Genomic DNA, 64,807 nt, shown 5'->3' on the forward strand with positions numbered 1-64,807 from the left:
TCTTTGTGGTAAAAGCTCGGTCCCCGTACAACATCATCTTGGGAAGAGACTGGCTCAACGCAGTTCGGGCCGTTTGCTCTACTTATCACCTCACCATCAAGATTCCCACTAAAGGTGGGATAGCGGTCATCCGAGGTGATCAAAAGAGAGCAAAAGAGTGTCTGCAGATTGCGCTTAAAAGTGCCGAGCATCAGATCGGCATCATCAAGCATAGCAATCACAGCAGCCGGAGTCAGAGGCAAGCGAAATGACCGAAGTCACACCAGAGTCGAACTCAATGACCGTTCAGTTATACGAAGATGATCCCTCCAGAACGGTCAAGATCGGTTTCGCGGGAACGCCTCTACTCCGAGAAAAGACCATCCAGCTCCTCAAGGAGTACAAAGATGTCTTTGCATGGTCTCCGTTGGACATGACCGGAGTGCCCCCTGAGGGTAATCACTCATCGGTTAAATATTGATCCTTCAGTCCGGCCTATAAAACAGAAGCAAAGACTCTTTGCGGCAGAAAGAATCAAGTCATCCATGACGAAGTCCGCCAATTATTGAAAGCGGATGTATTATTCGAGGTGAAATATCCTTCTTGGGTGGCCAATCCTGTGATGATCAAGAAAAAAGAAGGAGGATGGCGGATGTGCATAGATTTTACCGATCTAAACAAGCACTGTCCTAAAGATTGCTATCCCCTTCCGAACATAGATAAAAAGTAGAAGCTTTGATCGGCTTCGAAATTTCTGTTTTCTTAATTTATACAAGGCTACCACCAAGTTTTAATGGATGAGAATGATGCTTCAAAAACGGCTTTCATTACTGACTTCGGCATCTTTGCTTATAAAAAGATGCCATTCGGTTTAAAGAATGCCGGAGCCACATATCAAAGGATGGTAGATAAGCTTTTTCGGCATTTGATCGGAAAAGAGGTTGAAGTGTATGTTGACGACATAGTCGTCAAAAGCAGAAGCACTTCGGAGTACGAAGACAACCTCAAATCCACCCTCGACGTGCTCAAAAAAGCCAACCTCAAACTCAATCCCCAAAAATGTACCTTTTTGGTAGATTCGGGAAAGTTTCTGGGTTGTTGGGTTTCAAAGGACGGACTCAAGGCAAATCCCTCAAAAGTTCAAGTTGTTCAGAACATGGCGATGCCGAAGTCCATACATGATGTGCAAAGGCTAACTGGATGTCTAGCCGCACTGAATAGATTCCTTTCCCAAGCAGCCGAAAAGCAACTGCCGTTCTTCAAAGTGTTGAAAAAAGGCACCAAAGTTTGAGTGGGGAGCCGAGCAGAAAAAGGCTTTTGACGAGCTCAAAAGTTATTTAGCCAAGCTTCCAATTCTCTCTGCTCCAACAGATGCCGAAGTGATATTCTTATACTTAGCGGCATCAGATCAAACCATTAGCGCGGTGCTTGTACGAGAAGAAGGCCTAAAGCAGCTTCCCATCTACTTTACAAGCCGAGCATTAAGAGGTCCAGAAACAAGGTATCAACCTCTGGAAAAAATTGCTCTGGCGTTAGTAAATGCAGCAAGGAGACTGCGGCCATACTTCTATGCTCACAAGGTATGCGTCTTAACCGATCTGCCACTTCGGCAAGTTTTGACCAAGCCAGAAGCATCAGGCAGAATCGCCAAATGGGCCATAGAGTTGGGAGAACACTCAATCGAATACCTACCTCGGAAAGCCATCAAGGGACAAGCCTTGGCAGATTTTCTTACAGAGGCAAAGTTCGATCAAGTAATCCCTGTCATTGCCGAACAGAAAAATTCTGCCAATACCGAACTAGCACAGCCCCTGGAATCCGAAGTAGAGCCGCCGGATTGCTGGAGCGGATTCGTAGATGGAGCTTCGAATAAAACGGGAAGTGGAGCTGGTATTCTACTTATCGCTCCCGACGGACACGAGGTAACTTATTCACTTCGGTTCTTATTCCCAACTACTAATAACGAAGCCGAATACGAAGCCCTCCTTGCCGGACTTCACTTAGCGCAAAGTCTATTTGTCAAATCTCTCAAAATCCATTGTGATTCACAAGTCATAGTGAATCACATGCTGGGTACAAGTGAAGGCCCGAGATGAGAGGATGAAAAAATACTTGGACAAAGCGCAAAGCATTAGCCGAAGTTTCTCTTATTTTCGGATAATCCGCATTCCCAGAGCGGAAAAACAGCCGAGCAGATACTTTAAGTAAGTTGGCCTCATATCCGAGCTCAAAGGTGGAGGAATTACTACACCGACGCATTGATGAAGCTGAGGTACATTCAGTAACCAGCTCGCCGAACTGGATGACGCCGATCTTACAGTATCTAGATCAAGGACAACTGCCCGAAGATAACAGAGAAGCTCGGAAAATCACATGCCGAGCACTTCGGTATGAACTTCATGAAGGAGTCCTATACAGAAAGTCCTACCTTCAACCGTTATTGCGATGTGTAGGACCAGAAGAGACGGACTACATCCTTAGAGAAGTTCATGAAGGATCTTGTGGTAGCCACATCGGAGCTAGAGCTTTAGCTAAAAAAGTTCTGAGATGGGGATATTATTGGCCAACTTTGGTACAAGAAGCAGTGCAGCTCGTCAAGACATGTACGAAGTGCCAAATCCATGCAAATATCCCAAGGATGCCGCAGACCGATCTATGTGCTATGCAAAGCCCTTGGCCTTTTATGCAATGGGGCATAGACATAGTAGGACCACTACCACAAGCTCCTCGGCAAATGAAATTCCTTATCGTTGCCGTGGATTACTTCACGAAGTGGGTGGAGGCTGAACCATTAGCTACGATAACGAGCTCGAAGGCATTGGATTTCGTCTGGAAGAACATAGTGTGCCGATTTGGCATACCCCACATCCTCATTTCGGATAATGGGACTCAGTTCACCGACAAGACATTCAAGAATTGGTGCCAAGAGCTGAATATTCAACAGCGGTTCACTTCGGTCTCCCACCCACAAGCAAACGGACAAACGGAGGTAACAAACCGTATCTTAGTGAAAGGGATAAAAGCTCGGTTAGAACAAGCCAAAGGACAATGGGTAGAAAATCTCCCTCAAGTCCTATGGTCCTACCGAACTACACCCAAAACCTCCAACGGTGAAACTCCGTACAGTCTGGTGTACGGCACTGAAGCCGTGATTCCGGTTGAGATCGGCGTACCCAGTCCCCGAACTCTAAATTTCTCCTCAGAAATGAATGATGACGGACTGAGAGCCGAACTAGATCTGGCCGAAGAAAGAAGAGAATTGGCCTGCATAAAAGCAGCCAAGTACAAGGAGCAAGTAGCCCGGTATTATAACCAAAGGGTGAAAAAGCTGCAATTTCAAGTGGGAGATCTCGTCTTGAGAAACAACGAAGTAAGCCGAGCAGAAAAGCTGGGCAAACTCGAACCCACATGGGAAGGTCCATATCGGGTGTCAGAAGTCCTCGGCAAAGGGTCTTACAAATTGACTCACGTGTCAGGAGAACAAGTACCCCGAACATGGCACATTTCCAACCTCAAGAAGTTCCATTTGTAAGAGACAGTCCGGTCAGTCAGTCTTGTGTCTGGTTCGGTCCTAGGGGTATGTGCTTTCTTTGTTTTTTACTTGTTTTTCGTCTTTTTTTTTTGTCTATGTGCGTTTTGTCTGTCTATGTGCCTGTCGTCTCTTACAAATGTTACTGAGGTATCTTGTTCTTCGAAGGCTGATCCCCTTTTTAGAACATGTATAAGCCAACGATTGTGAGTCCAAGCTTCTAAGGAGGATACAAGACCACAATTCAGCTTAAGAAACAAGCAGTTCGTCTGAAACGAACTGCAACAAAGGGAAAGTCCGATCCACGCGATAAAACTCGCCGAATTAGGACAAGGGAAAGTCCGATCCACGCGATAAAACTCGCCGAATTAGGACAAGGGAAAGTCCGATCCCCAAATTAGGACAAGGGAAAGTCCGATCCGAGCGATAAAACTCGCCAAATTAGGACACAAGCTTAGTCCGGTCAAAGAAATTTACTTCATAAGACCAAAGACGAGTCCGGTCAAAGAAGTTTACTTCATAAGACCGAGGACGAGCACGATGAAATTTTTTCGCTGAGCTGTAAATACGCAGTGATAGAAGCGAAATGAAGATTTCATTTATTAAAACTTGTTCGGCATACAACTCCGCTGCCCTACGAGAAGGCGTTACGCTATTACAAAGGACTATTCTACTGTCCACGGTTGCTAAAGTTGAGCCACCTATTCAAAAAATCCTCGTGAAGCCGAGTTCGGGCGTTCCAGGCAGCTGAAGAATAAGCAGGTCGACGAGATGCTCTGATCGACCTACCGCCTCTTCCTTGAGTCCGGGAAGTTCTGGCACCTCGGCGGCGAAGAGTCTCTTCACGAAGCATTTGTTGATCTTGCTCACTCATAATCACAGCTCCTCTACGAACTTCAGTCCGTCCTTGTCTTGACGTTTCCGGTTGCTCCTGAGTCCGTTCTCGTCTTGACGTTTCCGGTTGCTCCTGAGTTCGTTGCTGATTTGGAGTAGGATTTTGAGCAAGTGGATCAGAGGTTTGAGCTGGAGTGTGAGCATCTGTTGGCGGGAAATGCCTAAGGAATCTCTCGATTGAAGGACGCCGGGAAAGAACGATGTCGTACCGAGAAGCCCAGCGCCGCAATGATTTCACAACTTGTTGGCAAGCCGAGCTCTCCAGCGCATTGTTCCTCCGGAGTACATGAAGCTCCTCCCACAGTTCATCAACTTGATTCTGAACTTCAGATATGCTCATTCCCCCGCGTCCGCAGATGAAATCTTCATACGCAGTCCTCTCAGCGACGGCAGTATTCAGCTCGGCCTCCAGATCTTTCTTTTCGGACTCTAAGTCCTTATTGTCGGCCTCCAGCTTCACTAAACAAGCCAAGAGTTCGTCATTCTTCATCTGGTCAGCTATGGCTTTTTTCTCAGCTTCGTCTAAAGCGGAAGAGTACAGCCGCTTCCAGTGAAGTACCTCCAGCTCCTTAAGAGTTAAGAATACAAAGCAGCTATGTCAGTTCGGCATTTCAGTTTACTGAGCAGGTAGTAAACCACAACAGGAGTAAAAGAGAGTACGAAAAGCTATACGAAGACACAAGTGTAGAAAGAAGAATTTTTTCATTCATAAGAAAAAAAATTTTTACACAAGGAGGGCTTCAAGGCCATTTTACAAGAAGGAAGAAACTAAACTAAGAGAAGGGAGACGAAATCATACTCCGCCAGCTTCGTCTCCGGCTCCTCGGTGAGGTTCAGCTTCCTTCTCCTTGTCTGCCTCAGCTTCAGCCTCGGCCTCCTTGCTCCCCCCAGCCTGCTCGGTGCCCCCATCACCGATCAGCAGCACCTCTTGCTCGGCCTGCCTGTCTCCGGTCTGCTGATCAAGCTGCTCGGTCTCACCCTCTCCGTGGAAAATTGGAGCGGGTGAAACTGGCCCTAAGGAGGTAAAGATAGCCTCCATATTCTCGTCCCTGTCAGCTCGGCAACTACGAACTCGGTCAGCAGAAAGCAGAACCGAGGACGAAGCAAGCTCCTCAAGGAGCGGCAGACTCTGGAGACGAGCTGCTATCTCTCGGCCGTACAGCGGCAGGACGACTTCGGGCCCCTGCTCGGCATTATCGGTCATCAGTTTCAGCAGATCACCGACAAAGGCCGAAAATTGATTGCTCAGAAAGAGTTTCTCCGCGAAAGCACGGAGAACCTCCCCTTGGGCAACCACGGCGGCAGCATCCCTCCGTTTCGTCTGCTCTCGCTGGATGACGAGCTTGTTCTTGGCAAACTGGGCTTCATCCTGGGCCGAGATCCTAGCAGCTCTGGCCTTCTCAAAGTCTGCCTTAGCCTGTTCGGCCTGGTGACGAGCAGCCGCCAACTTCCTCTGCATCTCAGCATAATCGTTGGACGCTTTGGAGAGTTCAACGGCGACGAGCTTGGAGAGCATATCGTTCCTCTGAAAATGGAAAAAGGAAAAAGTCAACCGAGGGGCCACAAAAATACGGGAAAAAAAGCAAGGCCAGAAAATCAAGAAGAGAATTCACCTCGGCGAAGTCCGTGGGCCATAAAAAGGGCTCACAGATATGTTCCGAAGGAGGCGCCAAGACCACGTCTTTCTCTGGCGCTCTTGGGGGTTTCTGAATCCTCCCCTTCCCCCTTGCCGAAGTCGACTCCGGCTTCTTTGGATCCGAAGAGGTCTTTTGCCTCTTCGGATTCTTCTCGGCATCAGACGCCGAGCTGGTGGTTTTCGGCCTCTCCGGTTCCTTAGATTCGGAGGATTTGCGACCGAGCTTGTTTAGCAAGTTCACTGCCAAAAAGCAAGAAAACAAGGTTAGTTTTCGTCGTCAAGGCAGTAATGCATAAAAAAGAAATCCTCACCCTCAGTCTCTTCGTCCGAAGACGAGGAGTCGAACACGAAGTCGCCCTTGACGAGCTCAGACTCCAGGTACTGCTTCCTAATCATAGGAATCTTATTGAGCTCGCCCTCGAGCTCGTCCAACGGTTCTAACCGAGGATGAGGAATCACAGACTTCGGCCCTCTCCAGGGAAAGCCCGGAGCCGCTGTCCTATTATAAAAAAAGAAACGATTTTGCCATTTCGGCCATTTGGTTTTACAAAAGGCTCTAAAGGGCTGTAAAGGGATCAGGTAAAACCAAGATCCCTTCCTCTTAAACTGGAAGAAATTAAGGATTGCCCTCAGAGACAGATCCTTATCTAGCCTACGCAGTTCGGCAGCAAAGGCCGATAAGTGCCTCCAAGAATTCGGAGTCACCTGACCTAAAGGGAGTTGGAAAAAATCAAGAAGCTCTACAAAAGGTGGGGGAAGAGGGAAACGAAGCCCGCATTCTAAGCAGGCTTCGTAAACGGTGGCGTAACCCTCCGGCGGCGAGTCAGCCCTATGAAGGTCGTCGGGAATCGCAACCTTCCCCCCAGGAAAAAAATATTTTTCGTGTAGGGATATCACAGTATCCTTACTCAAGATGCTGTGAAAATACTCTACGGTCTTCTCCCCGGATTCTTTCCGGATAGAAGACCCCTTATCCCCTTTCCTACCGCTACCTGACTCAGAAGAAGAAGAAGAAGACATAGTTCTTACTCTTTGAAAGTCTGAAGAAATTCTGAAGAAATTCTTGAAAGCGGAAGGAAATTTTTACGCAAAAGAAAGAGAATGCAGAAGAAGCAATAGCAAAAGTGTTCAAATGATGAAGAAAGGACGTATTTATCAGATTCGGAGAAGATTTCAAAATCATCGCACCGTTTCGAATCCCACCTTTTCAGGATTCAACGGCCGGATTTTACTGTCGCATTTAATGCAGTCACGCGCAAGGCACGTCCCCTAACGTCAGCCTCCCCCGTACCTTTATCCAGAATGCCGAAGTGACTCGCTTCGCCGAAGTGATTCACTTCGCTTTTCGGGGGGGGGTAGTGATGGGGTACGTACTAAACAAGCCCAATAGCAGTGACGGCCCATCAGCCCAAAGCCCAAGGAAGAGTATCAGTTCGGCATTACCAAAGAGTTCGGCCCCAGCCTACAGCTCGGTAAAAGCCGACCAATCAAGCTCTACTCTCAGATCGGCAAAAGCTGCTCGGCAATAGTTCAGCAGTTCGGTCTCAGTATTCGACCGAACTGGGAGATAGTGGACTCATGCAGAACCTCCACGACCTCCACTACACGATCTATTTAGTGGTGTCAACTCATGCAGGATCTCATGCAGGATAGCGGACCAAACAAAGAGATAGTGGACCCATGCAGGATCTCATGACCTCCACGACATCCACAACCTAGTTAGTGGTGATGTAAGCCACGACCTAGTTAGTGGTGATGCAAGCCACGATCTTAGTTCAATGTATAAATAGAACTTAGATCAGATAGACAAAAAAAGGGAAAAACTCTCTAGACGAAAAAGATCATATAGCAAGTCTGTATTTGTAAGCTGTAAACCAGATCAAGCAATACAATCTTGCCCTCCGTTCTTCCCGTGGACGTAGATTTACCTCAGTAAATCGAACCACGTAATTCCTTGTGTCGTGATCTATATTTTCTTTTACCCGCATTTGTTACCATCAAAAATTCGCCCAATCATCAGATCTCAACTTACAAACCGTTCCTGACTGGATCACGACGAGACCACTGTACAATGTTCACCTTGCAGGCTGCAAGATCAATGGAGCACTTCCAAATTTCACAAATCCAGAATTTTTAACCACATTAGAGTTATCAGACCTGGCTAAGCTGGAAAGCCTTGACATTTCAAGAAACCGAATATCAGGACGAATCCCGAGGAGCTTGGGGTTGCTGGAGAAGTTGAGGTGGCTGAACGTGTCGATGAACAAGGTCACGGGGAGAATCCCCGAGAGCTTGCTGGGGATGGAAGAGCTGAAGCATGGGAGCTTCAGGGTGAATAGGTTGTGTGGGGAGATACCACAAGGAAGGCCTTATAACATGTTCCCTGCAGCTGTATATGCTCACAATCTGTGCTTGTGTGCCAAACCACTGCCGCCTTGTAGCACCAAATACTACACACAGTTTCCTTACGTATTTCACATGTAGTGATATGGCATTATATATAGTGAATAGGATATCTTTGGGAACTGACATCTCCTAAGTCCTACATATTTAATGAACTCTTGTAAAGTTTCGTATCCAAATTTTGAGTGGATTGGAAGAGTAACTTGTTTCTTTCTCTTCAACATTACAACTGATCAAATAAGAAAATAGTGGATGAAGGATCTCCAAAATTACTCCTACATACTTATTTTAATGAAAAATTCTTAAATTCAAATTAAAAAGCACACAATTTTTTTTGGATTTTTTAAAATAACTAAGAAATTACATATCGTTGAACAAATCAGTATCTTCATTACTATGTTCTCATTATTGTTTTTCTTTCCTTAAAAGATGGCCAATAATTATTCTATAGGGATATAATCAAATGTAAACTCTAAATTATAACTTGGATCGTTAGAAAATATCAAAAGATGACAAAATAACATCAACAAAAAATGTCAACGGTTGATGTTGTGTTGACAATGTGTTAACATTTTTTGTTGTTGTTAATTTATTATCTGTTGACATTTTCAAACAGTCCAGATCATAGTTTGAAGTTTATACAATGCATAAAGTTTGCATTTTATCACTGTCCCTTATAATGATTATTAGAACCTACAATTTATTAGATGGAGAAAAAAATCTTATCTCAACTAAGTTGGGTTTCGTATTCGAGCATGTTAAAGGTATTGACAAAATTTTGTAAATGGAATATAACCAAATCTGTAATTCATATAAACTTACGTGTCATTTGTTACAAACGTTTATTTATAGGGACTGATTAGAAATTAACATAAGCTGATTTAAACAAAACTCCAGCAGCATAAATCTCCAAAATAAGCCCTTCCGATTTGAAATCAACTACGCCGGCCTTCCAAACTCCGATAAAGCAAAATCGAATGAAGAGACAGATAGACAGATAGTAGTGAGAGAAAATTTGAGGCTGAGGAAAGTCCAGTCCCATTTCAACTGAGGGCGGAGTTCACAAGAGCAGCTACAGCGCGCCGCCGCAAGCAGATTTCTCGTTCATAAGTGATGATTCCGCGAATTTTTGATGATGATAAATGCTCGTAAAAATAAATTACGACACAGAGAATTTTACGTGGTTCGATTTACTGAGGTAAATCTACGTCCACGGGGAGAAATGGGGGCAGGTTTGTATTGCTTGATCTGCGAATTACAGCTTACAACACAGACTTGCTATATGATTATTTCTCTAGAGAGATTCTAACCCTTTTCTATCAGATCTAAGTTCTATTTATACATTGAACTAAGATCGTGGCTTACATCATCACTCTAGGTCGTGGAGGTCGTGTAGGTCATGGCCTAAGATCGTGGCCTGAGTTGACGCCACGTGGTAGTGGGTGTGTTGGAAGTTGTGGAAATCCTGCATGGGTCCACTAACTCCTTGTTCGGTCGAATACTGAGACCGAACTGCTTTGGTTGCCGATCTGAGAGTAGAGCTTGATGCCGACCTGAGAGCAGAGCTTGATTGGTTGGCTTTTACCGAGCTGTAGGCTGAGGCCGAACTCTTTGGTAATGCCGAACTCCTCCGAACTCTTTGGTAATGCCGAACTCATACTCTTCCTTGGGCTTTGGGCTGATGGGCCGTCACTGCTGTTGGGCTTGTTTAGTTCGTACCCCATCACTACCCCCCCCGAAAGACGAAGTGAATCACTTCGGCGAAGCGAGTCACTTCGGCATTCTGGATAAAGGTACGGGGGAGGCTGACGTCAGGGGACGTGCCTTGCATGTGACTGCATTAAATGCGACAGTAAAATCCGGCCGTTGAATCCTGAAAAGGTGGGATTCGAAACGGTGCGACGATTTTGAAATCTTCGCCGAATCTGATAAATATGCTCTTTCTTCCTCATTTGAACACCTTTGCTGTTGCGTCTTCTATACTCTCTCTTTCTCGAGAAATTTTCTTCCGCTTTCAAGAGCTTCTTCAGACTTTCTTCACTTTCAAAAAGTAAGAAAAATGTCTTCTTCTTCTTCTTCGGTGTCGGGTAGCGGTAGGAAAGGGGATAAGGGGTCTTCTAGCCGGAAAGAATCCGGGGAGAAGACCGTAGAGTATTTTCACAGTATCTTGAGTAAGGATACTGTGATATCCCTTCACGAGAAATATTTTTTACCTGGGGGGAAGGCGGTGGTTCCCGACGATGATCATAGGGCTAACGACCCGCCGGAGGGTTATGCCACCGTTTACGAAGCCTGCTTAGAATGCGGGCTTCGTTTTCCTCTTCCCCCACCTTTTGTAGAGCTTCTTGATTTTTTTCAACTCCCTTTAGGTCAGGTGACTCCGAACTCTTGGAGGCACTTATCGGCTTTTGCTGCCGAACTGCGTAGGCTAGATAAGGATCTGTCTCTGAGGGCAATCCTTAATTTTTTCCAGTTTAAAAGGAAGGGATCTTGGTTCTACTTGATCCCCTTACAGCCTTTTAGGGCCTTCTGCCGAACCAAGTGGCCGAAATGGCAAAACCGTTTCTTTTTTTATAATAGGACTTCGGCTCCGGGCTTTCCTTGGAGAAGGCCGAAGTCCGTGATTCCCCATCCTCGGTTAGAACCGTTGGCCGAGCTCGAGGGCGAGCTCAATAAGATTCCTATGATTAGGAAACAGTATTCGGAAACTGAGCTCGTCAAGGGCGACCTCGTGTTCAATATCTCGTCTTCGGACGAAGAGGCCGAGGGTGAGGATTTCTCTTTATCTTTACGCTCTACTGCTTTAACGAAGAAAACTAACCTTGTTTTCTTGCTTTTTGGCAGTGTTCATGCTGAATAAGGCTATCCGAAAGTCCTCCGAGCTTGAGGAGCCGGAGAAAGAGAAGGCTACCAGCTCGGCGCCTGATGCCGAGAAGAATCCGAAGAGGCAAAAGACCTCTTCGGGTCCAAAGAAGCCGGAGTCGACTTCGGCAAGTAGGAAGGGGAAGACCCAGAAGCCCCCGAGAGCGCCAGAGAAAGACGTGGTCTTGGCGCCTCCTTCGGAGCATATCTGTGAGCCATTTTTATGGCCCACGGACTTCGCCGAGGTGAATTGTCTCCTTGATTCTTTGGCTTGGCTTCTGTCCTGTATTTTTGGTGCCCTCTGCTGACTTTTTTTCTTATCCATTTTCAGAGGAACGATATGCTCTCCAAGCTCGTCGCCGTCGAACTCTCCAAAGCGTCCAATGACTATGCTGAGATGCAGAGGAAATTGGCGGCTGCTTGTCACCGGGCCGAGCAGGCCGAGGCAAACTTTGAGAAAGCCAGAGCTGCTAGGATTTCGGCCCAGGATGAAGCTCAGTTTGCCAAAAACCAGCTCGTCATCCAGCGAGAGCAGGCGAAGCGGAGCGATGCTGCTGCCGTGGTTGCCCAAGGGGAGGCTCTCCGTGTTTACACGGAGAAACTCTTTTTGAGCAGCCAGTTCTCGGCCTTTGTCGGTAGCCTGGTAAGGCTAATTGCCGATAAGGGCGAGCAGGGGGCCGACGTCGTGCTGCCTCTGTACAGCCGAGAGATAGCAGCTCGGCTTCAGAATCTGCCGCTCCTTGAGGAGCTCGCTTCATCTTCGGTCCTGCTTTCTGCAGACAGAGTCCGGAGTTGTCGAGCTGATCGGGACGAGAACCTGGAGGCTATCTTTGCCTCCGTGGGACCCGTTTCACCCGCTTCGACTTACAACGGAGAGGGTGAGGCCGAGCCGCTGGAGCGGGAGGCCGAAGTCGAGCGAGCCGGGCATCCGGAGAAGGAAGCCGATCAGGAGACGCAGCAGATCGGCTACGGTGGCGCCGAGCAGGCTGGGGAGAGCAAGGAGGCAGAGGCTGAAGCTGAAGCAGAGAAGGAAGCTGAACCTCACCGAGAAGGAGGAGACGAAGCTAGCGAAGTATGATTTCGTCTCCCTTCTCTTAGTTTAGTTTCTTCCTTTATGTAAAATGGCCTTGAAGCCCTCCTTGTATAGAAAAATTTTTTTTTCTTATGAATGAAAAAATTCTTCTTTCTGCTCGTGTCTTCGTATAGCCTTTCGTACTCTCTTACTCCTGTTGTGGTTTACTACCTGCTCGGTAAGCTGAAATGCCGAACTGACGTAGCTGCTTTGTATTCTTAACTCTCAAGGAGCTGGAGGTACTTCACTGGAAGCGGCTGTACTCTTCGGCTTTAGACGAAGCTGAGAAAAGAGCTATAGCCGATCAGACGAAGAATGACGAGCTTCTGGCTCGTTTGGTGAAGCTGGATGCCGATAATAAGGACATAGAGTCCGATAAGAATGATCTGGAGGCCGAGCTGAATACGACCATTGCTGAGAGGACTGCGTACGAGGATTACATCCGTGTGCGCGGGGGAATGACCATATCAGATGTTCAGAGTCGAGTTGACGAACTGTGGGAGGAATATAATGTACTCCGGAGGAACAATGCGCTGGAGAGCTCGGCTTGCCAACAAGTCGTGACATCATTGCGGCGCTGGGCTTCTCGGTACAACATTGTTCTTTCTCGGCGCCCCTCCATAGAAAGATTCCTTCGGCATATCGTGCCAACAGATGCTCGCACTCCAGATCAAACCTTTGATTCACTTGCTCAAAACCGTACTCCAAGTCAGCAACGAACTCTGGAACAGCCGGAAACGTCAAGACGAGAACAGGCTGAAGTTCGTAGAGGAGCTGTGATTATGAGTGAGCAAGATCAACAAATGCTTCGTGAAGAGACTCTTCGCCGCCGAGGTGCTAGGGCTTCCCGGGCTCAGAGAAGAGGTGGCAGGTCGATTAGAGCATCTCGTCGACCTGCTTATTCTGCAGCTGCCTGGAACGCCCGAACTCAGCTTCACGAGGATTTTGTGAATAGATGGCTCAACTTTAGCAACCCTGGACAGTAGAATAGTCCTTTGTAATAGCGTAACGCCATCTTGTAGGGTAGCGGAGTTGTGTGCCGAACAAGATTTGAAAATGAAATTTTGTTTTTGTTTTCGCTTCTAACACTGTGTATTTACAGCTTAGCGAAAAAATTTCATCGTACTTGTCCTCGGTCTTATGAAGTAAACTTCTTTGACCGGACTTGTCTTTGGTCTGATGAAATAAACATCTTTGACCGGACTTGTCTTTGGTCTGATGAAATAAACATCTTTGACCGGACTCGTCTTTGGTCTGATGAAATAAACATCTTTGACCGGACTCGTCTTTGGTCTGATGAAATAAACATCTTTGACCGGACTTGTCTTTGTGTTCTAATTTGGCGATTTTCGTCGCCGGGATCGAACTTTCCCTTGTCCTAATTCGGCGAGTTTTATCGCGTGGATCGGACTTTCCCAGTTAACCGAAGTGGTCTTATGCAGTAAACCTCTTTGACTAGACATGGTCGTCCTCGGTCTTATGAGGTAAACTGCTTTGACCGAACTTGGTCGTCCTAATTCGGCGAGTTTTATCGCGTGGATCGGACTTTCCCAGTTAACCGAAGTGGTCTTATGCAGTAAACCTCTTTGACTAGACATGGTCGTCCTCGGTCTTATGAGGTAAACTGCTTTGACCGAACTTGGTCGTCCTAATTCGGCGAGTTTTATCGCGTGGATTGGACTTTCCCTTGTCCTAATTCAGGCAAGTTTTATCGCGAGAATCGGACTTTTGTTGCAGTTCGTTTCAGACGAAGTGCTTGATTCTTAAGCAGAATTGTGGTCTTGTATCCTCTTTAGAAGCTTTGACACACAATCGTGGGCTTGTTGCAGCTCGTTTCAGACGAACTGCTTGTTTAAGCTGAATTGTGGTCTTGTATCCTCTTTAGAAGCTTTGACACACAATCGTTGGCTTGTATGTTCTAAAAAGGGGATCAGCCTTTGAAGAACGAGATACCTCAGTTTTATTTGTAAGAGACGACACTCACATAGACACAACGCACGTAGAGACAAGAACAAGTAAAAAACAAAGAAAACACATAAGACTGACCGACCGGACTGTCTCTTACAAATGGAACTTTTTGAGGTTGGAAACGTACCATGTTCGGGGTACTTGTGCTCCCGACGCGTGAGTCAATTTGTAAGACCCTTTGCCGAGGACTTCTGACACCCGATATGGACCTTTCTATGTGGGTTCGAGTTCGCCCAGCTTTTCTGCTCGGCTTACTTCGTTGTTTCTCAAGACGAGATCTCCCACTTGAAATTGCAGCTTCTTCACCCTTTGGTTGTAATACCGGGCTACTTGCTCCTTGTACTTGGCTGCTTTTAGGCAGGCCAATTCTCTTCTTTCTTCGGCAAGATCTAGTTCGGCTCTCAGTCCGTCACCATTCATTTCTGAGGAGAAATTGAGTTCGGGGACTGGATATGCCGATCTCAACCGAATCACGGCTTCAGTGCCGTACACCATCGAGTTCGGCTCCGGTGTGACTTCGGTCATTTCGCCGGCCTCTGATTCCGGCTGCTGTGATTGCTATGCTCGATGGTGCCGAACTGATTGCTCGGCACTTTTAAGCGCAATCTGCGAACACACTTGCTCTTTTTCGATCACCTCGGATGACCGCTATCTCTCCTTTAGTGGAGAAGGTGTTCGGCGAGGATGCCTCTGATCGCTATGACCGGGCTTCTTTTTGTCTTCTCTAGATGAGCTGTCTAAAGACCGTTTTCGACGGTCTGCCTCATCGGCACGAGAAAACTTGTCCGCAATGTCCCACATCTCTTGAGCTGTTTGCGGACCGCACTCCACGAGCTTTCTGTAGAGAGCTCCGGGCAGGATTCCATTTTGGAATGCCGAAATGACAAGTAGATCATTGAGATTATCTACTTGTAGGCATTCCTTGTGGAATCTCGTCATAAAATCGCTGATCTTTTCGTCGCGACCTTGACGTATAGAAAGCAGCTGAGCCGAAGTGCTTCTGGCTTCCGCTTTCTGAAAGAACCTCCTGTGGAAAGCATCCATTAGATCTCGGTAGGATCTAATGCTGCCTTTGGGGAGGCTATCGAACCACCTTCTGGCGTTCCCGATAAGCAGTTCGGGAAACAGCTTGCACATGTGGACCTCGTTGAGACCCTGGTTCGCCATGTTATATTGATAGCGTCCCAAGAAATCATGAGGATCCACGAGTCCGTCATAGGTTATCGACGGAGTTCGGTAGTTCTGTGGTAGGGAAGTTCGGGTAATATCGTCCGAGAACGGAGTCCTCAATGCTCCGTACATGGCGAACCCGACATTTCTTCGGTATGGAGGAGATGGAGTTCTCCTGTGATTCCGGTACCGAGGATTCTTTCTTCTGGAAGACATGATACTACTGCGGTAGTGACTGTCTCGTATGGAGGGAGAGGGAGAATCCGCCGTTTTCGCCTCCGGCTGCTTTTGGCTTCTCTGCAGGAAGGTTAAGAATTCCTCCTGCTTTTCAGCCAAAAACAGCTTGACAGCCTCGTTCAAATCGGGCTGCTGGGAAGACTCGGTGTGACGGCTTTTGGAGCGGCTTGTTCCTTCGCCATGAGAACTGGTGGTGGATTTATCCCTAGGCTGTTTTCCAGACCTATGGGATGGATTGGCTTCCTCCTGGTTCTCACGGGCAGGAAAACGGGTACTCTGCGATCTGGTATGCATTTTTTGGGTTGAAAAAACGGTCAAAAATTCGCTTTATCACAAATTTGGTTCTCTGTTTCCCACAGACGGCGCCAGTGATGATTCCGCGAATTTTTGATGATGATAAATGCTCGTAAAAATAAATTACGACACAGAGAATTTTACGTGGTTCGATTTACTGAGGTAAATCTACGTCCACGGGGAGAAATGGGGGCAGGTTTGTATTGCTTGATCTGCGAATTACAGCTTACAACACAGACTTGCTATATGATTATTTCTCTAGAGAGATTCTAACCCTTTTCTATCAGATCTAAGTTCTATTTATACATTGAACTAAGATCGTGGCTTACATCATCACTCTAGGTCGTGGAGGTCGTGTAGGTCATGGCCTAAGATCGTGGCCTGAGTTGACGCCACGTGGTAGTGGGTGTGTTGGAAGTTGTGGAAATCCTGCATGGGTCCACTAACTCCTTGTTCGGTCGAATACTGAGACCGAACTGCTTTGGTTGCCGATCTGAGAGTAGAGCTTGATGCCGACCTGAGAGCAGAGCTTGATTGGTTGGCTTTTACCGAGCTGTAGGCTGAGGCCGAACTCTTTGGTAATGCCGAACTCCTCCGAACTCTTTGGTAATGCCGAACTCATACTCTTCCTTGGGCTTTGGGCTGATGGGCCGTCACTGCTGTTGGGCTTGTTTAGTTCGTACCCCATCAATAAGGTATGAGATGAAATCGTTTTCACGGTTACAATCAACAGAGAAAATGTATACGCATTTAGATACTTTTTTATGTTTTCCTCTACTCGTCGATAGTAGTTTGTTTGATTGTATGAATGCAAATTCAAATTCCTCCTGCAGGTCGAGTTATTACTGGAATTCATCTCAAAAAATTGATCGTTTACGCTTGTTCTGTTTACAATTAATTGAGGAACAGCAATGGCTTATGCAATTGCTCCGCATAAATCTTTGATTGAGGTTCATAATTCGCATAGGCTGAACTCATTCTCCAACCAAGCAGATATAAATTCGGATTCGAGGGCTACAGTTCCAACTAAATGTGCTCTGCGGCAGGCTGATACAAATGGTGCCAAATTCACACCTTCTTTGTGGTGCAGAGGGCAGCAAGCAGGTGTTTGCATTGATAGGCGCAGCAGCGAACAAGAGATGAAAACAAATGGTAACAGGATGGGAGCTGAGAGGAAATTCAACGGCAAAATGCATCCGAGCAAGTATTCGTATTCGTTAAAGTTTGCCTCGGATGGTTCCTTCCTTGAGAATGATGAGAAGACCAACAATGAAATCCTCCAGAGTTTGTGCAGCCGTGGGAAATTAGTCGAAGCAGTGAAGTTGGTGGATGTTATGACGCGCAGAAACCAGATTCCGGATTTTCAGTCCTGCATAAACATCATCAGAGGTTTGGTGAATGCTAAGCAAACAGATAGGGCTTATAAGGTTCTTCAGTTGGTCGTTATGACTGGTGGGATTCCTGATATCATAACCTATAATATGGTAATTGGTGGTTTGTGTAGGAAAAAGTATCTCAAAGTTGCTATTGATTTGATAGAGTGCATGAGCTTGAGTGGTTGCCCGCCTGATACCATCACTTTCAACACAATTATACGAGCCATGTTCGATCAGGGAAAGTGTGACGAGGCTGTCCAGTTTTGGAAGGACCAGCTCAGAAAGGGCTGCCCTCCTTTTGTGATCAGTTACACAATCCTCATTGTGCTGGTGTGTAAGAAAATTGGAGCGACACGGGCTCTGGAAATCATGGAGGATATGGCAGTTGAGGGGTGTTATCCTGATATGGTGACCTATAACTCCATTGTCAATCTTACTTGTAAGCAGGGGAATTATGAAGAGACTACATTGGTCGTGTGCAATTTTCTTTCACGTGGGATGGAACCAAACACTATAACGTACAATACCCTGCTGCATTCTCTTTGTATGTATGGGTGTTGGGACGAAGTAGATGAGATGCTTTCCTACATGATTGAAAGCTCGAGCCCTCCTACATCTGTAACATACAATATTATAATCAATGGTCTGTGCAAGGAGGGACTGGTTGATCGTGCTATAGACTACTTTCATCAGATGGTTTCAAACGGCTGCTCTCCTGATATTGTTACTTATAACACCTTGCTTCGTGCATTGTGTAAGGAGGCCATGATAGACGAAGCTATTGAGATTCTTCACCGTTTGAGAAATACAAATTGCTCTCCCACCATTATCACATACAATATCGTGGTTGATGGATTGGCCAAGCAGGGAGTGATGGAGAAGGCAATGGAGGTGTACAAGTATATGCTGGAGCATGGGCCTCGTCCTGATGATGTAACATATCGATGCCTGATTTGGGGCTTCTGTCGGGCTGATCAAGTTGAGGAAGCCGTGGAACTGCTGAATGTTATAGGGATGTATAACAGGCGGAGAGTGAGAGACAACTGTTATAGATTCATCATTCATAGGTTATGCAAGAAGAAGGAAGTGGATGCTGCTGTTGAAGTTGTAAAACTGTTTATTTCAAGCAGAAAAAAATGTGATCCCATCTTTTGTCCCACCATTATTCTAGGAATACATGCTGCAGGCATGATCCATGAAGCTGCAGAGCTCCGCAAGAAGTTGGTAGAGAGAGAGTTGCTCTCTCTTTAGGCAGGTAGTGTAGGTTTAGCGTTTCGGACAGGAACGAGGGGAGGCATATGCTTGTGGAGATGTTTTGAGCTCATCTTAGGAAGAGAAGGGCAAGTTTTTAGTTTTTTTTTTTTGTAGGAAGCAGAAGAGAAAGCTAAAGAAACTCGTTATTATTGAACGTTTTAGAATAACTTTAGATGCAGATTTTGGGCCCTTCATTCTGTTCTTGGATTTTTTTTATGTATGGATTCTCCACTCGAAATATTGAATTTTGTATCTTATCAAATGCAAGTGTGCTTATTTTGGTCTTGCATATGGATAGAAGTTATAAAGGGGAACTCATCTCTCAAATCGAAAATTGTATCACGGTACTACTCATATCTATCAAGATTTCGTCATTTCTTTAAACTAATCCATTTCTAAATGAATGTGAAATTACTATCTAAGAAGATATGATAATCCACATTCCACAATAATTTGTAAGTAACAACAATTAGAGAGAGCCATCGATGATGGTGCACAATGAAAAACTCATCACAGCGTTGTTAACAATTTTGAGAATAGTTTTGACAAAACCAAGACTTGAAAAAATGATCAATCAAGATAGATTTTGACATCAATGCCATTGTCAATAAGGGACTGAACAACTGCCCTTATTTTCCCTTCAAACTTATCCCTTTCCCTGGGGGTATAAGAAGCTGTATACACGTCAGCTTCTCTCGCCCTATCGGCCAAAATCTGACCTATTGCCAAACAAGCAGGTATGTCGGATCGTGATCTCAGTGCAGCCTTGATATCTTTCGAGTTTGTACCAGCAACAGCAACCTGCTTGCATGTCACTCTGTGGGTGATTGAAGCAGAGACGAACCGCTTTGAGATGAACACGTCAAGGGTAAACGGTTCCATGTAAGCAACGGTACGCTGTTTGAAGGATACGTGCTTGTTTGGATTTCTCGACTTCTTTTCTTTTTGATAAGTGTATGGCCTGCTACTATCGTCATCTAGAAAATCTTCGACACCAAAAAAGCTTCTTGGCGCCAAAGACGGCTGCAAGAATAAATTCCTAAGATTAGAAACGATATCTATTGATATTCTTCAGTGTTTTAGGATAGCCAGTTGAACAAAATGGAATAGGTTTGCAATAGAGATGGACTAAAATGATGAATGAAAAGCTACAAACTCACCTGAGCAGAGTGGAAACCGCATATCTGTGATAATGACCGGATTTCACATCCTCCATCCACACGAGCACATAACTTGCGGCAAGCTAGTCTCAACATGCTAACACAACCTACACAGAACACCAAAAGAGTCAAGGAAAAACAAGATAACAGTATCTTCAAACTCCCACCCTAAAACTCTACAAGCACACCATTCTTCAACAAAACCAAGCTACGAATGTGTATTCATGTTGGGAGGAGCCATTCCGTCTATATAGCCAGAAACTTACTGAAGTATCATCTATGGAAGTATGAATTTGATCAAACAAGCATCACCATAAATTTGTAAATAGAGGGGAACTCAAACCAAACAAGCAATTACAAGGTCCAGAAAAAATTACACTTTTCCAATCCACATTGAAATATCCTTTGATCTGTATATAAACAAACTCAATCTCTTATATTTAAGTATCATATCACATGCTGGGATGCAAGTTATTCCTATCAATTTCTTCAAACAGTAGCCATGAATGAGAGAGACAGAGTCATTCAATTTAAGCAAGATCAGGCAGAGTAAAAGACCCAACCGCGAAGCCCTATTTGTCGGCTAATCTCAAATCCACTTCAAAGTTGGATTATTTTAAATTTTATTTTTTGTATTACAGTCCTGTTTTATCTCCGGGAAGCTAAATTCACCGTCAAAACAAGAAAAAAAATGAATTCCTCCAGCCTTAAAAGAAGGAACCATTCGTTCCTTTCTTCCTCCATCGATTTCATACATAAGAAACAATCTAACGATAGAAAGGTGACGTTCTTACCTAATTTCGAAAGAATCGAAAATGGGAAAAACTAGGTTCTTCAAGCCTCTTAATGGGGGCACACCAATAGCCTAGTGAGAGAAGACGGCAGCAGACTCGCGGCGGAGGAAGTATGGCGCTCTCCAACAAGGTGTCAATTTGGGTTGTGTAGAAACACAACTCAGAATTGTAACTTTCATCTTTATTTTCAACAATTCCCAATTTTTTTAATTAAAATTAATTCATAAATTTGATGATTCAAATAAAACCGTAAAAAATATTTAATCTTTCCAAATTTTCCAAACTTATAAATTCAATAATTCTTTAAAATATTTTTACATATAAAATTGTTTTATTTTCTTAAATTCTTGAAATTTTGAATTTAAAATTTTTTTGGAAATCAAATTAACTTTCCATTTTAACATAAAATGTCATTTTATACCCAATTTAGTGACAAAAAGCTTATTCATATTGAGGCGGAACCTTTTTTTTTTCCTTCTCCATCACATGAGAAGACGTTTTAACAAAAAACAAATGTGTATTTACTTTGCAAAGCACTATTGAGCTCAGCCATACAATGAGACAACCTATCTCACTTAAGACCTTCCAAAAAAACAGCAAACAATGCAATGTGTAATACACATTAATCAGAGAATAAGGGTTGAAGCTAATTTAATTGAAGAGATCTCAAAAGAAGACATAAACAGAGAATAAAGAACTCTGCTTTAGAACAGAAGACAGCAACTACAAAAATCAGGAAAGAGTAGAGGTAGGTAAAAAATATAATTTCAATTACATTATCAACATTCTGATTCAAAATGATACTCCATATCTCACCTGCGAAGCTAACAAAAAAAGTATGCTCTCATCCTTGTGATCTCAAGGCAGCTCTAACAACATCACTAATAGTCCTCTATCATTCAAGACAACTTGCTTTTCATCAATAGGTGAATGCCTCATGGTTTCTATTCCAATATTTATATTTCCTGATGGAGTTCATCTCTCCTGGGGGGACCTCTGAACTTCTTAAATCTACCCATCAGAGGACTCCAGATCCACAAACAGCTCCGTATTAGATCCCACAACATGACTTTTTCCTTTACCAGACTTTGGTGGAGCATAATCAACTCCTGGCTCCATGTTAACAGTTCCCATCTTTGATTTGGCGGGGTAGCACAAGTGATCTGGATTCAGAGGTAAGGCTGAAGGATCAAGTTCAAAAGAGCCAACGGGCACTCCTTCCCTTTCAGAGCCTGTCATTTTGTAAGAACGAATACAGTGTGAGAATCTGTACATTTCATCGGGCCTTATCATAAAAGATTCGGTCGTGCTCTGGCTAGTTCTCTGGAAAAGGCTCACAAATCCTTCAACTTTATCTAAGTAACAAACTCTTGCACCAGACAAAGTATTAAAATCCGATAGCACCTCAACAATTTCATATTTGTACTTTCCATGCCTAGCAGGCTGGGAGCTCCAGCTCAAATCCCAGTCCTTAAATACAGCCCAAACTTCCCCTTGTCTAGGATATATGTATAAAGAACCTCTCTTACCCTTCTCACAGGGCACTTGCTGAGAAAATATGAGTCTACTTGGCATTTTTTGAACTTTGCCAAGCCTAAAAGCACCACAACCAACAGGTAAATCTTCATCTATCCATTTCTTCTGAGTGTCATCTGCAGGATCAGCTTCTAACCACGTGACGGACAACTCAAACGGAGAGAGTTGTACCTTCTTCACCTTTGCATAATATCTTGGCATGCCATCAACTGAATCATAACAAGCCCAATACTGGTCAACAGCAAAACAGTTGGCATTACGATCCTTATCAAAATCACTGAACTCTGGATCATCATATTCAAATTCATCCTTATCCGAATCATCACCTGAATTTGCATCCCAGTCAGAGTCCATATCAGTTTCAACCGCATCAGCACCAATGTTTGGCGTACAACCGCCTTTTTCCTTTGTCTCGACTTCTATGTCAGTATCAGATCCTGTTTCTTTACTCTCAGACTCAGAAAATTCTGAATCAGCATGTAAACCATTTTGATTCTCATGCTTCACAGATTCTCCATTCAAACCATTATCTTCTGGTAACTTGTTCCCTTTAGATCTCTTGCAAGACCTAGGAACAGCAACATCATCATCACCAGCACCTTCATTGTAGGACACATTCTGCCTTTTTCGAGATGATCTTCGTGGAAAATGGACATTAGTAGGTCCAGAATCTGGATCAGTTGCAACATCATTGACATCTTCTAGGTCAGATTCACTGGAGGTGTCGTAACTCTCACTAGATTCTGAAGAATCTGAACCCCTTCTTCTTCCCTTCCTTTTGTTCTTTCTGTTGCCATCTTTCCTATTATTTCGATCACCACTGCCTGTCCGATCTTCCTTTCCGCTTCTTTTGGCCTTCAATTCTCCATTGACATTTGCAGCTCTTTCTACCCCCTTATCTTTGAAAATAGTTTCTGTCCGAAAACTTGGTTGGGGTCGAACTGTTTGCTTGTTGGCACACCACTGAGATGCCATTTGCGATGCCGAATATCCCATGCCATTTTGAACACCCTGTTTACTTCCACCATAAGTTGGTATCCCGTTCTGAGAACCTTGAGCACCAGTTTCAAAAACACTAAAATTATTTAAGCATTTCGGGCAGCACAATGTTGTGTTCACATGTTTTCTATCTAATTGGTACTTAAAACAACAAAATGGGCAACTTGTGCAGAACACTTCCTGCCTGGCAGAAAAGCTCGACTGTGTGGTTTGATGTGGATTCGTACTGCGAAAACCATTGGTAACTTTGATCTCAGGTCCACATTGATCGTTAAACTGAGAAGTTTTATTTAAGTGATGATGTGGAGGAACTACTTTAGCAGATCTAACCATTACCCTGATCTTCTGATCATATAAAAACTTCTTTTGGGGGTCTGAAAGCACAGCATTTGCTTCACAGATCAACTTAAAAGCAGACTCTGCACCAGGAAATCGATTCTTATCAGGATGGAGAAAAAGAGCAAGCCGCCTATATTGTTTCTTGATTGTCATCTCATCAGAGAACTTTGCAGCTTGAAGAAGTCCATACCAGTCCTTTTCAGATCCAGACACCATTTTTTTTGCTGCACAATGAACATCACAGATGCTAAGCAGCTGGGTAATATTCTCAAGTTCTGGGTAAAGATTCTGTGCCTTCAGTGCAATTTTCTGAGCCCCCTCAAAGTCATTGTTTTTCATTTTCATCTCAGCCAGTTCCCTGGCCCGGATAGCCTCATCTTTGTTGCATTCCATTGATAATATAAAGATACAAGATTGTCTAGCAGTGAAATACCCCAAACAATATAGCTTGAGTGCTTGGACCTGCAACCAAATTGACCCTTTTTATAAAACAATACTCCATAGTAAACACACACATGTAATAGTTATGGGTAATGTTCTCAGAAAAAATAGTTATGGGTAAAGCTTGGTACCAATAAGTTAAAACACAACTTCGATAAATCCCAGTTAGATATAAAGAAAAAGATACAAGTGGAATTCCACAGCCTAAGACAAATGCAGGAAAAAAATGGAAATCTGCTTGTATAACCTTGAGGTTTAAGCTTTCATAATTCCTAATATGATTGATGAAACAGAGCCACAGTACATTATCTCAAACTCTCACTGGGGCAGCTTGATAGCATTCATGAAACCATCAGTGCCACGTGGCAAAACAATCAAATACATCCAAACGAAATTAAAACGATATAATCATGCATGCTGTTCTGGCATTTACATAACATGGTACATTTAGTGGACAAAACAAAATTGGAGTTAAAATATTCTTCAGAGGTAGCATTGAACTCAATGCCCTGCTTGTAACTTATCATCATGCAGAAACAGACTTGAAACTTCAACCACAGGTACAGATATCAAATAGTAACATTCAATTCAATTCCAAACTCCTAACTAGTGGCAGAGCCACCTGACCTCTAAGAGGGGCAAATGCCTATTCTCTACTCCTTAAAATTTCCTCACGTACATTTTTGCCCCTCCTAAGTTGAATCCCTGGCTCCGCCCTGCTCCTAACTATCTTAAAAAAACATACACTTAATAGTAACAGATTTACACAACTATCGATCTTAAGGAGCCAGAATGTTAAACTAAAAGGGAACTCCTTGAAATTTTACAAAATCTGTAATTATACTGCATACCATTTTATGGCTGTCCCTATCTAAACAATTAGTTTGCTAATATTCAGGTCATTAAACACAGGATGCCAACTCAGAGCAAAACTAGCACCATATCATTATTGAATTTATGCTATAGAAAGAGTTAATAAGCCAGGTAAAAAAAAGTAAATTGCTGGAATATCAAACAAAACCCTAGAAACGGACGAGATTGTGAATTTGCATACTCATACAACCCCAAACAAGCAGACAGAAACTACAACAGGAGACGATTTTCACAAAGCAAACACAAGCAAATATATACATGCAGGTGATCATATACCCAAACTCACCTTTTATCTGTTCCGTCAATTGAAAGAAGAAGCAGTTTGAAGATGCAGAATGAAATGGGCGAGAGAAATTTAAAAGATTTTGCAAAGATGAGGTACACAATGAGGGTGGAGAGTGGAGGGAAATTGTAGAGTGAAATAGCTAAGAGAGAGAAGAATATTTGAGTAATTTCATTTGCCTCAATTCCAATGAAAATTAAATGAAGTATGCCACTTAGTGTAGATACAGTTGCATATTGTCGTGTAATGTCTAGATGCAATTTGCCAACTTTAGATTATAGACAATAAGATTGGGCCAACAGTAATTGGATCAAGGCACAATATCCTTGGGCTGTTAATTTGAAAAAAATATATTCAATTTTTATTTTAGACATAAAAAAAATTATTTCAATCATAAACATACGACCAAAATACGAATTTAATCTAAAACATTTACTTTTTGAAAAACAGGTCCATAATAAATGAAATTCTTATCGGAATGGTCCTTTTTGTTATGGTTCCGTAAAAAAAGTTACGGCCATGCTACTGTGCAATTAGTGTTGACCATTAGTTTTTTACGGAACAGTAAAAAAAAGGACTGCTTCGGCTACATTTTTATTTGTTATGGACCTGATTTTCAAAAAGTTAATATTTTGAATCAATTTGTATTTTTATCATATAATTAGCACTAAAATTGACCTCTAAAATTGACCTTTACTAAAAAATTAATAATAGTTGGTTTCAAATGTCTCAACATTTACACAAATTCATTATTTTTAATGTAGTCATTTCTTTCCAAATTCTGCTTTTTACTATCAATATTTTAAAATTTATCCATCAATTAATGAATTAATTTATTTTGATATTACAACAAATCAAATCCGATTTGAGTGCTGATATGACCTGATAATGTATTTACATGGAACTATCAAATGTCAAAACAAAAGTAATATTGTAGGCAACAAAACGATATTATATATTATACTACTTATTAAATAAAAAATCATTCGGTGTATACTCTTTCATCTCATTTCTCATGTTCTATACACCTCATCAACCTCTCTCTATATAAATCATATTTTAAGCTAACCGGAAGCTTGATTAGTTGTAAAAAAATAAATCAATAGTTTAAAATTCACTTTACAATCGTATACTTATAAAGCTAGTATACAAAATCATACTTCCTTCCTTGTTAATTGAGACGCTTTTTTTCAACATGGAGATTGAGAATAGTGTATTAAGTGGATCATGAATAAAGTAAAAGAGAAAATTAAGAGATGGTTACTTTTTATCAAAAATATAAAAATGACTCAATTAACATAAAATGGAGGAAGTAATTTGGTAAAAGTAAAAATCTACAGTCAAAATAAATAGTAAAGGCCAAAAGTAGTCCTAAACATATGACGATTTTACGATTTTGATCCAGAACATTATCTTTTGAATTATTGAGTCCTGACCAAATAAAAACGGATCAGATTTGGTCCATTTTTAACAGAACTGTTTATTTTAACCATCAACGCTAATTAAATGAGATTTGACTAGATTAGTATTTCTAGTTAGGCTACGTTTGGTAGCTATGTTACAGTTAGATAAGAAGAGTAATATGGGTTTATTTGTGCATTTGGTAGCAATGTTACTTATTTGAATAGCCCCGTGTTTTATATCCGGCCCGCACAAAGCCCACTGAAAAATCTATGTTTCAACCATATATGTAACCCCCAATTTTACTATATTATATATCAGGATACCTAGTTAATTTTAGTAAAATACATTTTTACCCATCAATTTTTCTATCCTTAAACAAAATATAAACGTGCCTCCATATTTTTCCTCTTCTCAAAATCGCTATTGTCTCTCTCCTTTCATTTTTCTCAATCTGCCTCCCTTCGGACGACGAAATTCGACGATTCCGTTTATGTATCTTTTCCGCTGACTATTTTTGAATCAAAGGTTAAAAATTTTGCAATTATTCTTCAAGATTTATCTGAGCAGGAGTAAAAATCTAAACTTTGGAATTGGGGGAGAAGTTGATCGATGCCGAAATAGAGAGCGACGGACTGCCGACGCGTGCGGCGAAGTGACGGGACCGCAGTGTGACGGAGACGACGGCCAGAGGCGATGGGTTCTGAGCGAGATGGTAGACAGCGCGAACCGAGGTGTTACGGCGATGGGTTCCAGCAGCGGCACAGATCGCCAGAAAAAAAGAGGGATATTGGGAGAGGGAGACGAGGGAGAAGGGAGAGGGAAGGCGGCGTGGTGGCGCCATGGAGAATCGCTGGTCCGTGAAGAGGAGATTGAGGAAAATGGTGATTTTGGGATATTTGGAAATTGGAGAAGTACAGTAGAGAGAGATTGAGGAAGATGGTGATTTTAGTATATTGGAAATTTGGAGAAGTATAGTACAGAGAGTTGAGGAAGATGGAGATTGTGGAATATTGGGAATTTGGTTAAGTACAGTAGAGAGAGAGTCGTAGAAGAGAGATGGAGTAGCAATTATTCTTCAAGGGTACTTTAATTATTAACTTAAATTAGTGAGGTTAATTTTGACCATTATAGTTTTATCATTTTTTATAACTTATATACCAAACACTTAAATAAAATAACTCATAGTTATCTTAAGCTATCAAACACCCAATCAAGATAACTAAACTAATTGAAACTATGATAACTATCTTAAATTTTATCATGTCTAGTCGAAACATGACATAGCTACCAAACGTAGCCTTAATATATTTAATACTTGTAAACATTCCAGAATCCCACACTTCATCTTCTTCTTTCATCTCCTCCATAACCACCACCACACCACCTCCGTAGCCACCATTGCCCTCACGGCGCCTGTAGCCAACACCGCCGCTGTCGCCGCCTCCGCCATCACGGAGAGGTCATCCAATTCCTGGCCGTTCATACATAAGATAGGAGAAAGTGTTTAATTAACTCTAAAAAGCCCGATTCAGTAAACTACTTATGCGTTTCTTCTATCTTTCAACTCCAATAGCAAATTCAATGTTTCTTAGTGGCCATCGTCTTCTTCATCCCCTCCGCTGCTTCCATCGCCATTGGACGTCAGTGTTACACTTCAATTTTCTAACATTCCCAATTTTGAATCTGACTTTCCCTCACTTCACCAAAACTTGTTCCAGATCTTCATCATAGCATTCCCTTTTCAACTTCGTCATCTCACTGGATTCGCCGCCTCTTTCCTTTCCAAACTCTCCCCCCACTTCACTTCCCCTTGCCTCTTCTCCTCCACCTCTACGCACACATCGACCGCAGGCAGCCACTGCGGCACATGCTTCAATTTCCCCTCGTTGTACCACAAGCTATTATCCCTAATTGTCAACACTCTACCTCGACCGGAGCAAATCATCCTCGGCGGTGACGGCTGAGCGAACGAGGTTTTATCCACGTACTTCACAAACAACGGTGGCGGAGGCGGAAGCAGTTTCCGTGTCCTCGCCGTGATGGCGGCAGCGGCGGTGTGGTTATGGAGGAGATGAAAAAAGAAGATGAAGGGTGGGATTCAGCTGGAATTATTGTACAAATATTAAATAAATTAATTAGAAATACTAATCTAGTCGAATCCCATTTAACTAGCGTTGACTGTTAAAATAACCGGTTCCGTCAAAAATGGATCAAATCTGATCCATTTTTATTTGTTCAGAACTCAATAATTCAAAAGATAATGTTCTTGACCAAAATCGTAAAATCGTCATATGTTTAAGACCATTTTTTGCCTTTACTCCAAAATAAACCACAAATGGCAATTATCAAACCAATATCAATAATATGAGAGGTAAACTAGCATGAGCAGTATCATGCAACTCATGTTCGTATAGCAAAGTCGTGAGACCCGTTCTTTGCTAAGAAAGTAATGTTATTAGGGGAATATCCGAATATGATTCTTGAGAATATACTTTATATTAAAAAATTATTTGATTTTGTGAAAGAAAAATGAGAAAATTAGTTAGTGGAGTATAAGTCCAACTTTTGTATTACCACTTTTCTTTTGCATATTTAACAGGAGTACTAAAAATATAGTAAATATATCATCTTAATTGAGTGAAATGATCTAATATCAAGTAAATGGTGGCAGCACACCAGCCGTTCATCATATTATCTTACATCAAATTTATAACTATTCTATATAAAAACCTTAAATTTCAGATCGTACTTTTCTGGAAATATCATCATATAAAATGACCTCCAACAAATAATTACTATCATTTAAAAATAATTGAGATTAATATCGTTGGAACTATACCACTAATTTATTTTAATTTTAATTATTTAGTTAAATAATTTTAAGTGAAGATTAAGTATATGCAATGACCAAAAAAATAATTAAAGTTATTATGAATCACAGCACACAATCATTCGATGGGTTTACACGCTAGTTAAAATAAAAGGCTAAAATTTCCCCTTTAAATCATATACTCTCTCAATTTAGTTTACATAAAAAAAGTGGAAAAATAAAAAGTAAAGTTCAATGGAATGAAGTCAGATTGCGAAAAGAAGAAAGTTTTTGGAATACAAAAAGTAAAATGAACGATTTTTCGTCTAGTAAACTTAACAATGGGGGCTAAACTTTTGTGAAAGATTTATCGTCTAGTATTTGATCAAATGAAAAAGAAAAATGACACTCACAAATTAAATCTCATGTTGACAAAGAAGGACGAAGGCCATGAATATGATACTCAACTTATAGCCCCCTACAGCGAAACGTACACAAGTGGCTCCCGAATTGTGAGATCATGTCGACGAGCGCTCCATAACCAGATACCGCTGCTACCTGGGAAAGAAAAAGAAACATGTACGGGAAGTGAGCAGGAGATTATTATGCTGTTTATCATCATACATAGATTCAATTACAAAGGATATATAAGAACAGAACCTACCCCCGAAGGGTGCAAAGAAACGGAAAATGCAGATGTTGGAGCACACTCGATCTGTGAAATAATATCCCCATTCATGTTTAATCGTGTGAGCAGTGGTTCTGACCCAACAGCTACAATCTGACAAACGACATTGTCATGTAAGGCAGATGAATCTAAAGCAGAAGCTAAAGATGAAATGAAACAACTTCCTAGAAATAGGACTGTTCAACACTGGCGGGGCAATAGAGAAACTATAACCGTTTTCACAAGTAAAATTCCATAACTACAAGGCATCACAATGCACAGACAAGCCACACATTATATAGCAACTACAGATCATGCACTGTCCATCCAATACCAGAATGGTATAAGGTAACAACCACAAATAACAATCACCTATGTACAAAGACATCTAATTTTATTCATAAAGATTGTCAGTTTGAGCAGTTATAGGTTGAGAGACATTTGGATTTCTGCCTGCAGATAAAACAAGAGCAGGTGGGTAATTCCTAACTCTAAGTTTCTATTTAAATGAAATACAACCACAAATAACAATCATCTATATATCTAGAAATATCATGAGAATAACAATCACACTAGGAGTAGATAGCTGAGCCTGAAATATAATTTTGAGCTCTGGATCATGAACTATGAGCTTTCATTAACAAGGAAGAATGGGTAAAATAGTACGGAAGTTTACAAGACCTCACTTGATTTTCGTCAAATAGAACATCTTGGACAGAAGCCTGAGTTCTAGCAACTGAGACACATTCACGGGCAGGAAGATTCCAAACTGATAAAGACTGGCCCTTTCCACAAACCTGCAAACATACAGATATAAATGACATATATAATGGTAGGAGAAAAAGGAGAGAGAGGGAGGTGGTATTCATAGTCGGCATTGTTGCATTCACCAGCACGATTTCAGAAATAATTTCAAAGTTTTCAAACTACAAGCTAAAGGAAAAGAATCTATCCTTGGTAATACACGGGATTGCAAATAATGTAAATGAATCTCTACATAAATCTTTTCCAATAATTTCATTCACTGATTTCAGAAGTAGATGTTTATATTCTTGGTTCAGGGTTCAGGAAGTGCGTTCAAATTATTAGGCCACAACTAGATAAAAACTGGCTAAACATAGATGTTTTTCGCATTATAAACAAAATTATGTTCCCTGGAGATCTTATAGATGTGTGTACATACTCAATTGCATGATTTAATAATGTGCTGACATGTCAAATACAGCAGTGAAAGGAAAGAAGATATAAGTACACAATGTGCTCAGCCGCTCTTACCAACCAACTCTCACTAGAATCAAGAGCAATACAGCTAACACAAGGAAAGGAACCGCCTGAGCCTACTTTTTCTGGATTAATTACTTGAATACACTTCCCACTCTTGCAATCTATGACACAAGACATTGCTCAGTAATGTCAAATCATTTGATAAATAAATCAAGTACAACAGGACCCAACAAAAAATTATAACCCATAAGAAAGCAGAGATGCTCAGTTAGCCAGAGTAATTAGTAAATAGTAATACAGTTGTAACATACCCCATATCCGTGCTGTGCCATCTTCTGAACCAGTAATAATCTGAAATGCAAAAGGGTAAAATAATACTCAGAACTCAATTACAGAATTTTAAAGAAAACTTTTGGATTAAATGGAGATCCCCTTCCTCCTTCAAGAGAATTTTATTTTGGATTTCAACCTTAAAGCTTCTTAGTTCAATCTGTGAGCCGCAGCCACTACACTATATACTTTTCCATCAGCTACATTTCCTTGAAAAATTATTACCCTCTAGAGCTCCAATTAAACTCTTTGTTTTCTCTCTCATTCTTAATCATTCTATTAGTTTCCATCTGTAAGGAAAAATTACAGAATGAAAAGTTGATAGCAAATCAGAAAGAAAAAAAAGTAGAGAGAGCAAGTAAGAAGGGACAGGAGAGCTGAAACCAATCCATCAAAGGTTATAAAGGGGCAGCAAACAAAGAAGAGAACTCGTGACCTGACTACTCGAATTGCATGAAACGATACAATGTAGATAGTTTGAATGGCCTTTAAAAACCATCTTGACCTGGGATTTCTCCTGATTGGCACATCAGAGGTTAATAAAGTAGCCTTTCAAGTTTAATTTTTATAAATAAATAGCATCAAGAAATTCTGTACCATATCCCAACAATATGCACAAGAATCACCAGCAGCTGCATATATAGATCCACTCTACAACCAATGAGAAATGTCATCAAATTAACATTGTATTAGTACTATCTAAGACAGTAGTATCTGGGTAGTTAGAAGGCTGTACTAGTCTCAGTTCTCATTTGTATAAACCAATACTACCAGATAACATTTAAATAAATATAAGGCAAGCATAACGTTACAGCAAATAAGTTTTCCAATATCTGAATTAACTGCTGATGCAGTTAGTGGAAGTTAGAAGTATCTAATTGTTCAATTAATCTGAAATAATGTGTATGGGATGGGAAACACCAGTCACCAATAACAAAGTAATTGAACAAATTATTATAATTATGACTGACATTTATTTCTGTTATCTTCACCTAAAGGGCTAGAACCACAAATAAATAAAACAAACCTAATCATGTCAATGCAGCGTAATTAATAAGGCATGCAGGTGCAGCATTCGATCTAAAAGCAGGAAGAGTAATTCAAACCTGAGAGTCTACTGCAATAGCATTGTTTTCTGGTATTGGAGAAAGGGCACCCCAAGGACCTCTGCAAGCGAACAAAGTAACACAAGGAGGTTATTGATAAAAAAAACATAATTTATTGAAATTTGAAAGAAAAGAGTTAAGAATCAAAAAAGCAAAATAAAGAAAACTAACAGTTTCAATACTCTAGAAGCTGCACTACTTCTCAATACAAACATAATAAGCAAAAACAGATGGACACGGCAGTAGGAAATTAAGAAGAAAAAAAGTGACAATCACAAATTCAACCGTGGTTGATGGGTTAGCTTTTTTTGGGAACAGGTCAGGGTTATACAAGCTGATTTTGATTAGCAGGTTGGTTTGGCTGCACTATTAAGGTCTGCTTGTCTTCAAGCAGAGGGAGGGAGAAGAATAAGATAAGTAAAGGAAAGGAAAATAAAAGAAAGCTTCCCAGAGACATCTTAGAACTTAATTTTTAAATAAGATAACTAACTTATGTTGAGGATTCACCAAGTCAAGTACTGGCTTCATCTTGTCTCCTGCGAAATAATAAATGAATAATCAGTTATAAACAAGAGATACTCAAGGTGTTGAACAAAGAGGCATGGTGCTAGAATGATTCTGTGGCTAGGGATCAATACATGATGCATATTTAGATCTAAAAGAAAAATTACCTTGCTCGGATTCCTTGCTTTCTAATATTTCATTCCATTTCCACCCTCGAATCCGGCCATCATCACCACAACTATATATCAGCACAAATGCAAAAAAATGATCTTGATTGGTCACATTATATATAGCCAAACAGAACTTGAAAACAGAAGCCAGTGTGCACCCTATTCTACTCCACTCCCAGCAAGTTGAAATGCAAGGCAAAGTGTTGTTGCGACAAGAATAATTACCTCAGTACCAAAGAATCGTCATAAAATTTAACATCATAAGCTGGACCATCGTGCCCTCGAATCAGAAACTCTGGCTCTGCAGCTAACCAACTTCACACAAAACAAGAGTCAAATTCCTTAAATTAATCCATAACGCATAAACAATGATCACCAGCGCATAAAGAGAAATCAGACTCACTTTCGATTCCTGGAGCTTCCGCAGCCCATCTCCTGCACGGCCCAAAATTGACAGAATGAAACTTAATTGTAGTTAAGAAACACGAGACATGAAGAAAGTGAATTACGAGGCAGGCAGAAATGGAGTAAGCGGCGACGGAGCCGTCGCTGGAGGCGGTGACGACATGGTCGGAATTGGGATTGGAATTAGGGTTTGGAGCATAGGCGGTGCGGAAAACGGTCCGAGAAAGGGTTTCTCTCTCTTGCAAAATGACATCTCTATAGGAATCTTCCTCCCAATTCCGGCAATCCATTTGTTGTGCTACGCCCATTTCTTCAATCTTCCTAAATTTCTCTGCTTCACGCAGTGTTGGAGTTAGACTGATATAGTTTCAGTTGCAGAGCAAATGTATTCATGTTAGATACACATCCAATACAGTTAACATAAGCGTAATAATTTTGAAGCGAAATTCAAAATTATTATCAGCTGTTGAAGAAGTGCTTTGATATGGACAAAAACCTTAAAAATAAAAATTATTAGCGTATAAAATTGAACTTTTCTCCATCTTTAATATTTTATTTTCATGCTTTAAATTTTTTTTCATTATTAAAAATGTTAAAAGTTATAATTAATTAACTAATTATGTAATAAAGTTTAAATTACTCCAAAAAAAAGTAAGAAAAGTTTCTAGATTTTTGATGTACTATTTAATTTCTGTATTACCGTTGATTACGCTTGTTAAAAAATTATTAGTTGGACACACCATCTTATAATATCAACTTGGTATGTATAGACTCTAAACTAGGAAATTTTTTTCGATGAGTGACAACTAATACACGGTCGTATGACGATGAATACTAATGTCCAATCTAATTTTTATTGTCTCATTAGTTGGACGCCATCTTATAATGTCAATTTGGTATGTATAGACTCTAAACTATGGAATTTTTTTCGACAGAGTGACAACTGATACATGCTCGTACGAGGATGATTATTAACGTTCAATCTATTTTTTTTGTGTGAGGTGGTTTGAATTGTCTTATTTAGCTCTACTGCATTGGGTATAAAAGTAATCTCAAAATTAATTTAAATTCCAGGATAGATGAAATAATTGCCTATGAAGGTTTTCAAATTAAACTCCATTTAATTTGTAGAGAATGATTAAACGTGGGCAGATCATACTTGGTAGAAATTCTCATGCTTGAGTTTGAAGTTGTAAAGAGTATCGTAATAGTATGAAGTGCAAATTTAGATTGTGGCTCTTATTTAAATACAAAATCTCAAGTATCAATTTAACAATAGGAAAATGTTTAAAACAAAAATGCATTTTAATACAGAAATGTTGATGCAGTTCAAGTCGCTCAAGTTGTGCCTAGCATTAGTTGATCTGATGGTTGATAATTAACTAAAAATATGAAATGTCATTATTAATCAGTTTTAGATCATCGAAAAAAATATGGGTTTGATGACATTTGTAGATCATTTTAAGTCATTCTTTATTAAAATGACCTAAACAAAAACTAAACCTAAAAATGCAGTCCGTATGTTTTGTTCTATGTTTTTGTTTTAAGATCTAGTTTTGCGCATAGAGTGATTGCAACCCCTACTTCTTTGAGATATATTCATCGAGAATATGAATTCTGAAATTGCAACTTGCAACACTTTCAATGAAGCCTTACCGAACTACGGAATATGGATCCATAGTCCATACCACATCTTTAGGATAGAACATTAATTCCCATTCAGAGATCCTCAAAAAGTACAATTTCAGGCCATAATATAATACTATATTAAAGCAGTTTTGGTAGACGTAGAAATCATTAAAGATGACAACAGAGACTAACCTCAATATAAGTAGAAATTGTACCAAGAAGTGATTCATTTGGGTCATTAAGGCCATCCGCAATGGGGCGGACGATGGCACGCCCGATGGCGCGCATCGTCTGCGCCCGCCATCGTCCGCCCCATTGCGGGTGCGTGACATAGGCCGCGGACGATCGTCGCGCCCTATACTAAGGGCGCGGAGTATAGCGTGGACGATGTCCATCGTCTGCCCCATTGCGGCCTACGCGGACGATAGGCCATCGGCCGCCCCACTGTGGGCTACGCGGACGATGGCACGCGTTTTTAATTTTCTATTTAAATCTCGTTTCTCATTCATTTGTACATACGAACATATCGACTATCTCTTTACATATTCTCTCTCAACATCCAACCAAAATGAATCTCTCGGCGACGACACCAATAGTTCTACTTCGTCTGAGTCCGATAGTTCGACGTCAGAAGCATTAGATGCAGCCGTTGAAGAGGCCATGGCGGCATGCTATGCGGCAATGCAGCGCGAGGAGGAGGAGGCGGCAGCGGCGGCTGAGCAAGTCCATAGGCCTATTCGACATAGGACGTATGTCCGACGCGACCACCCGGAAGCTCACAGACGTCTGGTTGAAGACTATTTTGCCGATCAACCACGATGGGGCACGACTGTTTTTCGCCGCCGGTTTAGAATGTCGTGGTACCTTTTTCTCATCATTGTTCGGACATTGTCTTCACGTGATGAATACTTCACGTTTCGGGAGGACGGAATCGGCAAACCCGGCCTTACACCATTGCAAAAGTGCACGACTGTTATTCGTCAGTTGGCATACGGCACCACGGCGGTCCTTTTTGACGAGTACCTCCACTGCGGGGATTCTACAGGCCGCGAGTGTCTGAAGCGCTTTTGTCGGGGGATAGTAGAGGCCTATGGCGAAACATATTTGCGCAAGCCGACTGCCACTGATTGCCAGGGTCTGATGCAGATGCACGAGACGGCGCACGGGTTTCCTGGGATGCTCAGGAGCATCGACTGTATGCACTGGCAGTGGAAGAATTGTCTGACGGCGTGGAGAGGCCAATTCACAAGTGGATACAAGGGCAGCCACCAGACGATGATCCTCGAAGCCGTCGCTGACCATCGACTCTGGATCTGGCATGCTTACTTCGGCGTAGCCGGGTCGAACAACGACATTAACGTCCTCAACTCGTCCACCCTCTTCACCGAGCAATGTAACGGCAACGGCCCGGCCATCGAGTTCACTGCCAACAGACGGCAATACCATATGGGGTACTACTTGGCCGATGACATATACCCACGGTGGCCAGTTTTCCTAAAGACGATCAGCTGCCCAATTGGTGAGAAGAGGGTTTTATTTGCGCAAAAGCAGGAGTCGGCGCGGAAGGATGTCGAGCGGGCATTTGGTGTGCTCCAATCACGGTGGGCAATTGTGAAAGGGTCGGCTCGTTCCTGGTATAAGGAAGTCATCGCCGATGTCATATATGCGTGCATAATCATGCACAACATGATAGTCGAGAATGAAGGCGGAAGCATCACCGATTGGAATGAAGATGACCGTGCATCTAGCTCGTCCGGCACGTCGACCGAGACACCCGATAGAGGGTTACCGTTAGGCTTCAATGAGGTTCTATCTAGACAGACATCAATGCGCAACCAACAGGATCATGCGCAGCTCATGAGCGACATGATTGAAGAAGTGTTGGCTCGTAACCGCCGTCGCTGAGTTTGCGTTTTTTTTTAATTCGCATTGTAATGTATTAATTTTTATTAAATGAAATGAAGTTTTTGAAATTCATATTTTAATTTATTAGTTTTTTAAAATTCATATGGATTTTGTAAATATTAAAAAAATGACGATGTGGCGCGCCTTAGGGCGCCCCACTGCAGGTGGGGAGGTAGGAGGATAAAACTGATGACGTGACGCGCCATATGGTGCGCCTTAGGGCGCTCCACTGCTGATGCCCTAAGTAGACAATGCTTCAAATATCATGGCATCATACCTAAAAGGAAAGGAATGCAATTACTCATTAATTGAAACATTACTGCTTCAGCTTAGATTATGGAGTAGTACTAGTTGGCTTGTCCTATCCTGTCCTCCCATGGACTTTTCGCAGTCTATTGTAAGTGGACAGAAGAAGTGTTGTGACCACTGCAATAATCTTAATACTAGCTGGGAAAGTCTAATCATCCTCACGACTTTCTCGTATCCATCCATCCCTCCCTCTTAGCTCTTCCTTCCTGCGCCGACACTACGACATTCGCCCCGCCCCTATCTCCTGAATTCATAAGGGATCTCAGTTAGGAGCAAAGCTCAAAGCTTGTGATATGGTTAACTAGGTAATGCATTTAACGTGTAAAACCAAAACTCATACTCCCTATGTCCCCCACAAAAGATGTCACACTTGTGGGACCATATGGAATTTTAGAAGGTTTTATTTTGTGATTTATGTAGAAAGAGAAAATATAATATTTATATTATTGTGAGAGAGAATTTTTTTTAAAAATAAAAGACTAAAGTCCAAATTTGGTCATTTACACTTGCTTAAAAAAATTTAGTCCATTATATTAAGTTTGTTATCTTTTGGTCCAAAGTTAACATTTTCCGTTAAATTTAACGGTCAAACGTGATTTGACCAAATTAATGACTTATTTATAAATCTAATTAACCGATTAACCTAACCAATTCAATATTAAAATTTATAAAATATTTTTTTCCTATATCAAAATATATTATATTCATAAAATATTTTATACATATAATAAAAAATATTAAAATTTATAAACTATTTTAACAAAAATAAATAAAATATTCAAAAATTGAATAATATTAAAATTCATAAAATATTTTTTATCAATAATAAAAATAGAATTAAAAATTAAAATTTATAAAATATTCACAAATTTAATTTTTATTATAGGTAAAATATTTTATAAATTTTATTTTTATTTTACTTTTATAAAATATTTTATAAATTGCAAGTTGATATTTATTATAGGTAAAAAAATATTTATAAATTTTAATATTAAATTAATTAGGTTAATCTGACTAATTAAATTTTTAATTAAGTCACTAATTTGGCCAAATCACGTTTGACCGTTAAGTTTAACGGAAAAAGTTAGCTTTGGACCAAAACATATGGTTTGGGACCAAAAGGTAACAAACTTAATATTTTAGTCAATCAACCAAAAGGTAAAAGACCTAAAAGATATTTAGAGCAAATGCAAAGGATCAAATTTGGACTTCAAAATGAAAATATGATATTTTTAGTGTGACAATCTAAAAAAAAGTGAGATATTTGTTATGAGACGAGAGAGTATTAAGATACTTGGAAGCAAAGCTCACAGCCCAAAGCCCGCGATCTTTGACATAGCGTTTGAACGTAGTTAAAAAAATTTCAATTAGAATTTTCTTTTGTTTGCAATTCCCAATTTTTTTTATCAATCCAAAATTTGAAATTCTGGTTATTCGAACTCTTGGTTTGAAAAACCAAAAATGTATATATTCACTATTTTAAATTATATAGTCGATGGAGACGATAACCGGCTTTATTAATTTTATTTTGACTCTGAAACCGGCTCTAGTAATTTATAATTTATTATACTAATTTCAAAGTCATTAGTGGGATCCTATGAATTATATAGCCAAATTAAAACATTGGACTTAATTAGAGCATCCACGATGGCGCCCGTATCGGCGGACGTCCGGCCGGAATGCCGGAGTTCCGCGCGGGACGTTCGCCATTGCGCAGCGGTGACGCGGATACGGATGTCCGCTGCGGACACCGGAGTTCCTCGGCGTTCCCGGGACGTCCGCCATTGCGTTGACCGCACGGACGTCCGCGCGGACGTCCCGAATTTTTTTTTTTTCAAAAATTCTATAAATACGGCTTATTGAACTTCATTTCATTCGCACCACTTGTATTAACGAGTATCTCTCTCTCTACGTTTCTTTTATATATCCAGAATGGCTGGTAGTGGTAGTGGTAGTGGTAGTGGCTTTGGTGTGGGTGGTAGTGGTGGGGTATGATGACATAATGAGGCGAATTCATGCACGTGTGCGGGAGACAGCGGAGAGGGAGATACAGGCGGCCTTGGCGCCGGCGGTACCTCGACCCATCCATCATCGATCTATAGTACCCCGGGACCACCTCGCTTCACACCGTCGGTTGTACGAGGATTACTTCACTCCGGAGCCACGATTTGGGGAGAACATGTTCCGGGGACGTTTTAGGATGCATCGTCCGCTCTTTCTACGTATCGTGGGCACTTTAGAGCGTCGATACGGGTATTTCAGGGTGCGGGAGGATGCGGTTGGCAAACCCGGCCACACTGCGATTCAGAAGTGCACTGCCGCAATCAGGCAGCTGGCATACGGAGGCGCGACTGACATATTCGATGAGTACCTCCACATCGGCGAGACAACTGCCCGCGATTGCCTAAAGTATTTTTTTCATGGCGTTAGGGAGATATTCGTGGATAGGTATCTTCGGAAGCCTACCCCCGAAGATTGTCAGGCTCTGTTGGATATGCACGGGACTCAGCACGGGTTTCCGGGGATGCTAGGCAGCATAGATTGTATACATTGGGAGTGGAAGAACTGCCCCGCTACCTGGAAAGGGATGTACACTACGGGTTTCAGTGGCAAGAATCCCACGATGATCCTTGAAGCGGTAGCTAACTACCGGCCGTGGATTTTTCATGCCTATTTTGGAGTAGCCGGGTCGAACAACGACACCAACGTCCTTCAGTCGTCGCCCCTTTTCAACGACCAGTGCATGGGCGTCGGTCCGACCGTCAATTTCGTCGCCAACGGCAACCAGCACAATATGGACTATTATTTGGCTGATGGGATATACCCTATGTGGCCCGTCTTTGTGAAGACGATCAGATGCCCAACAGAAGAAAAGAAGGTATATTTTGCGAGTCGTTAGGAGGCAGCGCGCAAGGATGTGGAGCGGGCATTTGATGTGCTCCAAGCTCGATGGACGGCACTGAAGGGTCCATCACGGCTGTGGTATGCTGACAACATCGCCGATATGATGTACGCATGTATTATCATGCATAACATGATTGTCGAAGATGAAGGTCCAGCACTGACGGATTAGGCCAATGATGATGTTGATGTTGCGGGTCCAAGCCACGGCGTGGCCACCGGCAATGTACGTATGGGGATACCTCATGACGAGGTCGAGCGAGTCCGTGCATTTGCCGATATGCGCCAAAAACAAGCCCATATTCGACTCCAGAATGATATAATTGAAGAAGTATGGCAGCGGATGGGTCGTCGTTAATGGATTTTGTATTTATTGAAGTGCACCTTTTTTAGTTTTTTTTTTTTGTTGAAATGTACCTTTCTTTTTTTTATTTAATGAAATTTTTATTCCGTAATCGTGGCGAAATTTTAATTCCGTAAATTGTTTAATTTGGTGAATTTGTGAATTTTTATTATTGTGGGAAGTCCGTCGGGATGTCCTTGGGGATGTCCGCTACTGTGCAGTGGGAAGTCCTTATGACGTGGCAGTGCAGTGGAAAGTCCTTATGGCGTTGCAGGAGGTGTTTTTTGGATGTCCGTGGGAATGTCCGCTCGTTCCTTCATATTACATGAGTACTTAATACTATTTCTGTTATTTAAAAATCAAAATTTTTGAAATAACACAAATTCTAATGTATGATTAGTAATTAAGAGTAAGATCTAAAGAAAAATTAATTAAAAATTTTCTAAAATAAAATATTTTTAATTTTAGTGGAGAAACCAAAATAATTTTTATTTTTAAAAAATGAACATAGTACTAAAATAAAATGAATTTTAGTCAAATATGGATAGTTAGAGCATCCACAATAGGAATAGCCCAGCAATAGCCTAGCCATAGCCTAGCCACAAACTCCTCCTGCCACATCATAAATAGCCCAGCCATAGCCTAGCCACATCATAAATAGCCCAGCCACATCAATAGCCACATCACTAATAACAATTATATAAAAATGAAATAATTAACAATCACACAATATACGGAATTTAATTTACGAGACATATACGGGAAACATTAATAATACTATTAAAATTTTAAAAAGTACAATAATTTAAAAAGAGTTGTGCGAATGAAAATGACGTGCAAGGCGCGTATATATAGTGTTTCGGAAAAAAAAAATCGCGTTAGGCGGTGCGCTAGGCGATCCGGACGCTGCAATAGCGTCGAGCGGATTGCCCAGCGCACGGCCTAGCGCCACGGAACCGCCGAGCGCTAGGCGGGTTTTAAATCCGAAAACCGCTAGGCGGTTGCAATAGATCGCCTAGCGCCGGTGCTCGGCTAAGCGGTGCGCTAGGCGCTACTGTGGATGCTCTTAGTACTATACTCAAACCGATTAAGCTCATTCCAGATACCATCCAATGAATTCTATCCACGTGGCATACGAGAGCTGAACACCTCATCATAAGCTCCCTCCCCTATCCGTTACGCAGAGCATGAGCTAAAGGCTTCAACACCAATCTCCCATCTCTCTCTTCTCTACATTTCCTTCCCTGCATTTTTCCGCTTTCCAATTCTAAAGCAGACATGGAGAGTTTAGCAGCGAGAAACTTGGCGGCAATGGCCATCTCAGTTTATCCCACGAGGAGGAAGAAGATGAGGAGCCTCTCCAACGAACTAGGCTTTTCTGCAAACCCTCATGCCCATGGATCTACGTCTTTCCGTCTGCGCTGCGGTGGCGGCAGCGACAGCTGCCTGGCGTTGCCTGTGAGAGAGGATTTCGCGGACGAGGAGGACTACGTGAAGGCGGGAGGCACGGAGCTGTTGTTCGTGCAAATGCAGCAGAAAAAGGCCATGGATCACCAGTCTAAGCTCACGGATAAGGTTATATAGTTTCGTTTCCCGCCTTTTATCTCTCGATTTTACAAATTTTAACTTTTTCTCTCGATGATTACATGCGTGTTGGACTGGTGTTGGTTGATTAGTTGACGTAATGAGATGTGATTTTGGCTTTCTGCTTTAGTGAGTCTGGATTTTGTGTGGAAATTCTGGAGATCAGTGTAGTGGATTTTGATAAATCGTTATCGTGATAGTGATCTCCTTCCCGTTTTTCTGCTCTCCAACATTTAAATCGATGGTGAATATAACTGGAAAACAATTGAATGAGTTTTTTTTTTACAAATAACGTTACGTAGAGATAAGTAAGCATATTTAATTGTGGCAATGGATTTTCCTAACTGGATCAAATATCTATTTGTGGCATTCCTTTACGTTTGACAACTACTCCTAATATACTAATCATATGTATGAAAATTGTGAACCAATTGATTATCATGATGTTCTCAGTTTCACGACTAGGCACCAATTTGAGGCTTCACCTTTTGGAAAATGGTCCTAAGCTTTCATGTAAGGAGAATTTTTTCATCTTTATACAAAGTCACATGTTGCTCTGGTATCTGGCTCCAGCACAGTTTACAATGCATGGATGAACACAAGTACTATTCTTAATTAGATCACATCGAATGGCAATACTGCATAAAAATCTTAGAGGAAAAGGAAGACAAACTTTTAAATGGCTACGCACACAGATATTTTTTACATATTTATATGGAACTAAAATTTTACTATTGGCTTTTCTTTTCCAAACACAGAGCTGTAGATCAAGAAGTTTAAGTCTTTGTATAAAGTATGAATTCAAACAGGAAATTTATCTTTACTTAATGTACATGTATGCTCTCCCTTATGCTTTTATTAATTTTAGGGAAACTCCGCATTACTCTTATCAGCGTGTCTGTCATCACGTCTGCAGTTACCAAGAATATTGACTGGAGAGAATGTGCTGGATTTGGTGGTAATCGGTTGCGGACCAGCAGGGCTAGCTCTTGCGGCTGAGTCAGCTAAGCTAGGTCTCAGTGTTGGGCTTATAGGGCCTGATCTTCCCTTTACAAATAATTATGGTGTTTGGGAAGATGAATTCAAAGGTGCGTATCTTGATGCCATTCCATTAATTGATTTTTCAACAAAATGATTTAGGGCATGTCAGCTCAATAATACTTCACATCATAAGCATTATGAAATCCTTCATTGGAAATCTCTATCAGTTATTTTGCATTTTGATTGCTTCAGAGCTTTACGACAATAAATTTTATAGTTGCGGCTGTACCGTGTTGATTTTCCTAAAAGAATACGCAAACATTGATCATTTTCCATATTTCTTTTACCACCATTCACCTTTCTTATAGGGTTAAAGAACATGATGTTCATTTGCCACTTTACAGATCTAGGACTCGAATGCTGCATTGAACATGTCTGGCGGGATACTATTGTGTATCTAGATGACAACCCTATTTATATTGGCCGTGCATATGGACGTGTTAGTCGCCATTTGCTCCATGAAGAGTTACTGAAAAGGTAAACTTTATCAGGGAGAATGCATTTCTTTTAGCTTTTTTTCCCATAATATATCTGTTACATATTTGGCATTGCATACAGGTCACGGTTATAGGTTTGTAACTCACATTAATTTTCTTAGGTGTGTCGAGTCAGGTGTATCATATCTTAACACGAAAGTGGAAAGGATTATTGAAGCTTCAGACGGTCATAGACTTGTAGAATGTGAAGGAAACCTTGTGATTCCCTGCAGGTGTGCCTATTGTCTGTCTTTTAATTTAGTATACTTTGTGAAGAACTTAGTTCTATCCTTTGCCTGAGCCTCTGACTCACATTTACAGGCTTGCTACTGTAGCATCCGGGGCAGCCTCAGGGAAACTCCTAGAGTATGAGGTTGGGGGTCCAAGGGTTTCAGTCCAGACAGCCTATGGCATCGAGGTTGAGGTAGGAATGTTTAAAAGGTCTAAAATATCAAAGCTGTTGATATCTAATACAGTACCTTTCACCAACTCTAACTGAAGATAGTGACTTCATTTTAATAGCACTTATTTTTGCTGGTTTACCATACTCGCGATTTATATTAAATATATGATGCCATTATGTGTACTTTCTTGAATTGAACATCACGATCACCATTTTCTTACCCATTTATCTAAATGCATATTTATTTTTTTCAGGTGGAAAACAATCCATACGATCCCAGCCTGATGGTTTTTATGGATTATAGAAACTACTGGAAACATAAAGTCCAATGCATTGAAGCACAATATCCAACATTTCTTTATGCCATGCCTATGTCCCCCACGAGAGTTTTCTTTGAGGTTTGATCAAACTTTATTATACACTGTTCTATATTGCAGGAGTATTGAACTAACATAAGTGCTAAGCAGGAAACATGCTTAGCATCAAAAGATGCAATGCCGTTTGACCTATTAAAAAATAAGCTAATGTCAAGACTGGAGACTATGGGAATCCGCATTGTAAAAACTTATGAGGAGGTACTTCCCTGGCTTTATCAGTTTATCCTTATTTTAACAAGAACCTTTGGTTCCGTGCTCCTCGAGATTTTAACAGATGCATGAATGTTGTGCAGGAGTGGTCTTATATTCCTGTTGGTGGATCCTTGCCGAACACTGAACAGAGGAACCTCGCCTTTGGTGCAGCTGCTAGCATGGTCCATCCAGCCACAGGTAATAGTAAAGAACAACTGAACACCTTAGTGACCATTGCTTGAAGAAAGAGTAAAGTCATAACATATCCTTTTGAAAAACAGGATACTCAGTTGTTAGATCCCTCTCAGAGGCTCCACAATATGCATCTGTTATTGCAAATATTTTGAGACAAGACCATGTTAAAAACGTGCTCGTCAGCTCAAGAATTTCGGAGAATATCTCAATGCAAGGTAGAGAGTTGCATGAAAACAATCATACATTGATCGCATGCTTATTTTCATTTGATATGCATTCGAACCTCATATTGTTACTTTAGTAAAGATACTCATACCTGTTGTGCATGATTTCAGACTGCTTAGCTAGTTTTCCGTTTAATCTATTAAGTGTTTCTTTACACAACTCATCGTTTGCTTTTTCAATGGCTGTGCAAGACAAACATTCTTGTGAAAGCTCTAATGTCTGTCAAATTTCAGCATGGAACGCCCTTTGGCCTCAGGAGAGGAAAAGACAAAGAGCATTCTTCCTCTTTGGATTAGCCCTAATACTGCAACTGGATATCGAGGGCATAAGGACTTTCTTCCACTCATTTTTCCGTTTGCCTAAATGGTTAGTATGATGTAGCATTTTGAACCATTGATGCATCAAACATTATCTCATGCATCAAGCAAGTTCACAAAAGAGAGCCTAAAGTTAATTACTATTTGGTGGCATTGTTGAGTCTGAGCTTGTTAATCTGGCAGGATGTCACAGGGATTTCTCGGCTCGACTTTGTCGTCAGGAGATCTCCTCTTGTTTGCACTGTATATGTTTGTTATAGCGCCCAATGACATGAGAAAGAGCCTAATCAATCATCTCATATCTGATCCTACAGGTGGAATTATGGTAAAAACTTATCTTACACTATAGATTACAACGTTTCACTCCAAATTTCCACTCCCATCTAAATATCCTCCTTCAGATTGCACTTGTCTGTCTTCTAATGTACATAAACTTATATATCTAGCTTATAAAATATACTCACATTTGGTTATGTTTTCATAAATGTTACTCTGTCAATGCATAATAGATCGTACCAAGCTGGATCAGTGATATGTTCAATGTCTCTCAACGGTTACATTGACAATTTTACCCTTTATCAAAGTGTTTGAGAATATTACATAACGACAATTAACGTTGTGAAAGGGCAATATAAAATTAGATGTATGGAGCATGATACTAATTTATCAGAGATCATAAAATTGCTAGCTGCAACAGTCCATGAAGTACAAATCCATTTACAACTGTTTGTTACATAAAATACAAATTTACATCCTTTGACGATTAAGTTTTCTAAGTTGGAAGGTGTATTGTTAATACTCCAAAATATATCTCATCTCTTTTCTACTCCCATCTATGACACTCAAAGTAATCTTCCAGCAAAGAAAAATGAAAACAAGAATGCAGTGACAAAAATGACCCAGATATAAGTGAGGATTGAGTTCGGATGTGGATGCAATGCGCGTGGCTAGCAAAAATCAAGAGACACCGAATCAAGGAGAGAGTTAACCTGATTTTGATTTCATCAGTAAGAATGATCGCCTTGTCGAGAAGGGAACAACAACCTCATAGATATTATGAAGGTATCCCTTGTCATATATGTTGTTTTTAACCACTTGTATCTCTTCCAGACGAGATCTTCTGAAGAATGTCTTCCATTTGCTCTCCTGAGGCTTCTTTTCTTGATTTAGTTCTCCTAAACTAGCTTTTAGAGCTTCCGCACTCGTCTTCGCCTCATTCACCTTCCTCTGCCAGCTCAGGTACTCTTGCCATTTAAAGCTCTGAAGTTTAACACCGGATAAAGCGAACTCAAGGGGTATATTACTGAGCTCAAAACCAACACTGTGGAATGAAATGCGAGGAGACAAAGATACCTCATTTGTAGTAGTGTTTGTAAGACAGAGTTTGGCATGGTATGTGAAGAAACCAGCTAATAGCAGAGTAATAACAGCCAGAAACACCATAACAAGGATTTGTGTGCTATGGGAGTTCAACAACCACTGCCATAGACAGATGATCATTATCAGAATGCGTGACTGAATAAGCATATTTTCACAGAACCGACTTTATTGAAACTCGCCGACAGAGAACTGTCAACATGCAGTTAAAAACAAATTGAAGTGGTGATGGATTGTTCAAGCTATAACAGAGCAACTATCTAGAATGAGGTTAAATTGATCAACTTACCTGTAAAACAAGTGGGGCCAACTCTCTGTAAGAATTTTCAATGCCATAATAAACTGCAATACCCATAGAATGAGAGAATAGATTTATCATTAGACAAAGACTCGGATCCATGGCAAATAAAGGATGGATTAGCACCAACCAAACCTGTTAGAATGTGGACAACTTGCAAGTCTTTCAGCCTACCAGCAAGAATTAACCCAAGCGCAAGAATTCCATACATGCAGATGAGGAAATGCCTGCATCAGCATTAAGAAACAATTTAAGGGAAACCATAGATCCAGCAAGAGAGACTCATAATAATGACGTTCTGAAATTTTGGGTCCACATTTTTATCATGGAAGGTCCTCATCTGAAAATTATGAGTTGTGGAAGGAGTTCCTAGTTTATTACTTAGCTGAGGTCAATAAGGATCAATTGGTTCTGAAATCCAGTAACAGGTTTAAAGCTAGAAACATAGAGGTTCAAATCCTGTCCAGAATCACGCTTAATGCTACTCTTCCTCAAGTATGCTAGTATATCAAACCAATGAAGCTTCTTAACTGATGTCAGCATCTAATGCTCTGCCCCTTACAATTGACAAATCTCTAATTTCTGTACCCATATTCAGTTCTGGTATACCTCCTTGTTTTTATGCATTCTGTCTTAAGATTTTCGTCTCAAATAATTTCACATTCTGCAACTCAGAATATAGCCCCCTTAAAATTAGTGCATCATATATAGAATAGTGTAAGTAGGACATTAAGACGACTGAAAAGTTATCCCACACAGGGGCAGAGCTAGCTTATTGCTAGAAGGGGCAAATGCCCCACCTCAATTTTTCCTATGCATATGTGCATAACATGTAACAAAAATTATTTTTTTAAATTTATTCACTAAATGCCCCTCAAATTCTTATAATTCTCTTATATATATTTGCCCCCTTCAACATAAATTTCTAGCTCCGCCCCTGATCCCACGTGCAAGATTCTGTGCAGCTAAATCATGAGGAAAACTACAATGTTTATTTTCATACACTCATTTGTTCTCAGAGAAATGTGTCAAACATTGCCAAAAGGGAATCGTAGAGAAATAGCAAGCTTAAATATTATATTTTGCTGTCTGTGTTTACTACTCACCAAAGAATAAATGCCACGAAGTATCTGGTGTTCCTCTCTCCTATGCAATTGTTCTTGAACAGAAATAGATGACATTATCTGAATGAGAGACTATATTTAATTTTTTTAAGAAAAGGAATTCAATGATACATACCATCCATGCACAGTGATGGTCAAAACGACCAACACAGCGATCACATATACTGCAGTGCTTTGACCTAGCAGGTCTGGTAATGCAAGAATTAAATCCACTACTTAATTTGTTAGAATAATTCTGGATATCTGAAACCAGAACAACAAGCTTACTTAGGAATTTTGCATGTACCACACTCTTTCTCTGTGAAGATAATGTTATCGTATGGATAAGCAGAGAGGTACAGAGAAACATTGGAAGAGTTCACAACCCCTGGATCAGAAAAGCTAGTCAACAGAAAGAGGATAATACCCACTCCAACTGCCAAGAAGCTTGTGTACCTGCTAATACATAATTTCCAGAGTAAAGTAACATATATGTTTCCTTAAGGGGACAAACATCAGCCATAAGAATACAGAATATACCTGTGCATTCCACTTATATAATACCCTGGAATGTAGACGAAGGATGACTTTGCAATGATGTAATACGTTGATCCAATAATTAACAAATATATCAACTGCATAAATAAAAAATAAAATGTTAAACCAAACAGCTTTACGTACAGTGAAAGCTGTTCTTCAGGCATTAATACGTTGGTTACTTCTCCGTTCATCATTACATTTAACTTAATTTTTTAGTTCAGACCACCACAACACTTGGAGAGGGGTTTTATGGCCAAATAGACCAAATGAAAATCCATAAGCTCAATTATAATACCAAAAATAGTTGCAGATAAAGAAAAAGATCTTCCTAGTATCTCCCTGATGGAGACATGGTAACAAGAGGTCAGACTATGTGCAGAAAATGGGGGGAAAGTGAGATTTTTGTTTTTCCAAACTAAATACTATGATGTTGGATCAAAAAGATCATGCATTTATACTACAGGTCCTATTAGGGAAGATGTTAAGAAGGTGTTTAAGCATATATGCACACTCCATGACTTAAATCCATGAGCATGTATAGTTGAATAAAAACAAATGGTAAAATCGATAATTAACATGCAAAATCAACATCTACAGTTGAATAAAAAACAAAGAAAAAAAATACATAAAGCAAGAGTCTCTCTATATGTACAGACACAACTTTGACAACAAAAATAACAAAAATTGGAAAAGAAAAGGAACCTGTATGATAGGGTTGGGACGGTCACAGCAGTAGTACTCAACAGAGTGAAGCGCATCGACAGCCCTAGAGCCGCAAGAGAAGAGGACAAATCGGCTGCATCGCAATTACTTATTAGAGAGAGAGAGAGAGGAAGAATGAGAAATGAGTAGATAAGAAGAGTGGGTGACCGGAAATAGTCGTAAGCGCCGAAAGTGAGGAAGAAGTGGAAGCTCTGGATGAAGGTGCCCTCAAAAATTGGCCACTGACCGCAGAGGAAAGATACCACTACCAACAGCGTCACCAATCCATGGCACACCAGCAGCCATTGGAGTGCCATCAAATTGGGTTTCAGGAGAAAAAAGGATGAATGTTCAAATTGAAATTTAGATAGTTGGGATTAGTTGAGAAATTAGCCTAAACTTTGGTTTGTCCGAATTGAACATTCTCAAATTAAATTAGACTGAAGTCGTCGATTATATTTTCAATGGAATTAAGTTTGGCTTTTGCCTTCTTTATTGGTTAAATAATTCCGTACTCATATTTGGTCGTGAATTTCTATTGGATTTGTTTATGTACATTTATTTACGAATATTGGGGATTTTGCACTTCATTTTGTGTTAAGATTTTACGGTTCTGTCACATTTGGGGCTAAAATGAACCAATTCGTAATATTGAGGACCAAAAGCTTTCAAATATACTAGAGTAATATTTTAGACCAAACATCAAAAAAACAATAATATTTAGGACAAAAAAATAAAAATGGATTTTAGTCAAAAAATAAAACTACAATATGTTGCATTAGTCATATTGTTCAAATAGATGGCAGATTTTCTCAATCATGGTTAGAGCTCTGCAATATCTACGGATTTCTCAATCATGTCAACACATGAGATTTTCCCTCAGCCATGGCTTCTGCTAGCACTGCTCGAGTTCTTTCATGGCGACGGAGAAGCAAGATAGTGTTCAGAACAGCCCATCTCACTTGGGCATCGGCCTTCTTCTGAGTGAATCCGAGGCTCCCAAGTAGTCTGTCCAACTATCAACAACACAACCTTCTTAGATCTTTCTCAAAATAATTTTATCATGAAGAAGAAAACCGTATTGATATCTGAGAGACCGCCTTCTGCTGCACCGAACAGCAGATACTCTGTTGCCACACCAGCTAGTGCTATACATGAGAATGTGTTGAGCGTCTGCAAATGAGCATCGAAATCAGTCGTTTTCTGTGTTTCCCATACGCCTTCAAAGGAAGGACTATACTAGTACAAGTGTGGTGTCCGAGCCGTACACTGGCTGATACTTTTCCGGTGTTCACCTGAATCAGAAGAACTATTCAAATCAAACGCGATAAAGAAACAAATGTATATATATTGAAATTATACTTTAGCTTCAATTCCTGAGCATCACTGAAAGAGCTCTGTCGAAAACATGATATGATAAGACAACCAGTAATCTTCTACATTTCATAAAAGTAGCATTCCTAAATTATTTTTCCAGCCATTGTGATGATAGAGGCAGACATATTTGAGTTAACTAAAATAGACTCACTTCCTCAAGAAATTCCAAGTCTACAAAAGCAGTCCCTGCTTGAACATTAAGGGATCCTTCCTTCTTGAGAGCTTCCAAGCTAGTGAGAGTGTAGCCCTTTGGCAGGATCCCAAGCAAATACGCAATGAAATGGAATGGAGCGTATCAACATAGATGAACCTTACTTGAACAAGAATGGCCGAGCGTATCCAGAATCAAGAAACTGACCCCGACGTTGAAAGAAACCTATGCATGATCACTTCAGAGAACATAGTATAGTAAAGAAAGCAGCAAGTAATAGTGCATAATAAGCTCTTTAACAACAAGAGAAAGGTAATGATGTATGCAACCATAGAGATAGAGCAATAATGCCCTGTGCAATCAATATATGAATAAACATCATTGGCCAATCCGAAAGGGCATACCGCGTCCAGAGGAAGAGCAATCCTAGAGAGATGAAAAAGATGTGTTGAGGGGTCAGGTCAAATAATTTCCACACTGCAGTTCCCCCCAAAAGGGCAGCAGCTTGAATGCTCCTCTCAATGGAGGTCAGCGTGGTGTCGACTGGGGATAAAAGAGATGCAGTTTCTATCCCGTTCATTTTCAGCTCATCTAGGGTATACAGCCTCTGTGGAATCTGCAAATATCCCCTAATTTGATTAACGGGTTTTTTCTTCTTTTATTCTAAACTAAAACTTAGATTCCGTGATTGTACTAGAGTTTTTTTTTATTCCGTGTTTGGGAGAGACGCATGACGCATGACCATTATGCGTCTTTGTGCAAATCACCCGGTCAGGTGTTTTCCACTTGCAAATCACCCGGTCGGGTGTTTTGCCACTGCAATCTCACAATTCGAAAAAATTGAGTCATGCGTCTCTCACAAAAACGCATAACGATCATGCGTTTCATTAAAAGGAGACGCATGAGGGTCATGCGTTTCTCCCAAACACGGAATAAAAAAAAAACAATACAATCACGGAATCTAAGTTTTAGTTTAGAACAAAAGAAGAAAAAACCCTTTGATTAACTATTCATAAATAAAGTTTTAATCGAGAATCTCGTTGTTTATGGAAGCAATGAAGAAAGTAATTAATCACCTGACGGGCGGCGCCGAAGCAGCGGAGAGCGGCGGGGTTGGCCCTGACGAGATTGAGAGCAGCCCTCTCATCGCCTTTGCTCAATTCCTTGCTCGAGCACTTGCCACCTCTCTACTCCACTCACTATTTTGCAGCAACGCCGTCGCCGTGAAATGTACAATCCTCCGCTGCCAAACATCACCACACCGCCACCCATTTTCCCCCAAATTATTACCTGAAGTTACTCCTTTTTGGGAAGAAATACTAGTAATAGTTTCTTTTTTTGACACCCACTCACTGTGAGAGAGGATAATTGGCGCCAACGGTGTCGTTTATGTCCTCAACTTCCTCCGGTATCTAGTTTTCAGTTTTCTAAAATAGAAGAGGTGGTTTTTATGATTCTCTACTCCTTTCCCAAATCGTTTTTAATTCTTGAATTCGAGCTTGAAATACATACACCAGAATTTGCCTAAGCCTAAAATTTATGATTCAATATCCAATACTACTAATTTAAAGCCAACAAATTCAATAGATACAAACATAAAGGAGCACTCAAACTTGCAATTATTCAAATAGTAGTACATCTAAGGATACAGAGATGCGTAAGCAGTAAAAGCAAGTTGCGCCAATATTTTTTTAGAAATGGTTACAATAAAAATTGCAGTCTCTGAAATTGGTAATAACTTTGTAACGACCACTGGTCAATTTTACACACAAGACCAGCCGCAGTCGCAGACCTGACTGAAGCAGAGAAGTGCACATGGAAAAAATAGACCCACACTACAACTCCCAACTCCAATAAACGTACCCTACAACCCACTCAATCACCAACAACTCATCTCCCGAGTTTCAATTCACATCTCTACCAGTCGCAGTGAGTCGAGTAGGGTTTACCGACAAAGTTCAAATTCCCTCAGCTCAAACCACACATTTTTTTGATGATTTACAGGCATGTGCTTACCATTGTTTTTCAGTGCAACCTCTCCTCATCATCAAAATGTAAACCCTCGATTCCCTTTATTGTAGAGTCATAATTCTTAATGCCAGAACTATTCACCCCAGAGGAAGTATGCTTCGCGTTGGAAGATCCACCCTGCGGAAAGCTTCTTTGCCCACTTGATGTTTTGTTTGCAGTAGCTGGACTAGCCTCAGGGGTCCGAGAGCGAATAGGATCAGAATCATTTCCCAAAGTAAAAGTTTCACGGCTTCCAGAAACAGTACCGCGTCTCAGTGTTCCACTAGACCTTCCGAAGAAGGTGGAGTTTGACAGCTGCAAAATTCAATGCGCTAAGAAGCAATACTATAACACAATAAATTCAAGTTGCAATTACAGTATGATTCTGGGTTATCATGATATATCTTTTTCTAATTTTATCCACTAATCCAAGAACCTTAACAAATCCCAACAAAAACAAATCAGTAGCTTACCACAGCATCCTTGCTTGCTGTATCATTTGCAGCTGGACTCTTCTCTCTGGATATTCTAGAATTTATAATCTGCCCAGATCTTCTTCCTGCAGGATCTCCTGAAGAAGGGCCAACCAGCGTTCCTGCTTCATCACCTGCTGTGAGGTCAAACAAGGAGAGATCTCAAATGCCAGATCAATAGAAACCCACACAATGTGAGACAAAAAGTACAAATGCGCACGACATACCAGGCAGCCGTTCACCACTGGGGATTGCAGGGGGCAGAGCCGAGCTTGTCCCAGCTCCTGGGCCCTGAAAGAAGCAAAGAAATGAATAAATTTAGATATTATGCTTCAAAAGCTTAAGAGGTTGTAGACACTTACAAGAGGCCGTGAAGGAGGAGCAGCCATTTGAGACTGTTGATACTTTAAGATGGTCCAATCAAAAACATAGTCAAACTGGAAGCCTGCAAGGAAGACATTTGAGGAAACAGTTAACCTCTCTATCACCCTTCTAAGTTCAACGAATTGTGCCATAGAATTGTGTTTGCTAAAGCAGGAAAACTGGAAGAAATATCCGGACCTTCACGAATGAAGAGGTCTCGGAATATCCTCTTAAGATAAGCATAATCTGGTTTGTCTTCAAAGCGCAGTGAACGGCAATAATGAAAATATGATGCAAACTCAGTTGGATATCCCCTGCACAAAGCCTGGAAGGAATGTAAATCAGCATTTATACATACACCTGGGAAGCATGTCCAGCGACAATATCCCATGATAAACTTACCTCAAACGAGGTTGAGACCTTTTTCTCACTTATTTTCTCATACTTCTGTTTCTTAGTTCCTGCTTTTAGTCCCTGCCAAGGAAGACTGTACAGCAGACATGTCAATCGGCAATTCAAAGTAATAAATAGAAACAATATTATATGATTAACTGTCTACCTTCCTCTTAAGAAGTACATCAGCACAAATCCAAGAGATTCCAAATCATCTCTCCTGCTTTGTTCTATGGTAAATACCAATAGCATCTCAATAAAGCAGTGATTTCAACTGATATCAATCTAGTAATCAAGTTTTGATATCATGGCAAGATAAAGAAATATACCTATACCAAGGTGAGTATTCACACTGGCATATCGTGCAGTCCCAGTCAAGTTTTTGTTCTCCCTGCAGTGGTTGCAATAGATTAAAATTTAACTTTTTCAAACAGAGACATCTGAATCCACAATTGACAAGTTCAATGAAAAATAAGTGTCTTCAAAAATTGGAGTTCAAAGACGCAAAAAAAGATTTGCTACAGGATCCAGCATATTCCTCAGTGCTTACTTCAGATGAAAACAGTCTAGTCTATAAGCAAAAGTGATATGGAGCATACACTTATCACTTCACAACTTAACACTTCAGTCTACAAGTGAAAGCAAGATGGGACTTGAATTTATCCTTAAAATTGGACGTGATGATCTGACCTATACAGACTGGATCGATGAAAGATCATATCTTACAGATAAAAAAAAGACATTCAGTGTATCAGAATTTAAAAATAAATATTGCTATATAGCTAATGTTTATTGGTAAAGCCAATAAATATCAACAAGACTGAGTCTTGTTCCTAACTCTTACACTGATATTAACATGCTTAATCTTTAGAAATTCAAAGATTTAAAACTTATGGCCTCCCAATTCCACCAGGGCTAATAGCTGAAAAACAAAATGAACTTTGCACAAAGTTATCTTAATTACTAGTTTGCAAACTTTTAATCTCTTTATCAAAGCTATGACCATAAATTCATTTAAAACAACAGGTTTATACACCCAAGATCTTATACACGACTCATTTTTTGGGAAAAAAAGCTTTTATACATGACTGATGATTGCACAACTTGAAACCAAACAATCAAACTCAATGCACAGAGCCATATGAGAAATTGAGCAAGAATCATGAAATATGTTGAACTTCTGCTGCAATACTGATGCTCGTCTTACCTGTAAGGAATATGTTGATGAGTAGAACTGTCTCTATATTTCTTTGCCAAACCAAAATCAATGACGTAGACCTAATAATAATGACAGCAGAAACATGTTCAGCAAACAAAATCCACTAGTATTACAGAAAAAAAACAGTATTGGTAATGGTAATAAAAGGACCTGATTGGCACGCCGTCCCAAACCCATGAGGAAATTGTCCGGCTTGATATCCCGATGTAAAAATGATTTTGAGTGGACAAACTCAACACGATTAATCTGAGAGAACAATTAGGCAAACCTTATAGCTAGAAATATACATGCATAACTGATGCTAAGAAAAACAATTCTTTAGTGGCAATGGCATTACAAAAGAGATAAAGCTAAAATAGGAAAACAATGACCATTTGATCAGCAAGCATGAGAACTGTCTTCAAAGAGAGTTTCCTGCTGCAAAAATTGAAAAGATCTTCCAGACTGGGCCCAAGCAAGTCCATAACCAGAACATTGTAGTCTCCTTCTACGCCAAACCATCTTACATTTGGTATACCAGCTGCAGGGTTTTGTTGCTAAAGTTAGAGTACGTGACATGATTGATATAAAAAGTTGGTCAGTAAGCAAACAACAAAGTGAATGTGCTGCTTAAAGAATTACTTCCGCCTTGTAAAATTCTGTACAACTTCGACTCATAGAGCAATTGAGGATGTTTTGCCTTCACATTTTCCTGAAAACACCAAATGTGGCATCAAAAACTATAATAGCCTAGAAGAATTCATCAATACTAATGTGCTACTACTGAATTTGCAAGCTTAACATTCTCAGCAAACACAATAATTTCTTCAATATGATGCCACGTGTTTATATTACGTTACTTAATAACTGAACAAGAGCAAGTATGCAAAGGTTTGAAGTGGCAATGGTTTCCGTCTTTCTGTAACCACAAGGTACATTAAATCAAGGTTGGAGGTTATCTAACAGGAAACTGAAAGAAATCTTTCTCTTTTGCTCAATCAAATGATAGAAATGTGCTTTCCCAGTGATAGTTTTACAAGCACCATCAAATTCAATACAGGGTAAATAAGAAACATCTTCACAACCAAGTGAAGCTGTGGTGAACAAAATATGTTATGTTAAGCTCTCTGCGATGTTACAAAATCAGGAAAGCCTAGACACAACAAGCCTCGCAATCATGAAAAAGCAAATAATTCCGGGAAGAAAGGAACGAGAAAACTAAAGCTGAAGGATATTGTAGCTACCTCTCATATAGATTGAGGTTATATCTTCGTGTTGCATCAAAATAAACAAAACAACAGTCAAAGCAACCAAAACTCAAAAAATGCGACTGGATTAATCCCACAAGAGCATATAAGTCAAACAAGTCAAGTAACCTTACAGCACAAGAACACAAACACAAGCAAATAGTGAAAAATCCAAGATAGAAGTAATATTCATAACTGGTAGTAACCTCACCATACAACAAAAGAAGATGCGATTGTAAACATATTAAAACAAATTAGAAAAACAGCAGAACTTACTAGCTTAATTGCCACTTCATCATTAGTCTGAATATTTGTCCCTGTATACACCGGAGGTGAATTAGTAACACAGAAAACCAAAGACCAGAAATTCAACTAAAAAATGAAACCTACCAAGATAGATCTCTCCAAAAGATCCACTGCCAATCTTCCGACCTAATCGATACTTATTTCCAACTCGCGGCTCCATCAACAAAAGCCCTCGGATTTCTGGATGAAAATTCTCCACTCCGCACGTCAAATTCGGCGGCAATCAACCCCTACATATGGATCTCGGCTGCTGCATAATTTCGGTTGGATCTAACAAGTGAAGCGATTTGAACGAGATTAACTCCCACTTCCAACGGCAGCGGCACTAGGGTTAGTAGTTGGAGAAAGGGGAGGGCGGAGGGGGGAGGAAGATAGAAGAAAGGGGAAAAACTTCTTCAAAACATGTGTAAACATATTACTGTGTGCGTGTTTTTCCAGTGTTTTTTGATCGGTTCTCTAAAATTGTAGGGTGCGGTGTGGACACGCGCGTGGCTGGGCCGTGGGATTCTGATTCTCGTTAGGCCATCCACAATAGGAATAGGCCAGCAATAGCCTAGCCACTGCCACATCATCAGCACTAAAAATCCTCCTGCCACATCATCAAAACAAGGAAATAGTCCAGCAATAGCCCAGCCATAACCTAGCCACATAATATCCACATCACTATTAACAAATATATACAAATTGAAATAATTAACAATCACATAATATACGAAATTTAATTTACGAGACATATACGGGAAACATTAATAATACTATTAAAATTTTAAAAAGTACAATAATTTTAAAAAAGTAAAATAATTAAAAAAAATTACAATAATTTTTAAAAAAGTACAATAATTCACTTCTCGTCGCCGTCGTCGTCTCCTCCGTCGCTGTCGCCACCATCGCCTCTGCCTCCGTCGCCGCCGCCTCTACTCCCGTCGGCTTCCCTCCGTGCCGCCTCCAAATCCTCCTGCATGCTCAGGAGCAATGTTTAAAGCAAACTCTTCTCCACGGGGTCCACCGCCGCCCGCCATTCGGCCATCGTCTTGACCATCTGAGCGCGCGTTTGTTGACGCGCGAAGAATTTGAGATCCGCTGTGGATTGGCCAAGGGGGGATGCCGACTGGACCTCCTGTGAACCCCCGACGACCCCCCTCGCCTCCCGTTGAGCCCGCCTGTGCCCAACCGGGCGAGTACAGCGAGCAAACGAACGAGGGGTCGGGACCTCCTGGGCCGTCTCACGGAGGTCGTGGGAACCACCGCTACTGCCGCTGAAATCACCGGAATAGTTCAACCGTTGCTTCTTCGGCCAGCCAGAGTCGACACCTACTCGGAACTTCTCGGAGTCGTTCAGCACAATATAGCAGTTCCAGTAGGTGAAGTCCTTGTACACCCCCTTCAGGGGGAAGGCTTTCTCCGCTATCCTCCTGCAGTTGTCTTCCGTTTGCCCACTGCTCATCATGCGGAGGGCGTTGGTGTACAAGCCCGAAAATCGGGAGACCGCAACCCTGATTCGGTCCCACCCCTTCCGGCAATCCTCCCCATTGCGTGGCCTCCCCTCCGGGCAAAACCTCTGGTAGGCTGCTGCTATCTTGCCCCACAAGTTGACGATCCTCTGGTTGTTCGAAACGAGAGGATCGTCGCAAACACCCACCCACGCCTTGGACAGCGCGACGTTCTCTGCGTCCGTCCACCTCCTCCGTACCGAGTTGTCGTCCTCACCCGGCTGCGAGGACTCGCCGACCCTTTTCCCCTTGCCTTTCTTCTTTGGGGCGCCGCGACCCCGCCCTGCGCCCCCCGTTTGAACGGAGCATCCGGAACACCGGAAAGATCTAACCCCAAGTCATCGAAGGAGAAAGTGTCAAACTGGGCTGGAGGCGCAGCCTCCGTTGGAGTCGATGTGTGCGACGAACCAGTCGAAAAATCAAAACTGGGGCGATAGACGTCCCCCGGCGTCCCCTGTGTCGCGGGCGTCCCCTGCGTCGCCGGTACCCCCGGGCATCATCTGCATCCCGGGTGCCCACCCCGGCATCTGGACACTGGGTGCCCACCCCGACATCGCCGGAAACGCCCCCGGCGGACTACCCCCGCTGGTATCCCGGGCATCATCTGCTGCCACGGGTACATGTTGTAGTATGGGGGCATCTGACTCCATCCACCTCCCACGGGGATCGGGGGAGTTTGAGATCCGCTACTCCCTGAAGTAGGCTCGTTGTTGATATCCATTTACCGTTGTTGATCTTGTACAGAAATTTAGATAGAGAGAGTACTCGTTAATACAAGTGGTGCGAATGAAAATGACATGCAAGTCGCGTATAAATAGTGTTTCGGAAACAAAAAAAATTAAAAATTCGCGCTAGGCGGTGCGCTAGGCGATCCGGACGCTGCAATAGCGCCTAGCGGATCGCCTAGCGCCGCGGAACCGCCGAGCGCTAGGCGGTTTTTTTTCACGAAATCCGCTAGGCGGCTGCAATAGATCGCCTAGCGCCGGCGCTAGGCTAGGCGGTGCGATAGGCGCTATTGTGGATGCTCTTAGAAATAAAGGAACGGAATATGGGTTGGACTTTGGAGTTGAGTTCGGTGTTTGCGTGCGAGGGACCCCTTCGTCACGTGAATCACGTGACGCCTTTTTCCATCCAACCTGGCGTTTTATCACGTGATTCTAATTTTACGACTAAATCGAGTTGTGTAGACCCACAATTACCATTTATTAAACCCAATTAAAATCTGTCTGGCATAAATAAAGGGGTAACATATTTCTAATGGTATTTTTAATAGTATTTGAAAATTGATAGATTTAAGTTAGAATTTCTATCATTTCCTCTTTAACGAAAAGAAATGTTAATACCATTAAAAAGGTCGAGATAATATTCTTGAAGTTACTCATAAAAACATTTAATTTTATTCAATTGGACGAGTAGTAGGATAGATTTATGAAAAATAGAATTAAATATTTGAATAATAAGATGAAATTAATAAAAAATTATTGAAATAAAAACTAATAAATTAATTTGAATTGTTTTATCAATTTGAATATCGTCTTTAGAGCATCAGCAATGGCGCCCGTCCCGGCAGACGTCCGACCGGCGTGCCGGACGTCCGCAATTGTGCAAGGTAAAAACGGAGTTCCGCGGACGTCCGTAGCGACGTCCGTGCGGACGCTCGCCATTGCAGAGACACGACGGACGCCCGTGCGGACGTCCCGATTTTTAAAATTTTTTTTTTATTTAATGGAATTTTTCCCTATTTGTGTTGCAATTTTAATTCCGTAAATTGTTTAATTTGTGAATTTGTGAATTTTTATTATTGTGGGAAGTCCGTCGGGGTGTCCTTGGGGATGTCAGCCATTGTGCAGTGGGATGTCCGTATGACGTGGCAGGAGGTGTTTTTGGGATGTCCGTCGGGACATCCGCACCACTGCTAATGCTCTTAGCTTGTAAAAAAGACTTCTTGATTAAATTTGTGTTCAAGTTTGAGCCCAAAACATCACAAAAGACTTAAAAGCATTGATTTATTACTCATGGACACTTATTAATCTTATTAAAGTTGTACTTAAACAAACTAAACAACAATTAGAATGTGATGCCGATGTAGAGACACGGACAAGAAGCGACTCCTACATCTGAAGCGGAGGGGAACATGAATGAACCGAAGCACACCCGATAGAGATGGATTCCAAGGATATGAAGATATGAGACTACATATTCGATGACAGTTTACCAAATTTAATAGGCGTTACCCATACTAACGATTGCATCTCATTTTTCTAGTATCACACGCACTTAACCTTAGAGTTCTTGTCGGATGGGTAACCCCTGGGAAGCTCGTTTCCCCAAGAGCGTGTGAGTAAGAATAAATCACGCTGAAAAGACTTGTGCCGGTATGTGGGAACAACTGTCAGTATGGGAGCCATGTCGTTACATAGAAGATATACATGTGTATTTAATTTATCTATCACCTTCAAACAGAGTTGAGAATAGTTAAATGCTCATTGAAAAAAAACTTTCCACACATGCAATTGTACACAAATGTTCGAGGCTTTTTGTTAGTCACGCAAACTATAATTCTTGTAATTAATTAGGAAAGATGAATTAAAATCACTCCAATACCCCAATGACGAGTTTGCAATGTTTGCGGAAGAAATATGTGATACTCCATTTATGTTTTAGTTTTAAATATTTTATTTTTATTTTTATTTTTATTTTTATTTTATATTATCGTTGCACTAGTTTACTGGAGTATAAAATCTTGGCATTTCTTCTTGATCGATGGATTCCGCTAAGCTAGTGCTTTTTTTTATTTAAGTTGTTTACATTATCTTTGTTTTTTGCTTTTACCTCGTGTTTCGTAGGTGGATTTAGCTCGTGATAAACTTAATAGTGTTAGTCCTATTGTTTAGTACTCCCTCCGTCCCAAGATAAGTGAGCCAAAACTTTTCGGCACGGAATTTAAGAAAATAGGATTTTGTAGGTAAAGTGGAAAGTGAATAAAGTAAGAGAGTTAATAAAGTAGAGAGAAAAAGTAAGAGAGAGAATGTCAAAAAAGGAAATGACTCACTTATCTTGAGATGTTCCAAAAAGGAATATGAGTCGTTTATCTAGGGACGAAGGGAGTAGTCAAGGTTGTCAGCACTCAACAGTCTCAACGTGTTACTTATCTTGGCCGTGCCTATTTCATTGTTCCTCTAATCCTTTTTTATTGTGTTAATCCTATGGGGTAATTACATCATACATACAAATAATTTCAACAATGTTTCAAATTAGTATAAAAAGCTTTAAGTTCGCTTATATCATACAAAAAGTTTAATTAGTGTTTCAATTTGATACATTCCGTCTAAATCATTTAACACTGTTAACTTTAATTATTTTATACAAAAATTATGCCATGCAGTAATAAAAAATGCATTACTATTCTTAATTGTTGTCGAAAACTAAAGTGTGCTTAATGAAAATGATCCCGACCATGTGCTTTCAATTTGTTCTTCTGATTTGATGTTCATAAATAAGTCTTCTTCTTGTTTTCCTAATTTCCTTCTTTGTTGTTTTATTTTATTCAGATTATACTATACATGGATGAATCAGTCATAACATTAGAACGCGGCAAGGGGGGCGAGAGGCGGCGGACGCGCGATAGCCGGGTGCGGGGCAAGGACGCGGCGTGGGGCTATAGCCGCACCTATAGGTGCGGCGCCTATAGTGGACGACATAGCCGCGGCGAATTAGCCGGTTGCGGGGAATTTGAAATTTTTTTACACTCCCTCTATAAATACCACACCCCCTACTTATTTTTCACCATTTTCACAAAATCCATCCACTCACTATCCACACAACCACTCTCTAAAAAATGAATCGAGGAGACGACGACTCACCCGACTCTCAGGAATCAGGATATGAATATGGCACGACTCCGACTCCATATACGAGAACAACCTTCGCCACGCCGAGAGTGGCCGAAGCGTAGCAGATGTGAAGACCCTATCGGAGGGCCAATACCACAAGACGGGCGCGCCGAAGTTCACCTTGTGGGAGGAGTATCTTGTCCTCGCGGATTGTCCGAAATTCAGGTCGATCGTGGCGCAAGAGGTGGGCACGGCTCCTGGCCCGAAGCGCACAAGGCACAACCTTGCCGGGGAATACAGCAGTGGGAGCGGCTCGCACGAGTTCGAGCAGTCCGACGAGCAAGTCGAAGAGCCAGCCGCGACTCATATTAGGCGACGACAGCCCCCGGGACAACAGGCCTCTATCCGCAGCGCCAGAGGGGGTAGAAGTGCCTCCCGCCTAACGGCGGCCGCGTTCGGATCGCGCATCCCCCAGTCTGCCCCAATCCCACAGCCCACGGTGCAACCCCACGAGGTATTGATCAATACCATAGACGTAACGTTGATGCAACAACTGCAAGACATATGCAGCAAATACGCAGGGGAAAAAGACCCGTACCTCAGGAACGTCTACAAGCGTCTCATCACTCGGATTGAGAGACGACTGGGGAGCGTTGATAATGATCCTGGGGAAACCGCGGCCGGCAGCAGCGAGGGAGGAGGAGGAGGAGGAGAAGAAGAAGAAGACGACGACGAGGAAGCCGACTCCGACACCGAGTAGACGGTGGCGGAGTTTTTAGTTGTATTTTATTTTAATTATTCGTTGTATAATTTTACCGGTTTGCAATACAACAAATATTCGGCCCTAATTACCTCGTTTTCTATTTATTTACACTGCAATTAGTTTAATAATAAAATTTGGGGGTTATTGGAGGTGTCCACTATAGTGGCGGAAATATAATTTTGGGGCTATGGACAACAAAACTAGGGCTATGGACAAAAACTGGGGCGGGGCTATTGGGCGTGTCCGCCTTATAGTGGACACTCTTAGGTGCAAAAGAAACACCAACAGCCGAAATATTCAATATGCAAGTAAGAGCATGCACAACGGTGAGCAGGACGACGTCTGTCCGTCCATGCCAGCAGCACGGAGACGCTGTCCGCCGCCGCGCTCGCGCCGCTGGAACGGCGCTGCTCGATGCATCAGGCACGTCCGTGCCAGCGAGCAGGTGACGTGGCAGTCGCGGATTGGCCAACGGCTTAGCCGTTGGCAATTTTGATTTTTTTTAAAAAATCGGTTTTTAATTTAAAAACTGATTAAAAATAAAAAAAAAATCCCACTTCCCAAAAAAAATATATCCGTTTGCTACCCACTTTTAATTTTTTTTTCATTTTTCCCCCAAAAATACACATTTTCATCTATACATACCCCCACTTTCACACCCAAAAAGTCACACCACACTGCACAATTCTCATCTACATTCTCTCATTTTCATTCTCATCTACATTCTCTCATCTCCATTCTCAATCTTTCTTCCACTCCTACAACATAACAATGTCCGGCCACGGCGATCACCCCCAGGCTCTCACGGTTGGAATCCCGATTGGTTCGGTTCACAACCGTTTCCTAGTCCGGAAACGGAATATTCGGCTCCTCCTCAAACCAAAAGTTCGGGAGTTCCGGGTGGCTACCGGCCTTACCCGATCGACGACCAAGATGCTCCCGAAGGGCAATACGGGTGGACACCCGAGCCTAGAGCGAGGTCGAGCGGCCCCTCCCAAACTCCGACTCCTCCTACTCGCGGTGTCCACACACCGTACACTCCGGCGGAGATGGAGCAATTGTTCAAGGCGTTCTTGTCAATCTCCGAAGATCCGAAGGTTGGCATGAACCAATCCGGCGATCATTATTGGTGGCGCATCTGTCGCCGGTACAATGAAAATCGGCCGGCGGGAACAATCGAGCGCAAAGAGAGTTTGGTGCGCAACGCCATATACAGAGCCAACGAAGAAATCCAAAAGTTCCAGGGGTATTACCTCCAGGAAGAGCGGTCGGCGGGGAGCGGCCGGAGCGAGGCCGACATCATCAGTTCCGCCTTGTCGACCTACCAATCCATGAACTACAAGCCGTTCAAGTACCTTAACATTTGGCAGGAGACGCGGTCGCATCCGAAGTATAGGGGAGGCGTAACATCCTCCTCTAGCGGCTCCTCCAAACGGTCAAGGTCGGTATCCCTATCCGATGGGCTCCGAAGACGTGGCTAGCCAACTTGCCGGAGCTAAGTTGGGTAGCCCCGACGCCGGCCCGAGCGGTTCCCAACGCCGACCGCAAGGAATGAAGAAGGTGGCGGC

The 64,807-nt window shown here is 41.4% G+C and overlaps 7 protein-coding genes and 1 pseudogene across 10 annotated transcripts; 2 read left to right on the top strand and 6 right to left on the bottom strand.

Annotated features, from left to right (window-relative positions):
• Window positions 1-9,349: 9,349 nt before the first annotated feature.
• Window positions 9,350-18,936, top strand: LOC121747168 (pentatricopeptide repeat-containing protein At1g08610-like). Its single transcript, XM_042141164.1, has 2 exons — window positions 9,350-9,550; window positions 16,876-18,936. Exon 2 carries the CDS (start codon window positions 16,956-16,958, stop codon window positions 18,669-18,671), a length of 1,716 nt encoding a protein of 571 aa, XP_041997098.1. The 5' UTR covers window positions 9,350-9,550; window positions 16,876-16,955; the 3' UTR covers window positions 18,672-18,936.
• A 224-nt stretch (window positions 18,937-19,160) lies between these two features.
• LOC121747072 lies at window positions 19,161-20,771 on the bottom strand. The gene is made up of 3 exons (XM_042141051.1): window positions 20,629-20,771; window positions 19,835-19,941; window positions 19,161-19,697 (listed from the first exon to the last, which is right to left on the bottom strand). The coding sequence occupies exons 2-3, from the start codon at window positions 19,928-19,930 to the stop codon at window positions 19,245-19,247; spliced, it is 549 nt and encodes a 182-aa protein (XP_041996985.1). The 5' UTR covers window positions 19,931-19,941; window positions 20,629-20,771; the 3' UTR covers window positions 19,161-19,244.
• A 560-nt stretch (window positions 20,772-21,331) lies between these two features.
• LOC121746506 lies at window positions 21,332-25,265 on the bottom strand. The gene is made up of 2 exons (XM_042140373.1): window positions 25,103-25,265; window positions 21,332-23,964 (listed from the first exon to the last, which is right to left on the bottom strand). The coding sequence occupies exon 2, from the start codon at window positions 23,893-23,895 to the stop codon at window positions 21,640-21,642; it is 2,256 nt and encodes a 751-aa protein (XP_041996307.1). The 5' UTR covers window positions 23,896-23,964; window positions 25,103-25,265; the 3' UTR covers window positions 21,332-21,639.
• A 4,318-nt stretch (window positions 25,266-29,583) lies between these two features.
• On the bottom strand, window positions 29,584-34,174 carry LOC121746473 (THO complex subunit 6-like). 3 transcript variants are annotated; one of them, XM_042140313.1, is made up of 13 exons: window positions 33,823-34,173; window positions 33,717-33,748; window positions 33,539-33,628; window positions 33,311-33,381; window positions 33,130-33,175; window positions 32,640-32,700; window positions 32,131-32,184; window positions 32,039-32,050; window positions 31,515-31,554; window positions 31,255-31,364; window positions 30,666-30,776; window positions 29,977-30,093; window positions 29,584-29,870 (listed from the first exon to the last, which is right to left on the bottom strand). In XM_042140313.1, exons 1-13 carry the CDS (start codon window positions 34,024-34,026, stop codon window positions 29,781-29,783), a joined length of 1,038 nt encoding a protein of 345 aa, XP_041996247.1. In that variant the 5' UTR covers window positions 34,027-34,173; the 3' UTR covers window positions 29,584-29,780. The 3 variants fall into 3 exon arrangements, 2 of the variants coding, with proteins under 2 accessions (XP_041996247.1, XP_041996245.1); XM_042140311.1 differs by having other exon boundaries at window positions 31,970-32,050; window positions 33,823-34,171; XR_006039043.1 differs by having other exon boundaries at window positions 29,839-29,870; window positions 30,661-30,776; window positions 31,970-32,050; window positions 33,823-34,174.
• Window positions 34,175-41,979: 7,805 nt separating this feature from the next.
• LOC121748905 (lycopene epsilon cyclase, chloroplastic-like) lies at window positions 41,980-46,121 on the top strand. The gene is made up of 11 exons (XM_042143468.1): window positions 41,980-42,380; window positions 43,306-43,477; window positions 43,775-43,907; window positions 44,029-44,139; window positions 44,228-44,330; window positions 44,564-44,707; window positions 44,777-44,884; window positions 44,980-45,076; window positions 45,160-45,288; window positions 45,532-45,664; window positions 45,799-46,121. Exons 1-11 carry the CDS (start codon window positions 42,084-42,086, stop codon window positions 45,962-45,964), a joined length of 1,593 nt encoding a protein of 530 aa, XP_041999402.1. The 5' UTR covers window positions 41,980-42,083; the 3' UTR covers window positions 45,965-46,121.
• A 175-nt stretch (window positions 46,122-46,296) lies between these two features.
• Window positions 46,297-50,144, bottom strand: LOC121748906 (probable protein S-acyltransferase 17). Its single transcript, XM_042143469.1, has 10 exons — window positions 49,804-50,144; window positions 49,636-49,729; window positions 48,934-49,028; window positions 48,682-48,849; window positions 48,530-48,602; window positions 48,397-48,449; window positions 47,426-47,517; window positions 47,282-47,334; window positions 46,969-47,094; window positions 46,297-46,875 (listed from the first exon to the last, which is right to left on the bottom strand). Exons 1-10 carry the CDS (start codon window positions 49,950-49,952, stop codon window positions 46,600-46,602), a joined length of 1,179 nt encoding a protein of 392 aa, XP_041999403.1. The 5' UTR covers window positions 49,953-50,144; the 3' UTR covers window positions 46,297-46,599.
• A 235-nt stretch (window positions 50,145-50,379) lies between these two features.
• Window positions 50,380-52,435, bottom strand: LOC121749280 (annotated as a pseudogene).
• Window positions 52,436-52,747: 312 nt separating this feature from the next.
• Window positions 52,748-57,574, bottom strand: LOC121748029 (casein kinase 1-like protein 2). 2 transcript variants are annotated; one of them, XM_042142241.1, is made up of 14 exons: window positions 57,238-57,574; window positions 57,124-57,164; window positions 56,243-56,312; window positions 55,993-56,141; window positions 55,772-55,867; window positions 55,610-55,680; window positions 54,732-54,793; window positions 54,569-54,632; window positions 54,412-54,496; window positions 54,208-54,334; window positions 54,009-54,091; window positions 53,874-53,937; window positions 53,647-53,780; window positions 52,748-53,488 (listed from the first exon to the last, which is right to left on the bottom strand). In XM_042142241.1, the coding sequence occupies exons 1-14, from the start codon at window positions 57,311-57,313 to the stop codon at window positions 53,189-53,191; spliced, it is 1,422 nt and encodes a 473-aa protein (XP_041998175.1). In that variant the 5' UTR covers window positions 57,314-57,574; the 3' UTR covers window positions 52,748-53,188. The 2 variants fall into 2 exon arrangements, with proteins under 2 accessions (XP_041998175.1, XP_041998174.1); XM_042142240.1 differs by having other exon boundaries at window positions 53,647-53,783.
• Between the last annotated feature and the right edge of the window lie 7,233 nt (window positions 57,575-64,807).

This window comes from Salvia splendens, chromosome 9 (genome assembly GCF_004379255.2).
Source record: "Salvia splendens isolate huo1 chromosome 9, SspV2, whole genome shotgun sequence".
Lineage (NCBI taxonomy): Eukaryota > Viridiplantae > Streptophyta > Magnoliopsida > Lamiales > Lamiaceae > Salvia > Salvia splendens.

Excerpts from the sequence above, each read along its gene's own strand:
- LOC121747168 (XM_042141164.1), top strand. The coding sequence starts at position 16,956 with ATGGCTTATGCAATTGCTCCGCATAAATCTTTGATTGAGGTTCATAAT.
- LOC121747072 (XM_042141051.1), bottom strand. The coding sequence starts at position 19,930 with ATGTTGAGACTAGCTTGCCGCAAGTTATGTGCTCGTGTGGATGGAGGA. Across the intron at positions 19,698-19,834 it reads GCGGTTTCCACTCTGCTCAG|CCGTCTTTGGCGCCAAGAAG; the intron begins GTGAGTTTGTAG and ends TTATTCTTGCAG.
- LOC121746506 (XM_042140373.1), bottom strand. The coding sequence starts at position 23,895 with ATGGAATGCAACAAAGATGAGGCTATCCGGGCCAGGGAACTGGCTGAG.
- LOC121746473 (XM_042140311.1), bottom strand. The coding sequence starts at position 34,026 with ATGGGCGTAGCACAACAAATGGATTGCCGGAATTGGGAGGAAGATTCC. Across the intron at positions 33,629-33,716 it reads GGAAGCTCCAGGAATCGAAA|TTGGTTAGCTGCAGAGCCAG; the intron begins GTGAGTCTGATT and ends TTTTGTGTGAAG. Across the intron at positions 31,365-31,514 it reads TGGCACAGCACGGATATGGG|ATTGCAAGAGTGGGAAGTGT; the intron begins GTATGTTACAAC and ends CTTGTGTCATAG.
- LOC121748905 (XM_042143468.1), top strand. The coding sequence starts at position 42,084 with ATGGAGAGTTTAGCAGCGAGAAACTTGGCGGCAATGGCCATCTCAGTT. Across the intron at positions 43,478-43,774 it reads TTGGGAAGATGAATTCAAAG|ATCTAGGACTCGAATGCTGC; the intron begins GTGCGTATCTTG and ends GCCACTTTACAG. Across the intron at positions 44,885-44,979 it reads TTGTAAAAACTTATGAGGAG|GAGTGGTCTTATATTCCTGT; the intron begins GTACTTCCCTGG and ends AATGTTGTGCAG.
- LOC121748906 (XM_042143469.1), bottom strand. The coding sequence starts at position 49,952 with ATGGCACTCCAATGGCTGCTGGTGTGCCATGGATTGGTGACGCTGTTG. Across the intron at positions 49,029-49,635 it reads GTCCCAACCCTATCATACAG|TTGATATATTTGTTAATTAT; the intron begins GTTCCTTTTCTT and ends TTATTTATGCAG. Across the intron at positions 47,095-47,281 it reads TGGCCCCACTTGTTTTACAG|TGGTTGTTGAACTCCCATAG; the intron begins GTAAGTTGATCA and ends TGTCTATGGCAG.
- LOC121748029 (XM_042142240.1), bottom strand. The coding sequence starts at position 57,313 with ATGGAGCCGCGAGTTGGAAATAAGTATCGATTAGGTCGGAAGATTGGC. Across the intron at positions 57,165-57,237 it reads TTTTGGAGAGATCTATCTTG|GGACAAATATTCAGACTAAT; the intron begins GTAGGTTTCATT and ends CGGTGTATACAG. Across the intron at positions 53,938-54,008 it reads CTCCTCCTTCACGGCCTCTT|GGCCCAGGAGCTGGGACAAG; the intron begins GTAAGTGTCTAC and ends TGCTTCTTTCAG.